This window comes from Zingiber officinale, chromosome 1A (genome assembly GCF_018446385.1).
Source record: "Zingiber officinale cultivar Zhangliang chromosome 1A, Zo_v1.1, whole genome shotgun sequence".
In the NCBI taxonomy this organism is placed as follows: domain Eukaryota; kingdom Viridiplantae; phylum Streptophyta; class Magnoliopsida; order Zingiberales; family Zingiberaceae; genus Zingiber; species Zingiber officinale.
Genome location: NC_055987.1, coordinates 14,084,640 through 14,156,728, shown reverse-complemented (window position 1 = coordinate 14,156,728; position 72,089 = coordinate 14,084,640). Strand labels below are relative to the sequence as shown.

Sequence of the window (72,089 nt, the reverse complement as noted above, 5' to 3'; positions counted from 1 at the left end):
CGTATTATGAATTACAACACATATTGTCCAATCAAATTGGGTCTTTGGGCCATGACTATCACAAAATTAATATATAATTCAAAATTATATATTTCTGTAATTTTTCTGTAATTCTTCATAATTTTACAGATTTTATGAGTAAATTTTTCCCAGCGGTCCCGATTAGCGATTTCGGGCGCAATCGCGGAGCAAATCCCCTTGCGGGGTTAGGGGCAGTACCCCTACCTGCGATCTAACCATCGCGAGTTGCTCCTAAGCGATCCAAGAGCACCTTATCCCGCTGTCCCAAAAAGATTTGGGTCGAAACGATGCCGTTTCGGAAAAAACTTCTCGGTAGTCGAAGCCTACAAGTGTATAAACACTTGTGCTTCGCTTCTACGAGAAATATTACTCTTAAAACTATAAAAACCATAAATTTACAGAAATGTACAGAAGCTTTAATTTTTCATAAAAATCAAATTAAACTCGTAAAAGCTTCGCACGTGGCTCTGATACCACTATTGGGTTTTTCGGGCCGCGAAAACCGCTTTTTCGCGTCGCGGAAACCCCGAATCACCCTAGCCAACGGATCTCGTGCGAAGAAAAATTCGAAGACATACGAGTATGAGTTACAAAACTTCTAGATCTACATGATGAAGATCTTTACCTTCGATGCGTGCCCTTTTCGTATCCCGCTCGTCCAAGATTCGTCGGATCTCGAAAGTATCAAGGATAGATACTTCTCTATATGTATCCACACGAACACACTAGGTGGAGATGACCAAAACAAGGTGTGCTAGCACCTTTGGATGGTTCGGCCAAGAGAGGAGAGGGAGAGCAAAATTGGAGCAAGGAAGAAGATGAAGGAATGAATGAGATTAATTCCAAAATGAAACTTATCTCACCCATTCATGTGGCTGGCCACATTAAGAGCATGAGTAACTCCCATGGAATGCCAAGAGTCACAACTCTTGGTAACTCCCATGAGGTGGCATTCCACATAAGCAACCATGATGATGTGGAGCATTATAATTGGTCCACATCTTGCCCACTCACCAATGAGGTGGCATAAAGTCAAGTCAAACTTGACTCTTTATCTTCCTCTCAAGTCAAGTCAAACTTGACTTAATCTCTCTCATAGTTGATCTAATCCAACCATTTAATTCAAGCCAATTTAATATAATGAATCTAATTCATTTAATTAAATTGATTTAATGAGTCATAATCAAAATTAGACTCATTAAACACATGAATCAACTTGAGTCTAACTCAATTAGACCAATTAGGATTACTCTTAATCCAATTTGATTCATCAAATGAATCTAATCCTCTTGGTTCATCATATAAACCTAATCTCCATCTAAATGTCCTTAGTGTGTGACCCTATAGGTTCTTGTAACGTTGGCAATGCCCCTAAACCCATTTAGAGGCATAAGTAATGAGCAGTATCTAGCAACACATCATTACTACCCAATGTTACAAGAATATTGAGATCCAACATCACCTTGTGACTACTAATTGTGACTCCTCACAATATGTGACATTGTCCTTCTATCCTATACACCTAGATTGATCAATGTGAGGCATAGACCGTGTCATCCTCTAATCAATCTAAATCTTGAACTCCAAGTAGATTCACTCGATCAAATGAGCTCAACATCTCATGTTGACTCATTTGGGCATGGCCATGCACTTCGTGGTCTAACTCTATCAAGAATACCGATGTCGCTCCCGTCATATGGGAGGGATAGATCCCATCTACATCACTCACATCCCTCTGCATAATTCGTTATATACCCAGTAATCGCCTTTATAGTCCACCCAGTTACGGGTGACGTTTGACGAAACCAAAGTACATAACTCCTTATGTAGGGAACCATGGTGACTTCAGGTCTAAGGACCAATAGTCATACTAATAGTCACATGAGAAAGTATATGACACTCATATAACGATATATGATACTTTCTCATGGCGGGTCATTCAGTATACATTCTCTAATGTATACCCATGTGTCAACTTGATATCTCTATATCCATGACTTGTGAGATCAAGTCATCGAGTTGACCTACATGCTAGTCTTATTGCATTAACATTGTCCCTGAATGTTAATACTCGACTAGGAATGATTAAGAGTAGTGTTCCCTATATCATCTCACTATTGGTTCAACTAACCGATTGATATAGGTGAGAACCATCTACTCAAGGACATTATTATACTTAGTTTATTTGGCACCAATACAAGTAAGTATAATAACCAAAATCCGAATGCCTTTATTTATATAGAATATGATACAATAAGTCCAAAAATACAATTATCAAATGATTGGCTCTAGGGCTCTAGCTAACAGAACTAGCCTTAAGTAGGTTGTTGAGGGTGTCTCCAGTAGCCATAGGAGGCGTCTTCAACCCACCGAATCCGCATAGTCGATAAGCTCCTGCGTCTTCATTGCTTATCCGCCCCAAGGTGCCTCCAAGCTTTATGGAGGCCGCCCTCCATCCAGCATTTGAGGCGTCTCCCATCTCCTTGGAAAGCGCATTCGCTCCTTGCTGTGAGGCTTTTATCCAAGGCACCCGAGGCGCCTCCAAGTTCCATGGAGGGCGCCTCGGGTATTATTCATCCGAGACTTCCCTTGGTCAACTTTATTCCTGCAAGACATATTAGTCCACAAACAATGTATACCCTACAAAACTAAGTTAGCACAATAAAATACAAATAATATAAGTATTTGACAGTTATCGGACTGTCCGGTTCTGACTTCAAATTTTCTCCAGAACCCCTAGGTCGAACCTACGTCTACTGTTCCCTCGCCGGGGAACACATCCTCACCTACTCCTCTGAGGAGAGTTTACCTGTTGTCAGACCGATCCTCCAGACCGACTGGACTTTTGCTTAGTGTCCAAAGCTTTTGATCTTCATGCTGGATGTCCGCTCCATAACCCGTCCAGTCTTCCACCCGGTTCACGACATCAGGATTTCAACCTAGAGTCCCCGACTCTATGATTTTTGCCCGAAGCCTTCAACTCACCAAGACTTTCCGCCTAGGGTTACCACCGTTAGGACCTAGGGTTACCACCCCCAAGGGTTTTCCACCTGCCTATCCGCAGCTAGGGCTTTTGCCAAAGAACCCTTAGGACTTTTCTGCAATCTCATTCAAAATCGTTAAACCACGAATAACCTTAACTTTGAACCCTTTGTCATTATCAAAACTCAGGTTCGATCATCGGATGCTTCCTGCACTAACAATTTTCTATGTGATTTACAAATCAATTTTTAAGAACAAATCGACTTAAGGAATTATTTTTAAGAGTATTTTTGAAATAAGATTTTTTTTTAAAAAAAATCTACAGAAACTACTTTAAGTTTGAAACAACTTTTCAACAAAAATTTTCTAAGTAAGAATTTCAAAGTTATATCAGAAAACTTTACTAAGGGAAATTATAAGGATTTTTAGGAAAGTACTTGCAAAGTAATCTTGTTTAAAAATATTAAATGAAGTTTTTCAAAGATGTTAAAAGTAATGACTATTTTAAAGCTATTTTCTAAGATATTTGCAATGAAACTTCCAAATAGGTTTTAAGTAATTTCAAAATTTCAGAGTAAAAAAAATGTCTAAGGGATAAAAATATTTGCAAAGTTATAAATATATTTCTAAAATTAATTTTAAGGTACTTTTCTAAGAAACTTCTTAAATTATTTTAAAGACAAAGCATTTTAAGATTAGTTTTTAAAGTATTAAAAGAAACAAAGAAAGATTTTCATAGTAAAAAAAGGGAAATCATTTTTAAATTGTTTAGACAAATCCTCCCCCTTAATCTGATATCGTAAATAAACATTTGATTACCAATATCATTAGTGCATGTCTAACTGTTAGTTATTAACTATCTACCGAAAGATAGTAGTGTTCACTTGATTAGTCAAGTTAAGCAAGATTTGATCCAACTTATTGTTTATTAAGGAGGATTACTTAACTTGATCACTATATTATGGTATTTTTCGCTTAGACTTATGCTAATGCACTGATATAAGCATCTGAAGCCTAGGTAAAATGTCTAGGCATCTCACACCAATCTATGTTTATAAATACACAATCAAGGTAAACCTAGTGTATTTATGAGATGCTCAATTTCTAGATCTATAGGATCATGCTTTCTATTGGTTTAATCTAGGATAAGGCCAAAACAAATTTTGGAACACTAATAAAATAGGAAACTTTTAGAAAACAAAAGTAAAAAACTTTTCTAGGATTTTAAAATTCTCCAAATAAATATCTTCTACCTTAATCTAATATTTTTCAAGCACAAGCAATATCTTAATGATTGTTTGTCAATTTTTAAGGAATTAATTATTTAATTTTAGATTAATTATTTAGATTTAATTTAATTTATCCTTATTCATCTCACCACTCTTAATTTTTCAGACAGAGAGATCCTATGATTTTGTGAGATGAGTTTAAATTTAATTTTAGGGTTTGGTTTAAACTCATGTTAGATTCAAGTTTAGTTTTTGGTTCAACAAATAGACATTCTCTAGATAAACTTCTAAGCTGTGGTGAGTCACTTGGACATCATTAGAGTAACCACGCCTTCAAGATTTTCCAAATAGTCCTATTTGTTGGACCCCGTGGTTGTTTTGATGTGAGCAACCAAGTTAGGTTAGGTCCTGTTTGATTTTTAATCCATGTATCTTAGTGTGCAGGAACTTAGGAGTGCAGAAAGTCGAGTGGAAGACGCAACTAGTGAGAAGGACGACACAGGAGGGGAGTCAACTGGCTCGGTGCGTCCGAGGGATGAAAGAGTTGCGGAAGAGTACACCGGTAGACGAGAAGAACGTACACGACGTTCAAGGGATGAGAAGTCAGAGCAGAAGCTTGCTCGAGGAGAAGGCAAAAAATTAGGTTCGGGTGAGCCCTATTTCAGTTGGCCGAAATCACCTAAGCGATCGGAGCTTTGGAAGAAGAAAAAGAGTCAAAAGGAGCTTGAAAATCAAGCTGAAGGCACCCGCAATGCAGTGTTGAAGGCACCTCCACCTCTTCAGGTGGGAGGGCGCCCTCCATGCCTTGAGGGTGCCCTCCATAGCATCCACCATTAAGGGCGCCCTCAAACCAGTCAACATGATCGTTTCTCATTTGGATAAAAATTTATCCAAATGCTTTGGTGGAGGCACCCTCCACCCCTTGGGAGGCGCCCTCAATGTCGTAGATAGAGTTTCCAAGAGCTATAAAAGGCCCCTGGAGTTAGGAAATATAATAACAACTCTTGTACTAATTTCCTAGCAACTCTTAGAGCTTTCATTATGTAAAAGGCTTCTCCGCCTTCAAAGAAGGAGATTCTTAGCGAGTTGTTCAACCACCTTAGATTAACAACCACCCAGGTTGTAACCAACTCAAATCCATGAGTCTTCTTTAGTTCTACTTATTATTTTATTATTGTTGCACTTAAAGAGTTGGAAGGTCGAGGAGGGTATCATTATCTTTTTTAGGCAATTCACCCCTCCCCTCTTGCCGACCCGCTGCGCCAACAAGTGGTATCAGAACCCAATAGATTTAGAAGAACTAACCGCCGTCTGAAGCAGCAAAGATCAAGACGATGGCCAGTGCAAGAATTCACCCCGAAATTCAATGGAGACTTCGCTACATGGAAACGTCGAATGGAGGTATTTTTTAAAAATAAATTTCAATATTTTATTAATAATGAAATACAGTTTTATAGTACCTATGTAACGCCCAGAAATTTCATATGAATCTCTTTTAAGAATAAGAGAAAATGGAACTAAAAAGAAAAGAAAAAAAAAGAGTGGTCAAGGCTTGAACCTTGAGCCTCTTAACAAATGGCAAGTTTCAAATAGTATGGGATAACCATTAGCTCAAGAGGAAGTATTGGTAGGAAGGAAAGGGAAATTGTAGTTAAGGGTAGGGATGGTGAAGGGACACTTTTCTCCCTCCACTTAGAAGAAAAGTTTATCTTTCCTTTCTCCCCTTCACTTAGCATGAAGAGTTCATTTTCCCTTCTCCCTTCATTTAGAATAAATGAAGGGAAGAATGAAAAGGTGTTTTCCCTTCTCCCTTTCATTTGGAATAAATAGAAGTAAGGGAAAGAAAAGCTATTCTTTTCCTTCTTCCTCCTTCTTCTTCCTTCACCGAAACTCCAAGCTTCCCCTCTCCCATTTTTGAATTCAAGCTAAAGGTTTTCATCCTAGGAAAAGTTCACAAAGGGAAGTTCTTAAAACCTACTTTCCCTTACAAGCAAGATAAGCAAAAAGGGAGTTCTAGAAGGAAAAACTTTCTTCTTCTTCTTCACCTAGGGTATTTTCTTAGTAAACCAAGCAAGAGGATGTAAGTATCTCTCTCACCTGCAGTACAAGTAGTTTTCGAGTGTTTTTCCATATTTTTATGATGCTTAAAACCTAGGATTAGGTATTGTAAGTTCGGCCAAGACATGAAACAAGGGTGGAGGAGAGTTAAAAATGTTAACCATGCTTGCTTATGTTTCCTCATGATGTGTAAGCTATTATGTGATAGAGCTTCATGCTTAAATATTGTTAAATGAAACTTAGAACTGTGCTTTAGAAATTTCGGCCAAGGCTTGAAGTTAGGGTTAGAAACTCATCTATGCTTGCTAGAAGTCTTATTTGCTATGCCATGTATTCTATGATATTAGCTTAGAGCTTCATGCTTAAATATTGTTAAATGAAACCTAGAACCATGCTTTAGAGTTTCGGCCAAGGCTTGAAGTTAGGGTTAGAAACTCATCTATGCTTGCTAGAAGACTTATTTGCTATGCCATGTATTCTATGATATTAGCTTAGAGCTTCATGCTTAAAGATTGTTGAATGAAACCTAGAACCATGCTTTAGAAGTTTTGTACAAGGCTTGAAGTTAGGGTTAGAAACTCATCTATGCTTGCTAGAAGTCTTATTTGCTATGCCATGTATTCTATGATATTAGCTTAGAGCTTCATGCTTAAAGATTGTTAAATGAAACCTAGAACCATGCTTTAGAAGTTTTGTACAAGGCTTGAAGTTAGGGTTAGAAACTCATCTATGCTTGCTAGAAGTCTTATTTGCTATGCCATGTATTCTATGATATTAGCTTAGAGCTTCATGCTTAAAGATTGTTAAATGAAACCTAGAACCATGCTTTAGAAGTTTCGGCCAAGGCTTGAAGTTAGGGTTAGAAACTCATCTATGCTTGTTAGAAGTCTTATTTGCTATGCCATGGATTCTATGATATTAGCTTAGAGCTTCATGCTTAAATATTGTTAAATGAAACCTAGAACCATACTTTAGAGGTTCGGCCAAGATATGAAGTTAGGGTTAGAAACTCATCTATGCTTGCTAGAAGTCTTATTTGCTATGCCATGCATTCTATGATATTAGTTTAGAGCTTCATGCTTAAATATTGTTAAATGAAACCTAGAACCATGCTTTAGAGGTTCGGCCTAGATATGAAGTTAGGGTTAGAAACTCATCTATGCTTGCTAAAAGTCTTATTTGCTATGCCATGTATTGTATGATATTAGTTTAGAGTTTCATGCTTAAAGTTGTTTAAGTGAAACCTAGAATAATGCTTTATATGTTCGGCCAAGATTAGAAATTTGGGTTAGAAACTCACCTATGTTGCAAAAAGTCTCACATGTTATGTTATGTATTGTGTGATATTGGTTTAAAGTTTCCATGCTTGGTGTTGCTTAAAACCTAGGACTATACCTTTTGTAAGTTTCGGCCAAGAAGGAATTAGAATAGATTAGGAAAGTTTAACTCCAACTAGAATTGTTTATGTTTTCTCCCATGATATACTATGTATTATGTGATGCTAGTAGGATGCTTTCCTTGGTTAAAGTTGCTTAAGATTTAAGATCATGTTTCATGCAAATTTCGGCCAAGATATGAGTTAGGGTTGGTAGAAAGATGAAAACCCCAACTATGCATGATAATGACTCTTCATGATATGCTATTTGATATGTGAACTTTATGTCACCATGTTATGCTTATGAAAGGCTTACGTATGATGAAATGCCTAAGAGATGTGTTGGTGCGGGAAGCATCCGACGATCGAACTCGTGTTTTGATAATGACAAAGAATTCAAAGTTAAGATGTTTTGCAGTCTAACAAGTCTATTTGAGAATTTCAGGAAAGTCCTAGCTGCGGTTAGGCAAAAGGTAAAACCCTAGGGAGTGGTAACCCTAGGTCATAGGGGGTGGTAACCCTATGCGGAAAGTCTTGGTAGGTCGATGTCTTCAGGCAAAAGTCCTAGGGGGCGGTAACCATAGGTGGAAAGTCCTGGTGTCGCGAACCAGGTGAAAGATTGGACTAGCCGGGGAAGCGGATGTCCAGCAGAAAGTCCGGAAGCATCGGGTGCTGAGCAAAAGTCCAGTCGATCTGGAGGATCGACTGACAATAGGTAAATCTCCTGAGTGGAGTAGGTGAGGACGCGTTCCCCGTAGAGGGAACAGTAGGCGTCGGGTCGACCTAGGGTTTCCGGTCGGAAACCCGAAGTCAGACTCGGACAGTCCGGAGACTGTCTATACTTCATTTATCATGTTTATTATGCTAACTTTGTGTTGCAGGATATTGTTTAGGACTAACGTATCTTGCAGGTGCAAAGGAGCAACCTAAAGCCTCGGATGAACAGTGTCCGAGGCGCCTCCATGGAGCTTGGAGGCGCCTCGGGTGCAAAAGCTGAGCTGGCTGTGAAAGTTCATCGAAGGCGCATTGGAGGGAGTATAAGGCGCCTTGAGTAGGGTATAAGGCGCCTCCAAGGAATGAAGTTCGACCAGTTCAGATCTGATCCACGCGGAAGGCTAGGCAGCATGGAGGCGCCTTGAATAGCCTTCAAGGTGCCTTGAACACCCTTTATAAGGGTGTTTCGACCAGCATCTCAATTAATCAAGTTCTGAGCTTTCCTTCTTCAACGTGCTGCTAACAAAGTCATTCCGAAGTGCTGTTGCAACATTCCGACGACCCGGAGCTTCGTTTTTCTCTTCTTTAAGTTGTCGGTACAAAGTTATTCTAATTGCTTTTACATTTTGTAATCTGTAATTCTTATCGAGCTTATAGTTGTTGCCCACCGGAAGAGATCAAGGATCGCGGGCCTTCGAGTAGGAGTCGCCTTAGGCTCCGAACGAAGTAAATCCCTTTGTGTCTTTGTGTTTATTTTATTCCGCTGCATTTTAATTACTCCGATAGTTTTCCGATAATCGAACAAATAGCCACGAGCGCTATTCACCCCCCCCCCCTCTAGTGCGTCTCGATCCAACAATTGGTATCAGAGCGGGGTTGTTTTGAATTGGTGCAACCACCATTCAAAACAGTGTTTTTTTTCGTGGTTTTGTTCTGAGTCAATTAGAATTTAGCCACATGGCTATATTCTAATTCTTTTTCAAATCGGAGTTGCTCAAAGTTGGTCAATACCACTTGGGCTCATTTTTTTTCCCTACCCGCACTACTAATCCAAGACTCAGTCTTGGAATAGATCTTGTTGTTTCTGTTTCTGTAGATCTAAATGGCCCAACAGGAAGGATATAGCACCGTTCGTCCCCCACTATTTTCCGGAGAAGACTTCGGATATTGGAAGGGGCGAATGGAGATATATCTAAAGATCCAGTTCGACACCTGGATGATCGTCAAAACAGGACTGCAACTACCAACTGATATAGACGGTAAGCCTACATCCTGTGAGAACTGGGAGCCAGCATTTATCAAAAAGGTGGAAGCAGACGCCAAAGCCACCTGCACCATTCAGTGCGGTCTTACCAAAGAAGAGCTCAACAGAGTCGGTCCATTCTCCTCCGCAAAAGAGCTATGGGAGAAACTGATCGAACTTCACGAAGGCACCTCGGAAACCAAGGTAAGTAAGCGTGATTTGTTACTAAATAAACTATATAATTTGAAAATGCAGGAAAGCGAGACGGCAAGCTCTTTACACGCCCGAATTTAAGATATCCTGAATTCTCTACATGGAATTGGGCAGAAGGTAGAAAACAGAGATATAATAAGGTATGCCCTTAACTCATTCCCTAGGAGTACATTATGGGCATCAATGGTAGATGCCTACAAAGTCTCTAAGGATTTGTCCTCCTTAAAATTAGACGAATTATTTAGTGAATTTGAACTCCATGAACAAACTAATGCACAGCCATTCGAGAAAGGGATTGCTTTGGTTGCAGGAACGAGTCGAACACGGGAATCAAGAGGACGGCGAAAAGTTGAATCGGAATCAGAAGATGAACCCGATTTAGAAGATTCAGAAGATGAACTGGCCAGCGAATTTGTGAATCTTGTAAAGAAACTCTACAAGAAGAAGAAGGGCTTCAACAAGAAAGATCTGAAGAAGGCAGTTAAATCTAAGGAGGCCCAATCAAAGGTAAAATTCGAAGTCACATGTTTCGGGTGCAACCAGAAGGGTCATATCAAGGCAAACTGCCCCAACCAAAAGGAAGCTAAGAAGCAAAGAAGAAAGAAAGTCCTAAAGGCAACCTGGGACGAATCTTCTTCGGAGGACGAAGACGACAAACTCGACCAAACGAGTTTACTCGCATTGATGGCCCGAGACCAGATCAGCGAATCCGAGAGCGAGTCAGAAGCCGACAACGAGCAAAGCCACGGATCCGCATCCGTTTCTGAAGGGCCAGACTCCGCTGTAAGTATTCCTAGGCTTAATAATTTAGTCAATTATTTACTTCGCAAATTAGCCAAGTCAAATTTGAAAATTAAGTCACTTTTAAAAGAAGTAACCATTCTTAAAGGAGTAACTAACTCAAAATCTTCACCTGATCAAGTTCAAACTGAAGATTCAACTCAAGTACAACAACTTGAGAAAGAAAATTCAAATATGAAAAATCAGTTAAAAGATTTAAAAATTACTTTAGAAAAGTTCTCTCTGGGATCCAAGAATTTGGATCTAATTCTTGGGACACAAAGAGCCGTCTACAACAAAACTGGACTGGGATATAAAAGTAAAAAGAAATATAGATCTTATTTATCATTAATAAAACAAAATAGTAAATCAGTCCAAGCATGGGTCCCCAAGTCCAAATTGATCAATCAAATTGGACTTGGCCAATACTGGGTTTCGAAGGATCAAATACACTACCTCGACAGACCATATCGAGGCTGTAATCCAGGGAAAGCTAAAATGAAAAGATCTTAAATTTCTAAATTCAAAATTAAATTACAAATTCAAAATTCAAAATTCGAACTCAAATTAAAATTAAATTACAAATCCAAAATTCGAAATTAAATTAAAAATTAAAAATTAAATTACAAATCCAAAATTCGAAATTAAATTAAAAATTCAAAATTAAATTACAAATTCAAAATTCAACAAGTCGAAATTATAAAATTGAAAAATAGATGGAGGATCCAAACTAGCTGGCACCTCCAACTAAACTACCCGACAGGGTAACTGAACCTAATTTACCTGGAATGGGTAAAACAAGAATAGATTACCCGGCAGGGTAATTAAGGTTAGATTAAAACAGGATAAATTTAACTTGAACCACAGTACTGGTGAAGTTTTTGGATGATAGTATGTTAGGGAAGCTTGGGCATCGCATGTCTAGGAAGATATGGCTTCGACCTAGTGCATTTGGCCAAGTGGAACTGACCGAAGCTACCCTTAAATGGATCCTAACTAGTTAGACCAAGTCTTAGTATTAAGTTCAATGGGTAGGACTATTTGGAAAACCTCGAAGGCTTGGTTACTTTAATGAGCTCCTTGTGACTCACCATAGCCCAGAAGTTTATCCAAAGAATGCTTACTTGTTGAACCCAAAGCTAAACCTGAATCTAACACAAGACTAAACCAAACCCTTAAATTGAACCTCAATTCATCTCACAAAAATTATAGGATTCCCTGATTGAGAATTTAGATCGGGTGAGATGACTAAGTAATTAAAATCAAACTGATAATTAATTCAAATTGAAATTAATGTCAAAGTTATTTTAAAAACTTAAATTTCAAAGTTATTTTAAAAACTAAATTTCAAAATTATGTTAAAAACTTAAATTTCAAAATTATTTTAAAAACTTAAATTTCAAAGTTATTTTAAAAAACTTAAATTTCAAAGTTATTTTAAAAAAAAAAAACTTAAATTTCAAAATTATTTTCACAAACTTAAATTTCAAAATTATTTTAAAAACTCGAATTTCAAAACTATTTTAAAAACTTAAATTTCAAAATTATGTTAAAAACTTAAATTTCAAAATTATTTTAAAAAAATTAAATTTCAAAGTTATTTTAAAAACTTAAATTTCAAAATTATGTTAAAAACTTAAATTTCAAAATTATTTTCAAAAACTTAAATTTCAAAGTTATTTTAAAAACTTAAATTTCAAAATTATGTTAAAAACTTAAATTTCAAAATTATGTTAAAAACTTAAATTTCAAAATTATTTTCAAAAACTTAAATTTCAAAGTTATTTTAAAAACTTAAATTTCAAAATTATGTTAAAAACTTAAATTTCAAAATTATTTTAAAAACTTAAATTTTAAAATTATTTTAAAAACTTATATTTCAAAATTATTTTAAAAACTTAAATTTCAAAATTATTTTAAAAACTTAAATTTCAAAATTATTTTAAAAACTCGAATTTCAAAATTATTTTAAAAACTTAAATTTCAAAATTTAAATTTCAAAATTATTTAAAAAAAAAACTCAAATTTCAAAATTATTTTAAAAATTTTATCCTAATCAAAATTATATCATAGGCTTAAATACTTGCTGAATTACCTAGAAAATCTTAGGAGTCTACTTCAATTAAGCTATCTTTTCCATAAAGAACCAATTCAAACTACTTCATGTGTAGGAATTGGAACAATGGATGTTGGATAGTGGATGCTCTAGACATATGACTGGAGATAGATTGAAGTTTACTAAACTCAAGTACAAGAAGTTAGGATCAGTTGCATTCGGCAACGACGGTAAACTTAAAGTAATCGGAAAAGGTAATATTGAACTTAGTTCCGATTTCATTATTCGAAATGTCTTATTGGTTGAAAATTTTAATTTTAATTTACTAAGTATAAGTCAATTATGTGACAGCGGATATCTAGTCAATTTTGACAAATCTGGATGTCTAGTTAAAAACATTGAAAACCCTGAAATTAGGCTTAAGGGACTTAGGAAGAATAACATCTACACAATTAACTTATCATTATCCTCAATAAAGTGTCTATTGACACAACAAGAGGAAACTCAACTGTGGCACAGAAGGCTGGGTCACACTCACACCAGACTCATTTCAAAAATGAGTCACAATGGTCTAGTTAGAGGTTTGCCCAAATTGAAATTCATTGAAAACTCAATATGTGATGCATGTCAAAAAGGAAAACAAACCAAGTCAATCCACAAATCAACCAATCTAGAAAGAACCAACACCATACTAGAGCTCCTTCATATTGACCTATTTGACTCACATGGAGCCAAATCACTAAGCAAGAATCAATACTGCTTAGTAATAATTGATGACTACTCTAGGTACACATGGGTAAAATTCCTAAAAACAAAAGATGAAACCTATGAAATATTTAGTAACTTTTGCAAATTAACTAAAAATGAAAAAGATACTAAAATTAAAAGAATAAGGAGTGATCACGGGGGAGAATTTGAAAATCATAGGTTCATGCAATTTTGTAAAATAAATGGATACCAACATGAATTTTCATGTTCTAGAACACCCCAACAAAATGGACTAGTAGAACGTAAAAATAGAACACTACAAGAATCCGCTAGGACAATGTTAAACGAATATAAGTTAAGTCATCAATTTTGGGCTGAAGCAATAAATACGGTAAATTATATTCAAAACAGAATTTTAATAAACAAATCTCACAATAAAACACCGTATGAACTCTACTATCATAAAATTCCCAACCTAAACTATTTAAAAGTATTTGGTTGTAAAGTTCACATTTTAAATACTAAAGATTACTTAGGAAAATTTACACCCAAGTCTAACCAAGGAATATTTTTAGGATACTCCTCAACCAGTAGAGCCTTTAGAGTTTATAATCAACACACCTTGAAAGTTGAAGAAACAACTAATGTAATATTTGATGAAGAAAACAATTTACCTAATATAATTGACAATGTTGACATTAATCCTAGAGCTATAGAAGATGATGAAATCCAACCTAATCTTAATGAGGTAGAAGAACCAGTACCTGAACCACAACCAAGACCAACTAGAGTAAGTACTTCTCACCCACCTGACCAAATTCTGGGTGACCCAAACCTAGGAGTCAGAACTAGATCATCCCATAGAAACCTTAGTCAGATTGCCCTTATTTCCAAAATTGAACCTAAAACTATAGATGAAGCTCTTCCTGACCTAGACTGGACCATTGCAATGCAAGAAGAATTAGCACAATTTGAGAGAAACCAAGTCTGGGATCTTGTAACTAAACCCATAGATAAATCAGTAATAGACACCAAATGGGTTTTTAGGAACAAGTTGGATGATCATGGTGAAATAATAAGAAACAAAGCTAGGCTGGTAGCCAAAGGGTTTAGTCAAGTCGAAGGCTTAGACTATGATGAAACCTATGCTCCGGTTGCTAGACTCGAGTCCATTAGGATGTTATTAGCCTATGCAGCAAATAAAGGGTTCAAATTGTATCAAATGGATGTTAAGTCAGCCTTTTTAAATGGTTTTATCAAGGAAGAGGTCTACGTAAGCCAACCTCCAGGGTTTGAAGACATAGACTATCCTAACCATGTATTTAAATTAAAAAAGGCATTATATGGACTAAAACAAGCCCCTAGAGCATGGTATGAAAGATTATCTAATTACTTAATTTCCAAAGACTTTAACCAAGGACAAATCGATCCGACCTTGTTCGTAAAAACTATAGAAAAAGACATCTTTATCGCCCAAATCTATGTTGACGACATAATCTTTGGTTCAACTAATTCAAAATTTTTGAAAGAATTTGTTAAATTAATGGAAAGTGAATTTGAAATGAGCATGGTCGGAGAACTCAACTTTTTCTTAGGCTTACAAATAAAACAAACCAAAGATGGAATCTACATTTATCAAACTAAATATGCTAAGGAGTTAATAAAAAAATTTAGCATGGAAAATTCAAAAAGTATAAATACTCCAATGGCAACCAACATAAACATTGACTCTGACCCTGAAGGAAAACCTTTAGACCTAAAATACTATAGAAGTGTCATAGGTAGTTTACTTTATCTAACTGCAAGTCGACCTGACATACTGTTTGTAGTAGGTATGTGTGCAAGATACCAATCATGTGCAAAAGAGTCACACCTAACATATGTTAAAAGAATACTTAGGTATATTAAAGGAACTCTAAATGTAGGACTTTGGTATCCAAGAACTTGCACCTTTGACCTTTATGGATATTCTGATTCAGACTATGCTGGGTGCAAGTTAGATAGGAAAAGTACAAGTGGTAGTTGCCAAATTCTAGGTCAGTGCCTAGTAAGTTGGTCAAGCAGAAAGCAACATTGTGTTGCTTTATCCACTACAGAAGCTGAATATATAGCTCTTGGAGAATGTGCATCTCAATTGTTATGGATGATGCATACACTAAAAGACTATCAACTAGACTATAAAAATACTAAAATCTTTATTGATAATATCAGCTCGATTAATCTGACCAAAAATCCTATTCACCATTCTAGGACCAAACATATAGAGGTAAACACCACTTTGTAAGGGATCATGTAGCTAAAGGTGAAATTGCACTCAACCATGTTGAGTCCAAATCAAACCTAGCTGACATCTTTACAAAACCCTTACCTGAACTTGAGTTCAGTGAACTTAGAAGGCAAATAGGAATGTGTTGGGTAGAGTAGATATCTTACCATTATTTCTATTATTGTTTTTCAAATTCTAGGAAAAACAGTTTTCAAAACTCCAATTTTTCCTAGATTTTAAAATTCTGGAATTAACCAAGGATTTCCCCCTAGATATCATGTTCCCCTAGAATTAAGCCAGAGCATCTCACAAGAACCTAGGTTTACCTTGATTGTGATTGACAAACATAGAACGGCGTGAGATGCATAGGGTATAGCCTGGACTCAAGAATGCTTATATCTGTGCATCAATATGAGTTTGGGCGTTAAATATGCAATAAACATTAATCAAGTTAAATTCTCCAGCTCTAGTCAAGTCTATCTAGACCAAAATAATTTAACTTGACTAACCTAGTGAAAGCTACTGTCCTGCAGACAATCAGCAAGTAACTAAAGGTTAGACAGTTGGTAAAGAATACTCATTTTTTTTGTTTTTGTTAAGCATGTTTTGTTCTTTATGGCTCTGATACCTAGTAAATCAATCTAGTGAACATGAGTTATGCTTGGACCTAAGGACCAACTAAACTTAAATAAATAAATAACCTTGTCCTAAAACTTAAACTAAGTTCCAATTGACCTTAACTTTCAAACCCTATTGAACATAGCTAACCTGTTGACCTTAATAGTGTACAACTCAATCAAATATCTATAATTGCCCATTTTTGAGTTATGGCAAAGGGGGAGAGTAGCAAAAGTAAAAATGTGAACATAAAATTCAAGTTAAAATTAAAAAATTAGGGAGGCAAAAGATAAGGGGGAGCATATAGGGCAAACTTGCTTTAGTTACCTTGTTCATCTATACTTAGCAGATTTGCCTGTGCTAAAAATGTCTATCTATTCGTTCATTTACTTAACTTTGAATTTGAGTTGCCATAATCAAAAAGGGGGAGATTGTTGGTGCGAGAAGCATCCGACGATCGAACTCGTGTTTTGATAATGGCAAAGAATTCAAAGTTAAGATGTTTTGTAGTCTAACAAGTCTATTTGAGAATTTCAGGAAAGTCCTAGCTGCGGTTAGGCAAAAGGTAAAACCCTAGGGAGTGGTAACCCTAGGTCATAGGGGGTGGTAACCCTATGCGGAAAGTCTTGGTAGGTCGATGTCTTCAGGCAAAAGTCCTAGGGGGCGGTAACCCTAGGTGGAAAGTCCTGGTGTCGCGAACCAGGTGAAAGACTGGACTAGCCGGGGAAGCGGATGTCCAGCAGAAAGTCCGGAAGCATCGAGTGCTGAGCAAAAGGCCAGTCGATCTGGAGGATCGACTGGCAACAGGTAAATCTCCTGAGTAGAGTAGGTGAGGACGCGTTCCCCGTAGAGGGAACAGTAGGCGTCGGGTCGACCTAGGGTTTCGAAGTCAGACTCGGACAGTCCGGAGACTGTCTATACTTCATTTATCATGTTTATTATGCTAACTTTGTGTTGCAGGATATTGTTTAGGACTAACGTATCTTGCAGGTGCAAAGGAGCAACCTAAAGCCTCGGATGAACAGTGTCCGAGGCGCCTCCATGGAGCTTGGAGGCGCCTCGGGTGCAAAAGCTGAGCTGGCTGCGAAAGTTCATCGAAGGCGCCTTGGAGGGAGTATAAGGCGCCTTGGAAGGCGCCTTGAGCAGGGTATAAGGCGCCTCCAAGGGATGAAGTTCGACCAGTTCAGATCTGATCCACGCGGAAGACTAGGCAGCATGGAGGCGCCTTGAACAGCCTTCAAGGCGCCTTGAACACCCTTTATAAGGGGGTTTCGACCAGCATCTCAATTAATCAAGTTCTGAGCTTTCCTTCTTCAACGTGCTGCTAACAAAGTCATTCCGAAGTGCTGTTGCAACATTCCGACGACCCGGAGCTTCGTTTTTCTCTTCTTTAAGTTGTCGGTACAAAGTTATTCTAATTGCTGTTACATTTTGTAATCTGTAATTCTTATCGAGCTTATAGTTGTTGCCCACCGGAAGCGATCAAGGATCGCGGGCCTTCGAGTAGGAGTCGCCTTAGGCTCCGAATGAAGTAAATTCCTTTGTGTCTTTGTGTTTATTTTATTCCGCTGCATTTTAATTACTCCGATAGTTTTCCGATAATCGAACAAATAGCCACGAGCGCTATTCACCCCCCCCCTCTAGCGCGTCTCGATCCAACAAGATGCTTCCATATAAGTTGGGATTAAGAGCACTCTTCATGATATGACAAGAAACATGATATGCTATTTTACTTTTGTATGGCTTGTACCAGACCCTAAGAATGGTCCATGGGATGGGCTCCTAAGTTGCCTCTAGGTCGAAGCACGGGCCTAGTTCTCTAGTAGGTTCGGGATTAGCTATCTCAGATTTATTTTGGGATGCGCGCAATTCATGTATGTGGTACAATGTCGGGCCCTCATGTTGAGATTTATGTTTAATGACCTATATGATATATGTTTTCAAATGAACATCTTGCATATACTTATTTCATGATATATGATCATTATGCTTTAGGAGGATTCTCTCTTGAGATATGTCTATGATACCTAGATGAACATGCTACTACTTTATGTTTATGCTCTCATATGTTATGTTCATGATTTTCCTAAATGAGATTGATACTACTTAATGCTAGCATGAAATGTTAAATCTAGATGTTGGTTAAATGAATATATCACTACTCCATGTTTAATTCATGATTTATGTTTTTCTTTTTGAGTAGGAAAGGATCTTACTAAGCCTATGTGCTTATAGTTTTAAATTTCCTTGTACTGCAGAAAAGGGTAAAGAATGGCTAAACCAAAGGGAGCAGCAGGAAGGGCAAAGATGTGTATGGCAGTGGCATGGTAGAAGAGATATGTGTTTGTGCTTCAAGACTTATATATGTTTTAAGCTTTTGCATGTGAACTATTTCTTTTCTTGCTACTTTTGATGATATTAACTTGAGCTTGTTTGGATGGTTTATACTTAAGGTGAACTTATACTTGCTCTTGTTTCCATGAAACCTTGAAATGTTAAGTACTTGTTTAATTAGAGAATTGTTAGTTATCATGAACTTTAGAGAACAATATACATGTTTAGTTTTCTTCTTATTTAGTACGCTTTATGCTCTAGGTAAACAAGCATGTTTCGCGTTTCAAGTAATAGATAGTAAATAAATTTTATATGACTGAATGCTAGCATGTTCACATGGTTTGTTGTATGATTAAGTTTTAAAATTTTTCTTCTTCCGCTGCAATGATTGCATATGCATGTATGTATGTTCACGTAGAGCCGCCCTTGCTATCAGTAGGGGAGGGGCGAGCGTTACAGTTTAGTATCAGAGCAGGTCTACCTTTCCACTACACACACACATCAAGCCTCCATCCTGCCACTCCAAGTAAGAACTTCTATGCCTACTTTATTTCTTTTATGTATGATAAGGAATTCTTTTAGTCTAAGTATGCATGAATGTAAGTAGGAATGATAATAATCTTATGCTAGCCTTGTTAGGAATGATGATAACTTATGCTAGCTTTGTTGTCATATATGAAGATAAGTATGGCTAGGAGACGCAATAACCGAGTCGATGAGATAGTACCCCCACCTGATTTGATGCATGTAGTTACTAAACTCCAGCATCAGGTTACAGAACAGCAGCAAGTGATTAATGCTCTGATGAATCAGCAAGGGAACCCTACCACCCCACCAGTGAACCAGAATCATATGCCAGTCGTACCTACAGCTGCACCAGTACCACCGATAGGCCTAGCCCCAGTAGTTCGACAAGAGGCGTATCTAATTCAGTGGCAGAGGCTGAAGCCGGAAAATTTCTCTGGCACTTGTGAACCATGGGACGCTCAAGCCTGGTTCAAGACTGTAGAAAGTATAGTAGAGCTACTGGTATGGCCTGAACATGAAAAGGTCAAGTGTGCATCATTCTGCCTTTCGGGAGATGCCAGAATGTGGTGGGACAGGGTTAAAGCAAAGAGGCAAGTGAACCAAATGAGATGGATGGACTTTGAAGCTGAATTTTTCGAAGAATTCTTCCATATGCGTGTGACAAACAAGCACTACGACGAGTTCACCGAGTTCCAGCAAGGTGACCTATCAGTTAATGAAGCTGTGAAAAGATTCAACCGACTAGCACACCTATGCCCAGAGTTGGTCAGTACAGAAAGAGAAAGAGTCAGACTCATGCTGAAGATGCTCAGACCCGAGATAGCTATGAATGTGGCCGGTGGAGTTAATAGAGCACAGACCGCCGAAGAGCTGATCAACAGTGCCCTGATCACAGAACACTATCTGAAGGCGCTGAACGAGGGCAAAGGTCAAGCCCAGTCGGGAGGACAGAAACCTCAAAGTACCAAAACCAGATGGAAAGGAAACCATAATGGTAAGAGAAAGCAATGGAACAACTCTAAGAGTGGTCCAGCGAACAAACAACCCATGTACCCCCAGTGTACCACATGTGGAAAGAAGCATCCAGGGGTATGTCGTAAGGGCACAAATATGTGCTTCAACTATGGACTGGAAGGACATCGAGCCAGGGACTGCCCTACCCAGGTTCAAACACCTCCTTAGTAGTATATTCAGAACCGGGGTGCTCCCTCACAGCTACACCAGATGCAAGCTGCGATAGAAGGTACTCTGATAAGCCAAGGGAGATTGGAAGCCCTGCCAATTACGACAAATGCCAGGATTTTCTCTCTCACCAAGGAAGACGTGGAGAATGCTTCTACGGTTGTCATAGGTCAGATATTTATTTTCAGTCAGCATGCTACTGTATTATTTGATATTGGGGCAACACACTCGTTCGTCTCCACGCCTTTCACAAAGAATATAGACGTTCCACCACAAGCTTTAGATTGCAAGTTCTCAACGACCCTACCTTTGGGAGAAGTGATGCCATCTACCCATATGCTGCGAGCTGCTCCTGTCAGAATTACAGACAGAGAACTCTATTGTAATCTGATAGTGCTCGACATGCAGGATTATGACATTATATTGGTCATGGATTTCTTGAGCAAGTACGGTACTTCGATCGAGTGCCATAAAAGAAAGGTGATCTTCCGGCCTGAAGCAGAACCGATGTTTGAATTTATTGGGAAGCAAAGGGAAATTATGGGTTACGGGGTCGAAATCATGTCCGGACAGCTCTCTACCCTAACGATAGCACTGACGCTGTTCGACGATATATTAGAAAAACAAGCACGTGACCCAAGCATCCAGAGGATGAAGCAAGATGCCCTAGAAGGAAAGAATGATGGATTCCGTATTGCGGATAGTGGAATACTATACATCAGGGATCACTTATGTATTCCTGACGATCCAGAGTTACGAAAGAAGATATTGGAGGAGGCTCACAGAACACCATATGCGATGCATCCTGGATCCACCAAGATGTACCAAGACCTGAAAGGGAAGTTCTGGTGGTTCGGTTTGAAAAGAGATGTGGCTCGATATGTCAGTACCTGCTTGATCTGCCAGAGGGTTAAAGTAGAACACCAGAGACCTGGAGGAGTACTGCAGCCAATTCAAATTCCAGAATGGAAATGGGAAGATATTTCTATGGATTTCATCTCAGGACTACCCAAAACGACGAGCGGATATGATGCTATATGGGTAATCGTGGACAGATTAACAAAGTCTTCCCACTTCATAGTAATCAAGATGACTTACTCGATTGAGCAACTGGCTCAATTGTATGCTAAGGAAATCATCAAATTACATGGAATTCCTAAGACCATCATTTCTGATAGAGATGGTCGATTTATTTAACATTTTTGGGAATGTGTTCAGAAGGCCCATGGCACGAAGCTATTATTCAGTACTGCTTTCCATCCTCAGACCGACGGGCAAACAGAAAGGGTGAACCAAGTGCTGGAAGATATGTTATGAGCTTGCGCCTTTGTAAAGCCCAAAAAATTCCCAAATTTATTTTAGAATTATTCTATGATTTTTCTGGAATTATTAGATATTTTTCCGGAATTTTCCGAGTAGCGGGAGTAGCAAAAACAAATAGGTCGCAAAATAGCTTAGGCGGGAATCGAACCCGAGACCTATGGTGTAAGGGATAATGTTAGTAACCAGTTGAACCCAGCAGGGCCGTGCTGAAAGGAAGGAGAACCAAATATATTTATATTAGAGTTGGGTTCATTAAACCACTTAATATAAATAATAAACTTAAGTGGGGTTTGGTTTATTTTGGTTCGGCACCTCTTCACCTCACGACACTTTCTCTTCCAAAACCTCACCGCCGCCTCTCCCTTCTTCTCCTCTTCCTCACGCACGGCACACCAAGGCAAGGGTCCATAGGATCATCTTCCGGCGACGACTCCAACACGAAAGGGGTTCTTCTCCGCGAGAGGAACGCGAAGACGTAAGCGGTTCGTCGAGCGGACGTTTTCGGAAACACCTAGCGAATAGAATCGTAAGAAAACCTTACGATTGAGGTAAGAAACCCCTCACCTGCAGTATAATTGCTCTCGCTTGTTAGTTTTGGCGTTAGTTCAGTAATTTTATAGTTTTCAGTTTTAGGGCATGCTTTTAGTGCACGCCAAGCATTCGATAGAATGCCCAGTTCGAAGGATGTACCAATAGGCGTCCTAACAGCATATAAAATGTAATAGAAACATTTTATTCAGTTTATTATTAGTTATTACAGCTATATGGATCAGATATCCATTGGGTGGGCTCCCACAGTAGCCTCTAGGTTCAGATAACCTAGCTCTAGGTTCAGATAACCTAGAACAGCAAAGTAAAACAGTATTCAGGATTTTACTTTTATTCAGTTGGCATCGTGCTTGGATCAGATATCCATGGTGGACTCCCGATCGTCCCTAGGTTCGAGATAACCTAGTAACCTGCTTTGGATTGAACTTGCAATCCGGGTCTCGTAGGGATGCTTGCGATAACACAATTGCGGGGCCCAGACATGTTTAGTATTTTCATCTATTATATGTATAGTTTTCAAATTTGAAACCATGATGAAAACACTAATTTAGCTTTCGATTCAGTTCAGGTTCAATTTACATGATTTGAGTTCATGTACTGATTTGACATATGCATGACTAGTTCGGTTTCATGCTCGGTTTATATGTTATGCCATGTTTCATTCAGTTTATGCTTTGTTTGATATGCCATGCCATGCTTGCATGTTCAGTATGTGGTTTTCAAACAACATGATTTAAAATCATAATTGCATCGTATGCATGATTTAGTGAGGTATATGGTTTCTTACTAAGCTTTAAGCTTACAGGTACTACTTTTCTTATACTGCAGATCTGGTAAAAGAAAAGTGGACTAGCGGAGGTGGAGGGCGATGCTACAATGATGTGTGTGTGCAAGGGGTCTGGAATAAAGATCCTTGGGATCTACACGCTTTTAATTCAGTTTTAGTACTTAACACGTCTGGTTTTATGAATTAGTCTTGTTACAGTTTAGTGAACTATATCTTGTTTAGTCATCATGTTTAGAATATGAGTATTCACATTCTTGAGTGTTTTCATGTATCCGAATGGTCTCTGTGAGTTGTGCACGTTCGATCTTGGGAAGTTCTGAAATCGAAACTCGATTTCATATCGAGTTGGATCGATCCGCCGACCGATCCGCGATAGAAGATCTGGATCGGTCGGCCGATCGATCCAGGCAAATGTTCTTGTATGCTATCGATCGATCGTCCGATCGATCCGACCGAACGAGAGAGTTCGGGCGAAATCTGCGACCGATCGTGGATCCGATCTGTAACGGATCGGTCGGCAGACCGATCCGGCAGCGAAACATAAGAGCGCCGATCGGTCTACCGACCGATCGGTGTGCTCCTGGATCGGTCGATAGACCCAGAAGAGGGCAGAAGCACGGAGGCTCACCGATCGGTCTCCCGACCGATCCAGGAGTGCATCTGATCAGTTGGAACGATCTGTGAATCGTTCCGAAGGCTCAATCGACTTACGGATCGGTTGAAATGTCTGACTGCAGCTAGCAGGACATCCAAGAGGCATAGATTGTCTCTCCTAGCATGTGTACAACACTCAGGTACTCCTAGAATGTCAGGTTAAGACTTTACAGTAATTAGTTTAGCAAATTTCAAATTTGCTCAGTTTTCCGCACAGTATTTTCAGTAGTTAATGTAGCGATCCGGCTCACAGCCTGGTACCCAGGAGTTGGGTTGTTACAGCCTTAGATTTCAAGGGGAGTTGGTGTTGATATCTATACTTAGCGGAATTCGCCTACAATAATAGCTACCAAGCTACTATTGGAATGGCGCCATACGAGGCTCTGTATGGGAGGAAATGTGGGTCTCCTATATGTTGATACGAAGGTGGGGAAAAGAAGGAGATGGGACTCCAAACAGATTTCATTAACGACACCACCCGAGCTATACAGAAAATCCGCCAAAGAATAGAAACTGCTCAGAGCCGGTAAAAGAACTATGCGGATATGCGGTGTAGGGCGTTGGAATTCAGCGTCAGGGATTCAGTATTTCTCAAAGTAGCTCCTATGAAAGGAGTGATGAGATTCGGAAAGAAGGGTAAGCTAAGTCCACGCTATGTAGGATCGTATCAGATCCTGAAAAGAGTCGGCAAGGTAGCTTACGAACTAGAGCTGTCGCATGAGATGTCGACTATCCACAACGTGCTCCATGTTTCAATGCTCAAGAAATGTATTCCTAGTACAGACCAAGTGATCGAGCAACAGACAATGCAAGTTCAAGAGGACCTGAGTTATGAAAGTCGACCTATTCCGATACTGGATCGAGAGGTCAAAAGACTAAGGAACAAAGAGGTACCCTTAGTAAAGGTCCTGTGGCAAAGTTAACGGTTCGAAGAATCCACCTGGGAACGTGAGGACGATATGAAACGAAAATACCCAGAGCTATTCTAAGTTTGAGGATGAACTTTTTAGAATGTATGGGGATTATAACGCCCAGCAATTTCATATGAATCTCTTTTAAGAATAAGAGAAAATGGAACCAAAAAGAAAAAAAAAAGAGTGGTCAAGGCTTGAAACTTGAACCTCTTAACAAATGGCAAGTTTCAAGTAGTATGGGATAACCATTAGCTCCAGAGGAAGTATTGGTAGGAATGAAAGGGAAATTGTAGTTAAGGGTAGGGATGGTGAAGGGACACCTTTCTCCCTTCACTTAGAAGAAAAGTTTATCTTTCCTTTCTCCCCTTCACTTAGCATGAAGAGTTCATTTTCCCTTCTCCCTTCATTTAGAATAAATGAAGGGAAGAATGAAAAGGTGTTTTCCCTTCTCCCTTTCATTTGGAATAAATAGAAGTAAGGAAAGAAAAGCTATTCTTTTCCTTCTTCCTCCTTCTTCTTCCTTCACCGAAACTCTAAGCTTCCCCTCTCCCATTTTTGAATTCAAGCTAAAGGTTTTCATCCTAGGAAAACTTCACAAAGGGAAGTTATTAAAACCTACTTCCCCTTACAAGCAAGATAAGCAAAAAGGGAGTTCTAGAAGCAAAAGCTTTCTTCTTCTTCTTCTTCACCTAGGGTATTTTCTTAGTAAACCAAGCAAGAGGATGTAAGTATCTCCCTCACCTGCAGTACAAGTAGTTTTTGAGTGTTTTTCCATGTTTTTATGATGCTTAAAACCTAGGATTAGGTTTTGTAAGTTTGGCCAAGACATGAAACAAGGGTGGAGGAGAGTTAAAAATGTTAACCATGCTTGCTTATGTTTCCTCATGATATGTAAGCTATTATGTGATAGAGTTTCATGCTTAAATATTGTTAAATGAAACCTAGAACCATGCTTTAGAAGTTTCGGCCATGGCTTGAAGTTAGGGTTAGAAACTCATTTATGCTTGCTAGAAGTCTTATTTGCTATGCCATGTATTCTATGATATTAGCTTAGAGCTTCATGCTTAAATATTGTTAAATGAAACCTAGAACCATGCTTTAGAGTTTCGGCCAAGGCTTGAAGTTAGGGTTAGAAACTCATCTATGCTTGCTGTTGGATCGAGACACGCTAGAGGGGGGGGGCTGAATAGCGCTCGTGGCTATTTTGTACGTATCGGAATCGAAACAGCGTTAGAGTAATTAAAGCAGCGGAATTAAAAACAAACAAACACAGAGAGAGAGACACGAGAGATTTTACTTCGTTCGGAGCCTAAGGCGACTCCTACTCGAAGGCCCGCGATCCTTGATCGCTTTCCGTGGGCAACAACTATAAGCTCGTTAAAAGATTACACTTATGAGTACAAAAAGCTATAAGTATAATACCGACAACAAGAGATGCTAAATTTGAAGCTTCGGGTCGTCGGGCACTTGTAGCAGCACTTCGGAACGTCTTTTAGAGCAGCACGTTGATGAGAGATCACTTGGTATTCGTTGTTCTGAAGTGCTGGTCGAAACCCCCTTATAAAGGGTGTTCAAGGCGCCTTGAAGGTTGTTCAAGGCGCCTCCATGCCGCCTGGTCTTCTGCGTGGATCAAACCTGACCTGGTCGAATTTCACCTCACTCAAGGCGCCTTAAACCTCACTCAAGGCGCCTTCCAAGGCACCTTCTGCCTTCTTCAAGGTGCCTCCAATGGTGCTTCGCAGCCAGCTCATCCTTTACACCCGAGGCGCCTCCAAGCTCCATGGAGGCACCTCGGACACTATTCATCCGAGGGAAAACTATCTTATTTTGTACCTGCAAGACTTGTTAGTCCCAAACAATATCCTGCAACACAAAATTAGCACAAAATAACAGTATGAATAATAAAAGAATGTTTATGACAGTCTCCGGACTGTCCGGGTCTGACTTCGGATTTCCAACCGGAAAACCTAGGTCGACCCGACGCCTACTGTTCCCTCTACGGGGAACGCGTCCTCACCTACTCCACTCAGGAGATTTACCTGTTGCCAGTCAGGTCCTCCAGACCGACTGGACTTTTCGCCTAGGGTTACCACCCCCTAGGACCTAGGGTTACCACCCCCTAGGACCTAGGGTTACCACCCCCTAGGACCTAAGGTTGCCGCCCCTTAGGGTTTTCCTCTACCTAGGGTTACCGCCCCCTAGGACCTAAGGTTGCCGCCCCTTAGGCTTTTCCTCCACCTAGGGTTACCGCCCCCTAGGACCTAAGGTTGCCGCCCCTTAGGGTTTTCCTCCACCTAGGGTTATCGCCCCCTAGGACCTAAGGTTGTCGCCCCTTAGGGTTTTCCTCCACCTAGGGTTACCGCCCCCTAGGACCTAAGGTTACCCCCGCTTAGGATTTTCCTTTACCTAGGGTTACCACCCCCTAGGACCTAAGGTTACCCCCCCTTAGGATTTTCCCCTGCCTAACCGCAGTTAGGACTTTCCTGAAACACTCATTCAACATGTTAGATAACAGAGAATCTTAACTTTGAATCCCTTTGCCATTATCAAAACTTAGGTTCGATCGTCGGATGCTTCCTGCACCAACACTTGCTAGAAGTCTTATTTGCTATGTCATGTATTCTATGATATTAGCTTAGAGATTCATGCTTAAATATTGTTAAATGAAACCTAGAACCATGCTTTAGAAGTTTCAGCCAAGGCTTGAAGTTAGGGTTAGAAACTCATCTATGCTTGCTAGAAGTCTTATTTGTTATGCCATGTATTCTATGATATTAGCTTAGAGCTTCAAGCTTAAAGATTGTTAAATGAAACCTAGAACCATGCTTTAGAAGTTTCGGCCAAGGCTTGAAGTTAGGGTTAGAAACTCATCTATTCTTGCTAGAAGTCTTATTTGCTATGCCATGTATTCTATGATATTAGCTTAGAGCTTCATGCTTAAATATTGTTAAATGAAACCTAGAACCATACTTTAGAGGTTCGGCGAAGATATGAAGTTAGGGTTAGAAACTCATCTATGCTTGCTAGAAGTCTTATTTGCTATGCCATGCATTCTATGATATTAGTTTAGAGCTTCATGCTTAAATATTGTTAAATGAAACCTAGAACCATGCTTTAGAGGTTCGGCCAAGATATGAAGTTAGGGTTAGAAACTCATCTATACTTGCTAAAAGTCTTATTTGCTATGCCATGTATTGTATGATATTAGTTTAGAGTTTCATGCATAAAGTTGTTTAAGTGAAACCTAGGATCATGCTTTATATGTTCAGCCAAGACTAGAAATTTGGGTTAGAAACTCACCTATGTTGCAAAAAGTCTCACATGTTATGCTATGTATTGTGTGATATTGGTTTAAAGTTTCCATGCTTGGTGTTGCTTAAAACCTAGGACTATACCTTCTGTAAGTTTCGGCCAAGAAGGAATTGGAATGGATTAGGAAAGTTTAACTCCAACTAGAATTGTTTATGTTTTCTCCCATAATATACTATGTATTATGTGATGCTAATAGGATGCTTTCCTTGGTTAAAGTTGCTTAAGATTTAAGATCATGTTTCATGCAAATTTCAGCCAAGATATGAGTTAAGGTTGGTAGAAAGATCAAAACCCCAACTATGCATGATAATGACTCTTCATGATATGCTATGTGATATGTGAACTTTATGTCACCATGTTATGCTTATGAAAGGCTTATGTATGATGAAATGCCTAAGAGATGCTTCCCTATAAGTTGGGATTAAGAGAACTCTTCATGATATGACAAGAAACATGATATGCTATTTTACTTTTGTATGGCTTGTACCGAACCCTAAGAATGGTCCATGGGATGGGCTCCTAAGTTGCCCTTAGGTCGAAGCACGGGATTAGCTACCTCGGATTTATTTAGGGATGCGCGTAATTCATGTATGTGGTACAATGCCGGGCTCTCATGTTGAGATTTATGTTTAAGTACCTATATGATATACGTTTTCAAAAGAACATCTTGCATACACTTATTTCATGCTATATGATTTTGATACATGTTTTCAAAAGAACATCTTGCATATACTTATTTCATGCTATATGATCATTATGGATAGGGTTACATCAAGGATCAGCCCTAAGTCCCTATCTTTTTACACTAATTATGGATGAACTCACTGCGCATATTCAAGACACAGTACCGTGGTGCATGTTGTTTGTAGATGATATTATTTTGATAGATGAGACACGTGAAGGAGTAAATGCTAAGCTAGAATCTTGGAGGGAAACACTAGAAGGGAAAGGTTTTAAGCTTAGTAGATTAAAGACAGAATATATGGAATTTAAATTTAGCAATATTAGAAGTAATGAAACAATTATTAAGATAGGAGAGGACGAGTTGCCCGGAACCGAGAAATTTAAATATTTAGAATCATTTTTACAAAATGATGGAGGGATTGAGAGAGACGTCTTACATAGAATACAAGCAGGATGGGTGAAATGGAGGGGAGCGTCGGGTGTTTTATGTGACCGTAAAGTACCTCTTAAACTTATAGGTAAGTTCTATAAAACCGCTGTTAGACCTGCTATGTTATATGGAGTTGAATGTTGGGCTATGACTCGAGCACATGAGCATAAGATGAGAGTTGCAGAGATGAGGATGGTAAGGTGGATGTGTGGACATACGAAGATGGACAAAATAAGGAATGAGAGCATTAGAGAGAAAGTCGGAGTTGCATCTATTGAGGATAAACTCCGAGAGACACGTTTAAGATGGTATGAACATGTACTTAGACGACCAATAAATGCTCCAGTTAGGCGATGTGAAACTATGATAAACATGCATATCAAACGAGGAAGAGGAAGACCAAAAAAGACTTGGTTAGCAACAATAAAACAAGATAAAATTTATTTAAATATAGATGATGATGATATAATAGGAGATAGAGCTCAATGGCGTAAAAGGATTCATACAGCCGACCCCACCTAGTGGGAAAAGGCTTGGTTGTTATTGTTGTTGTTGTTGTATGATCATTATGCTTTAGGAGGATGCTCTCTTGAGATATGTCTATGATACCTAGATGAACATGCTACTACTTTATGTTTATGCTCTCATATGCTATGTTCATGATTTGCCCAAATGAGTATGACACTACTTAATGCTAGCATGAAATGTTAAATCTAGATGTTGGTTAAATGAATATATCACTACTCCATGTTTAATTCATGATTTATGTTGTTTTGTTTAGTAGGAAAGGATCTTCTTACTAAGCCTATGTGCTTATAGTTTTAAATTTCCTTGTACTGCAAAAAAGGGTAAAGAATGGCTAAACTAAAGGGAGCAGCAGGGAGGGCAAAGATGTGTGTGGTAGTGGCATGGCAGAAGAGATCTGTGTTTTGTGCTTCAAGACTTATATATGTTTTAAGCTTTTGCATGTGAACTATTTCTTTTCTTGCTACTTTTGATGATATTAACTTGAGCTTGTTTGGATGGTTTATACTTAAGGTGAACTTATACTTGCTCTTGTTTCCATGAAACCTTGAAATGTTAAGTACTTGTTTAATTAGAGAATTGTTAGTTATCATGAACTCTAGAGAACAATATACATGTTTAGTTTCCTTCTTATTTAGTACGCTTTATGCTCTAGGTAAACAAGCATGTATCATGTTTCAAGTAATAGATAGTAAATAAATTTTATATACATGAATGCTGGCATGTTCACATGGTTTGTTGTATGATTAAGTTTTAAAATTTTTCTTCTTCCGCTGCAATGATTGCACATGCATGTATGTATGTTCGCGTAGCGCCGCCCTTGCTATCAGTAGGGGAGGGGCAGGCGTTACAACCTACGGATCAACAAGGAGCCAAGAAAGAAGAATATCAGTAGATGAAGAAAGAGCAAGCCAATTTCATGGAAAACGGGAAAGCAGAGTTCCATCTGCTCAGCGTCCTTTCACCCCAGGAGGTCAACCGAATCGGCAGCTATGTCTCTGCCAAAGATCTCTGGGAGAAGTTTCTGGAGCTCCATGAAGGTACTTCAGAAGTGAAGTTAGCAAGGCGGGGCATCCTCCGAACTCAGCAAACAAATCTCCGGATGAACAATGGAGAAAAGGTAGCGCAACTCCAAGCACGAATCAAGGAGCTGATAACTCAGTAAAACAATCTCAGAGAATCGGTAACAAACTGAGATTCGATCTAGTATGCGCTCAACGCCTTCCCAAGAACTTCAGAATAGGCGTCCTTAGTAGATGAATACTACATCTCTAAGGACTTTGAGGTAAGTACGCTTGAAAATCTATTTTCTACCTTCAAACTTCACGAATCTCGAATTACAAATTCAAAAGACATAGAAAAGACAAACCTCAATGTTGCCCTAAAGTCAAGGATGGAAGATCAAGAGTCCAAGACATCCATTGATGAAGATGAAACAACTCTACTGGTAAAAGGGTTCAATAAATTTCTTAAGTCTAATAAGTTTAAATCACAGTCAAGAAGGCATCATTGAAATAAAAGAACTGTCTAATGCTACAACTGCAACAAAGAAGGGCACAACAAGGATGACTGTCCAAAATTAAAGGAAAAGGACAAGAACAAAAATCTAACTTCCTCCAAATACAAGACCATGAAGGCCACATGAGATGATTCTTCATCCTCGGATTTCGAGGTAGCAGCCTTCTCTGGATTAGTGCTAATGGATAACCATCAAGAAAAAGATGAGACTAGCTCAGAGATGAGCATAGATGAAGGGGGAGGATCAGAAAAAGAAAGCTGCGATGAAGGGGGAGCATCATAAATTGAGGTAAGTGAGGTACGTGCTCTAACTCCCAAACAGTCCTTTAAATTTATTAAAAGTCTTACTAAAGATCTAGTTAAACTAGAGAAGGAAAATTCTGAATTAAAATTGAATTTAGCAAAATTATGTCCTCTACAATTGTATGATAATCTAAAATTAGAAAATGAAAGATTAAAGATAGAAATCAAAAAATTGAAAAATGTTAATGCATGCTTGAATAAATTTCAAAAATCAAAACTTAGAATTTATGAAAAATTAAACCAGTACATTAAAAAACATTAACGACAACTTAGAGAATACCTAAAGGATATGTACCCCCTAGATATCTAACTAACCCAGTAGGAAAGTGTTAGAGAGTATATTAAAAGCCTAGCTTTTTGTAAATATTTATTTTGAAATAAAGAATCACATTAGTCAAATGTCTACATTTATGCTAAGTGTAGTTGTTAAATTAATTTATATTGTAGATAACATGGTGTGTGGTGTCACACACAGAAGATAATGTTATCAATTCCTTATAAATTATAAATAATAGCTCACGACTGAGATGGAAAGGAATGAACCATTGGAATAGTCGTAGTGTAATTAGGTATTAGTTTATCTTGACTGATAAATTACAATAGTACACTCTGAGTGTATTGAGTAGGACCATTTAAGGTAAGTTCTTTTTATACTGACTTAATAAAAGAACAAGACCTTTGTTATTATGGAATTGTGTACTCTTAATCCCGATATAATTACAAGCACGTGTACTTAGTATTTATTTCTTTGACTTATCAAAGGGTGAGATTTAGCTCAATAAATCAAGAGGCTCGATAAGTTGGGAAATGATATTATTTATAGTGTGCGTTGTTGATTATAGAAGGAAACTGTGCCCTAGTAATCTAGGTTGATAATGTCCCCAAGGGGAGCTCATAAGGATTGTCATGTAAACCCTGCAGGTGGACTTAGTCTGTCTTGACGATAAGGTTGAGTGGTACTACTCTTGGACTAAGATATTAATTAAAGAGAGTTGTCAGCAACTCATTTAATTAGTGGATATTCTATATCTTAAACACAGGAAGACTAACACACTCATAATAAGAAGGAGCCCAAAATGTAATTTGGGATTGGTGTGGTAGTTCTATAATAATTCTTTAGTGGTATGAATTATTATTGATGAAATTAAGTTGAGTGTTCGGGGCAAACACAGGAAGCTTAATTTCATCGGGAGACCAAAACCAATTCCTCCTCTCGGTCCCTATCGTAGCCTCTTATTTATAAAGTGTTATACCCACCTATACCCACCTTCCTACCCAACCTTAGGTGGCCGGCCAAGCAAGCTTGGAGTCCAAGCTTGGGCCGGCCAAGCCAAAGGTTGTGCCTGTTGATACAGTCTGACCTGGCTGTTGTTTTGATGTTGACACTAATTTAAGTTTGTATCAGATATTAATTAAACTCAGACTGATTAATGATCAAGGTTGATCATGAGGAGAGGAAAAGTCCAAGTACGGATACTTGGCACGCGAAGTCGGAGAGGCCTCGGTAGCTCATTCTCCGGACTAGGTCAGAGAGGGCTCGGTAGCTCGTTCTCTGGACCAGATGAAGTCGGAGAGGGCTCGGCAGCTCGTTCTCCGGACTAGGTCAGAGAGGGCTCGGTAGCTCGTTCTCTAGACTAGACAAAGTCGGAGAGGGCTCGGCAGCTCGTTCTCCGGACTAGGTCAGAGAGGGCTCGGTAGCTCGTTCTCTGGACCAGACGAAGTCGGAGAGGGCTCGGCAGCTCGTTCTCCGGACTAGGTCAGAGAGGGCTCGGTAGCTCGTTCTCTGGACCAGACGAAGTCGGAGAGGGCTCGGCAGCTCGTTCTCCGGACTAGGTCGGAGAGGGCTCGGTAGCTCGTTCTCTGGACCAGACGAAGTCGGAGAGGGCTCGGCAGCTCGTTCTCCGGACTAGGTCAGAGAGGGCTCGGTAGCTCGTTCTCTGGACCGGACGAAGTCGGAGAGGCTGAAGGCTGGATTAGGATGCCAACCTAAGGAGTCTAGTTTCATTTCCTTAGTGTCTAGAACCCAATTTCATAGATCACATGCTTATAGGGTTTATGAGACTAGGAAGGGTGTGACCAAGGCATGGGTTCCTAGGTCTTTCATTGTAGATGCATTAGGTCCCAAGATTTGGGTACCTAAAACATCTATCTTTCGTGTCTTGTAGGTATTTGTCAAGGGGGAGTATCTATCAACTTGGTTTGTTGATAGTGGATGCTCCAAGCACATGACCGGGGACAAGTCACTCTTTACTACCCTTCAAAACAAAAATAGAGGTAATGTGTCCTTTGGTAATAATGGTAGCCTTAAGGTTATAGGAGTTGGAGATATTCAAATATCCGAATGTCTCCAAATCAAAAATGTCCTTCTAGTCAAGGGGATGACTTTTAATCTCCTAAGTGTCAGCCAATTGTGTGATACGGGTTACACAATTGAGTTTCATTCAAGTCAATGTCTAGTCAAACACATTGACACACTTGACACGGTACTAGTAGGCACAAGGGTAGATAACATTTACCAAGTATCCTTTAAAAGTGCTACTGATACCTCTGCTAAGTGTTTCATGTCAAAAGAAGAAGAATCATGGTTGTGGCATAGAAGATTGGCCCAAGTAAACATGAAGAATATTCGAAAGCTGGTCAACAAAGGATTAGTGCGAGACTTACCAAGCATCAAGTATCAAAAGACAAAACTATGTGATGCATGTCAAAAGGGTAAGCAAACAAAAGCGGCTCATAAAGGTAAAAGCACTATAAGTACATCTACTGCTTTAGATTTATTGCATATGGATTTGTTTGATTGCAGCAATGTTGTTTCATTGAATGGGAGTAGATACTGTTTAGTGATCATTGATGATTTTACTAGATATACATGGACCTTCTTTTTGAAAAATAAGGATCAAACCATAGATATTTTTGTTTCTTTTTGTAGAAGAACTAAAAATGAAAAATCGACAACAATTAAAACAATTAGAAGTGATCATGGTGGAGAATTTCAAAACCATAGATTTTTAGAGTTTTGCCAAGAAAAAGGATATAGGCATGAGTTCTCTACTCCAAGGACCCCACAACAAAATGGGGTTGTGGAGAGAAAGAATCGAGTTTTGCAAGAGGCTGCACGAAGCATGCTCAATGAGTACTCATTACTGAGCTACTAATGGGCTGAAGCGATAAATACTGCTTGCTATGTGCAAAACCGAGTCTTGATACATAGGTTTTTAGGAAAGACTCCCCATGAACTTTGGTTTGGGAAACCCCCTACAATTAAACATCTTAGGGTGTTGTAAGGTGTTTATCTTGAACACCAAGGATCATCTTGGAAAGTTCACGGCTAAGGCTGACGAAGGGATACTAGTCGGGTACTCTCTCACCAGCAAAGCCTATCGAGTCTACAACAGTAGGACTAAGTTGATTGAAGAGTCCTCGGATGTAGCATTTGAAGAAATCCCTAAATCGAATAATCAATCAAAGGATGTAGGAGAAATTCAATTTGAACTTAGAAATCTAAGTTTAAATGATCAAAACATAGAAAGAGTCGAAGTTGACTCCGATGACGATGAGCAAAGGCAAGAGAGGACTCAGTCTGATCCTTTACCTGATACTGAGCCCTTGCCTGTGTCTAGTGAGACCATTCATGAGGCACCGCCAACACGAAGGCAATCTAGGATAGTCTCTAGTCATCCCCAAGACCAGATTGTGGGAGACATTCAACAAGGGGTTAGACTAGGTCATTCTTTAGAAATGAGTCTAATGAGGTCGCTTTGATCTCAGAAATTGAACCAAAATTAGTTGATGAGGCATTGCACGATCCTGATTGGATCATAGCTATGCAAGAAGAGTTAGGTCAATTTGAAAGGAGCCAAGTGTGGGACTTAGTTCCTAGACCTAAGAAAACCACCATTATTGGAACCAAATGGGTCTTCAAAAATAAGTTAAACCAAAAGGGAGAAGTAGTAAGAAACAAGGCAAGACTTGTAGCCAAGCGCTATAGTCAAGTCGAAGGTCTCGATTATGATGAGACTTATGCTCCCGTGGCTCGATTAGAATCCATTCGCTTAATGCTAGCTTTTGCTGCACATAGAGGCTTCAAGCTCTATCAAATGGATGCCAAATCAGCCTTCTTAAATGGTTTCATTAAAGAAGAGGTCTATGTTGAACAACCACCGGGGTTTGTGAATACCGAAGCTCCAAACCACGTGTACAAGCTCAAGAAAGCTCTTTATGGGCTTAAACAAGCACCTCGAGCTTGGTACGAAAGGTTGTCAACTTACCTATTAGAAAAGGGTTTTGTGAGAGGTCAAATAGACCCAACACTATTTCTGCGTAGAGATGGTGAAAACATATTTGTAGCCCAGGTGTATGTCGATGACATAATTTGTGGCTCAAATAACAAGGGTTATTTGAATGAATTTATCACTCACATGGAAAGTGAGTTTGAAATGAGTCTGGTGGGAGAATTGACATTCTTCCTTGGACTTGAAATCAAACAAACTCTAGATGACATTTATGTCCATCAAACAAAATATACTCAAGAGATGCTCAAGAAATTTAAAATGAGTGACTCTAAGGAAGTATCCACTCCAATGGTGACAAACACTCGCCTTGACAATGATGAGAGTGGAAAACCAATTGATCTAACGCAATATAGAAGCATGATTGGTAGTCTTCTATATCTCACAGCTAGTAGGCCGGACATACTTTTTGCTGTGGGCATGTGCGCTAGATATCAAGTTTGTGCCAAGGAATCTCATTTAATGGCAGTTAAGAGAATTCTGAGATACCTTAAGGGCACAATTAGAGTAGGTCTATGGTACCCTCGCACAGAGTCTTTTGACTTGATAGGTTATACCGACTCCAATTATGCTGGGTGCAAATTGGATCGGAATAGCACCAGTGGGGGTTGCCAATTTTTAGGTTCATCATTAGTTAGTTGGTCAAGTCGGAAGCAACATTGTGTTGCTCTCTCCACGACCGAGGCTGAATACATTGCCATGGGAGAGAGTGTATCACAATTGTTGTGGATGATCCACACTCTAGAAGATTATGGGCTTTCGTATAAGGGAGTGCAAGTGTTGTGTGACAACATCAGCACAATAAACCTAACAAAAAACCCAGTCCATCATTCAAGGACCAAACATTTTGAAGTGCATCACCACTTCATTAGAGATCACATAGCTAGGGGAGACATTGCACTCACCTATGTTGAGTCAAAGTCAAACCTAGCCGATATTTTCACCAAACCTCTTCCGGAAAATGAATTTAGTCATTTGAGGAGAGAATTGGGAATGTGTTTGGCTCAATAGGCCATTAGGACCCTATCATGATCAATAAGGACAATTAAAACAACAAGAGAAATAGGGAAATTAATTTGGGCAACTTGGGAACATCTCACACAAACTATAAGGTTTAATCAATGATTTTTGTTTGCTAGAAATGGGGTGAGATGCTAGGATCAGCCGAATTATTCAAAATGTATCATACATCCCTTGAATAATTAGGTTGAAGAGACATAAATTGAGTATGGGGAAGACCATTACATAATTCATGTGTTTTTGGTTCCTAGATCTTACTCATATATTCCAACCAAGGAAACTTGGTTGGACCTTTATCTAGAAATTATGTAACTGTGATTGATGGACTGTTTGATACACTTGAATGATGCCTTTCATGATTTTGATTGAAACTAGGACAAGTCCTTGAAAGAATGATAGCAAGGTGGTTATATTTTGACAAACTTGAAACTGAACATAACAAAGGTCAAAATTTTCAGTTTTCAGACCTCAAGTTGTTTGTTTTCTAAATGTCTGCAACTTTAGGGCTATAAACAAGTTCAGACCATAATTTTTAGGTATTCGTTATACTTGTAGATCCTCCAGGTTCTAGGTTCTGAACATGGAAGTTTTTCTAGAGAAACTTCCACGAACTATCGAACATCTCTATGAATTTCAGTTACTGAAATTGCAAATTCCAGTTACTGAAATTACTGGAGAACTAAGTATCAGACACTGATCAGTCTACGGACCGATCAGGTCAGCCTGGCATGCTACTGATCACTTTCTGATCGGTCTACAGATCGATCAGGGAGTTCTCTGATCGGTCCGGAGACCGATCAGATCAATCCGGTACGTGGCCACTGATCATTCTCTGATCGATCTACCGACCGATCAGGAAGTTCCCTGATCGGTCCAGGGACCGATCAGTGACTACTGATCGTCTCCTGATCGGTCTACGGACCGATCAGGATGTTCCCGGATCGGTCCAGGGACCGATCGATCATTTCATCAACTGTACACCCATCAATAAGCCCTTAAATCTTCCCGATCCCTTCTTTTCTTCTTTCACGCTGAACCCTAGCCGACTCTTCCCTACACCTTCTCTTCCCTTCTCTTCTCTTTGCACGCCGGAACCCTAGCCGAAGCTCTAGCCAACAGCTCAATGGCACCAAGGTAACTCCTTATTTCTCTAGAACTTGGCATTTCGATTTCATTTCTCACCATAACTGTGGTTTTTGTTTCGGGTGGCTCCTGTGCTCATTTACTTCCCATTGTATCCCATTGTTAACTCTTAGAAAGAAACCAGTGGGTGAGGGGACCTCTAAGTCACCTGAGAAGTCGAAGTCTAAGGCTCCTTCCCGACCTCAACCATCTATTTCCGGGAGATTCCCGAACCACAATTTTGAGGAAGCCTTTAGACAAAGAACCTTTAAATTACTCCCTTGTAGGTCTGTAGATCGTAAATTCATGGACGAATTTTGTCCAACTGTGTCTGAAATCATTGCCTACTACAGACTTGACTCACTTGTCTACTTAGAACGGGATATCAACTATGACTTGGTCTCTGAGTTTTATAACATCCTTCATCAGACCACTGATGTAGGTTATAAAACAAGAGTTGCTAAGCGGACTCTTGATTTTAGTTTCTCATCCTTCTTTAACTATCTCGATTGTCGGAGGTGTTCCGGTAATGTCTTTTCGATATTTCCTGATTTACCAGATCCTTTACCCCCACCTTTTGATATCTCATCTGACGATATTTATGAGTACTTCTTCATACATCCTAGATCGGGTGGTCTTGATGAGCTAGATGTTGACTTTCCTACCTTTGCAGCCTTGAGATTATCTCCTCAAGACTACATTCTTTTCAAAATTGTCACAAACTGCCTTCTGCCTATCACATCTAAACCACTGTCTGAGATCCGACCCTATCATTGCCTGATGCTTTATGGATTGCGTCGGCGTCTCGACTTTGACATCGTATCTAGCATCTACTCTTCGATCATATCCTATAGTGAGCCGAGCGGCTACACTGTTTATATGCCTTATGGGCATATAATTACAGATTGGCTTGAGACCCTTCAGATTGATGTCTCTAAGGGTAGAATAGTCAAGATGGTCAGACAGGATTGCAAACTTGGGAAGCGGGCATTTTCCAAGTCTGGAATCATAGGAAAAAATGGGGATGTTTGGTGGAAGGATGGGAGAGCTCTGGGTGAGTTACCATGGGGACCCCCACGACAGGTTGCAGCTGCTCCTGTTGCTGCTCCTCCTGCTGCTGACGATGGAGAGGCCAATCCTGATCTGCGCTGGCAGATCGCCGAGCTGGAGAGTCGCTTTGATCGACACGATGAGCTGCTGGTTGCTGAGCTTCACGGGCTGCGCGTCCGGATTGACCAGCGCTACAATGATTTACGCAGTCAGTAGCTGGCGACACATCAGGTGATTATGGATTGGATGGCCAGATACCCACCTCCGCAGGATTTCCCGGGCTATCCATCCTCGAGCAGCGGCATGCCACCTCAGGGACCCATTCCTCCCGTTGATGATGCTGATGTTCCTCATGATGCGGAGGCTGAGTGATATACATTGTTCTATGATGTCATTTTGACTGTCTATGTTTTTGGATGTTGCTTGTTGGATATTTTATGTCTGACCTGGATGCTTGTTCATTTCATCTATGTATGTTGTTTATTTTCTTTCTTTATGTTTCGCTCCTTATTGGTTTTTAATATGCTACTCATATGCCTTGTCTTGTATGTCTCTTATTCATTTATCACTGTCTTATAATACACTTAGAGGGTGTTCTATGTGAATTAAGAAAAAGACAGTATGAGTTAAGGGGGAGTCTTTTAAAGTTTTATTACCAAATTCGCACCTTTTCGGAGTTTGACAAAGGGGGAGAGAATAACTAAGTTTAGAGATAAATGAAAGTTTGGCTTTAGGGGGAGGACCTTGATTCCCCTATCCTTACATGGTGTTATATCTGTCTTAGGGGGAGGATCTTGATTCCCCTAAAATTTGGGGAATGTGGAAATATGAACATTTCTTATCTAAACTTAAATCGTGTTGTCAAACAACAAAAAGGGGGAGATTGTTGATACAGTCTGACCTGGCTGTTGTTTTGATGTTGACACTGATTTAAGTTTGTATCAGATATTAATTAAACTCAGACTGATTAATGATCAAGGTTGATCATGAGGAGAGGAAAAGTCCAAGTACGGATACTTGGCACGCGAAGTCGGAGAGGCCTCGGTAGCTCGTTCTCCGGACTAGGTCAGAGAGGGCTCGGTAGCTCGTTCTCTGGACCAGACGAAGTCGGAGAGGGCTCGGCAGCTCGTTCTCCGGACTAGGTCAGAGAGGGCTCGGTAGCTCGTTCTCCGGACTAGGTCAGAGAGGGCTCGGTAGCTCGTTCTCTGGACAAGATGAAGTCGGAGAGGGCTCGGCAGCTCGTTCTCCGGACTAGGTCAGAGAGGGCTCGGTAGCTCGTTCTCTGGACAAGACGAAGTCGGAGAGGGCTCGGCAGCTCGTTCTCCGGACTAGGTCGGAGAGGGCTCGATAGCTCGTTCTCTGGACCAGACGAAGTCGGCAGCTCGTTCTCCGGACTAGGTCAGAGAGGGCTCGGTAGCTCGTTCTCTGGACCGGACGAAGTCGGAGAGGGCTCGGCAGCTCGTTCTCCGGACTAGGTCAGAGAGGGCTTGGTAGCTCGTTCTATGGACCAGGAAGATGGTAGGTTTTAGGGCTGGGAGGCTCTAAAACTAACTCAGGGACTTTGGATCGGTCTGTTGACCGATCCAGTGATACCTTAGGTATCTGATCGGTCTGTGGACCGATCAGAAACCTCACAGAAGCTTTCTGTGGGTTATCTGATCGGTCTGTGGACCGATCAGTTAACACACAAAGTATTTCTGTGGGCTATCTGATCGGTCCGGTGACCGATCAGAGATAAGCAACGAAGCCACAGAACCGTTGGGGGATCGGTCTGTGGACCGATCCACGCACAGGCTGATCGGTCCACAGACCTATCAGACACTTCCCGGACCGATCGGGATGAGTGACTGATCCACAACATGTCGTTTGTTTCTGCTGCTTCTCTGATATTTCTGATTCACTTCTGATTCACCTGATCATATCATCTGCTGTGAGATTTTTAAGTTACAGGTTGCAGGTATCGTGCCATTGGTTAATTTCAAATGAAGCTTCGTCAGAAGAATAAGAACAAGTGCCCTTTATGCTGTATTTCACTGCAAGTGATGCAATTCGAGCTTCAACGTTCACTGGTCGCGATCAGTTGGACTCTTGCTCATTGGTTCGAGCTCAGAGACACCAGTGAAGACCATGGATCGTATTGGTGTGAGTTCAGAGAACCAGATGAGAAGGAAGAGTGATTGGCGACGCCTGAGTTGGTTGCAGTGATTTGACACAGGTGACAGTGATTTCGGGACAGTGAGAAAGCAGAATAAGAAGAAGGAAGAAGAGAGGTTCAAGCTCTGGAAAATCGATCAAGAGGCTGTGTGTGCTGTTGAGCTCTTGGCTGATTCCTTCTGTCTTTGCATTTGTGCTTCGTGGCTGTAAGTTCATATGTTCAATCCTTAGCCACTGAACTCTGTAAGTAATTGTGCTTCACTTTCAAATCTATTTTGTGATCTTTGTGGAGAGGTTACTCCACCGAGAATGAGAAACATTTAGCCGGAATTTGTCCGGGGTGTGATCTACCGAACGATCAAGGGATCGTCCACCTTACGGACACGCCGAGGAGTAGGGGCAAGTTATCCCCGAACCTCGTACATACTTGTGTAAGCTGTGGGTTGTGCTTCTTTCCTTGCATCAGTTTTATTTTTGTTATTTTCGCTGTGCTAACAAGCTTTTGTGAGGAATTGATTGAGTTTTTAGTGGAGGCTATTCACACCCCCCCTCTCTAGCCATCCCAAGATCCTAACAGTGCCAAGTAAAGGTGGTCGACCCTAGCTTGGAGCCCAAGCTTGGTGTGGCCGGCCATGTAAAAAAATAAAAGGGATTTTATTTAAAATCTTTCCATATGTGGAAGCCATGGTTTTAAAAGAGAGTTTAAAATTTAAATCTTTCGTTTTATAGCTTTCTACAAAAGATTAAGTGAAAGGTTTGATATCTTTCCTTATTTGTAGTTAAAAAGAAGATTTTAATTTTTGATAAAACTTTCCTTTTTTGTAACCATCTTAATGATTTAAAAGAGAGTTTTAAAATTAAATCTTTCCTATTATAGTTTCTACAAAAGATTAAGAAAAGATTTGATATCTTTCCTTATTTGTAGATTGAGAGAAAGATTTTAATTTTAAAGAAAACTTTCCTTTTTGGAAATCATCCACATGTTTTAATAGAGAGATTTTAATTTATAAAAATTCCTTTTATAACCAACCATGAAGGGAAAATTAAAATAAAAATTTTTATTTTAAAAATTTTCGGAAACAAATAAGGAAGTTTTAATTTTGTGTTTAAAACTTACCTTATTTGGAGCAATTGAAGGGACATGCCATTAGAGGTTTAATAAGGAGATTTTAATTAAATTTTCCTTATTAACCAATGGAAAGGAGAATAAGGGAATTTTAATTATAATTAAATTTCCTTATATGCCAAGACTAAGGAATATAAAAGAGGGGGTAGAGGTGCCTCACCTTACAACATATCGCCTATTATTCCTCTCTCTTTTCTTCCTTGGTGTGGCCGACCCTAATCATCCTCTCCTCTCTTCTTCTTGTGGCCGAACCACATCATCTCTAGGAGTTCTTGTGGTGGCCGTATTTTTCTTGGAGAAGGAGAGAAAGGAGGCTTTGCTCTTGCATCCCTTGGAGCTTGAAGGTTGGTGGCCGAAATTTGCAAGAAGGAAGTTGTCTTGGTGGTTCTCATCTCGGTAGATCGTTGCCCACACAACGTCCGAGATAAGAAGAGGAATACGATAGAAGATCAAGAGGTTGTTGCTTACAAAGAAATGTATAACTAGTAATTCTATTCCGCATCATACTAGTTTTCTTTGTATAGTTTTTGAAATACTAAACATAAGAGGCTAGTGATTCTAGGTTTCAGATTTATTTCAAATTTGTGTTTCTTTGTTTTTCAATCTTTTAATTCAATTGTTCTTTTTGGTTAAACCTAGGGTTACTATAAGGAAATTAAATCTTGAATTTCGTTAAGAGATTTTGTCGAGGCAATGGTGGATGTTCCCATACCCAAGAAGGCCAAGTGCCTCACCATGTTTGACCTGGGAACCGATTTCTGAAATAAATATTTAATTGAATTTGTAACACGTGTGGATTTGGATCTATAATGTTAAGTATCGTTTGGGATCCAAGTCTAAATCTCTAAGAACAGATAAGTTAAATTTGGAATCAATAATGTTAAGTTCTGTTTGCGATTCCTAATTTAATTTCTAAAGAACACAATAGGTTGTTAGGAATGGTTTAGGACTTGTATAAAATTTTTGTACAGGGGAACCAGTACGATATTCCCAGTATAAACCAACAATTGGCATCAGAGATAGGGTTTGTCTCTGTGTGTTGGGTTTTCAGTTTAATTATGTACATGTCATACATAATTTAGGCAGGATAATAATAGGATATGCTAACTTTGTGGTTGCAGACTCCAACTATTATGGCTTATGGTTATTGTGTGTGATTGGACCCTTGGACATGTCAAGGGCATTTTATTGTGTCTGCATGATTGTATTAAACTAATACAGCAGGAGCTGTATTAGCCCTAGGATTTTACATTTATGTTCGATCTAGACTTGATGTACATTCCCTTGTGGAATAAAGGATCGATGTATGTAAAATTTTATTGTTTCTGTCGCGGATCGTATCCTTGCGAGGCGTGGTGCTATTGGAGGACCAGAGACGCAGCGGAAAAGGAAGCTCGATGGACTCGACGGCATGAACCCTAGGGTTGGCAGCACGTGAAGGGCAGTGATGGAAAAGGCCATAATAGTTGGAAAATTAATTTCCATATTTATTGCTTTTATTTACTGTGATGTATGTGATGTGTGCTTGCTAGGTTAAAATTCCTCACCTTAAATAACTAAGTGGGAGAGGGATTAGTAGATAAATTCTACGGTCTCCATTACTAGTTTGTAAGTGATGCGGCAAACTTGCGTGTTGGCTCTGCGTGCCTCCCTCCCCATCGGATGAGTTTGTTTGCAGATCACTAGATCAAACTTCCTTTATGGATGGTTATAGGAAATTAATTAGGAGCGTGTGATCTTCCCCATCAGAAGGGGCACAATCTTATTTAATGTACTAAGTATCAAGTAATGGTATACACTTAGGCACATTTAATAGTATCCTCCCCATCGGAGTCACTGCTATTATTTGTGTGACCAAAGGAAAACCAACTATTAATTTGTCATAAAGATAGGTTGACAAGATAATAAAATTAAAACCCCCTCTTACAAATGTGTGTTTTTGTATACGTCCAAACTATCGTGGCATACAAAATTCACGGTGTATGAGGTAATTTTATTTGTCGGGTTGACAAGAAAATAAAACTAATGAGAAAAACCCCTCTTACAAATGTTTGGATTTGTATACGTCCACACTATCATGGCATACAAAATTCACGGTGTTTGAGGTAATTTTATTTGTCATAAAGAGAGGTTGACAAGATAATTAATGGGTAAAACCCTCCTCTTACAAATGTTTGAATTTGTATACGTCCACACTATCGTGACATACAATATTCATGGTGTTTGAGGTGTTGGTGAATTTAAATAATATTATTTGAGGAATCAATATTATTTTAAATTCAAAGTTTTGACCAAATATTTGATTAAAGACAGACCAACTATTAATCTTATTTGTCATAAAGATAGGTTGACAAGATAAAATTAATGGATAAAATCTCCTCTTAAAGTTTGAATTTGTATACGTCCACACTAATGTTGCATACAAAATTCATGGGGATTTTGAGGTGTTAGTCTTGACCAAATATTGTTCTGATTCTTAGAATTTCAAATGTTTGTCAATCCCCTAGCTGTTATACTATAGAATAAACTTAGTATTCCCAATTATAATGATTGGAAATAAGACTTGGACATTAAGGTGGATTGTCCTCTCAGAATTGAGAACAATAGAGGTGTATTTTATTCATTAGTTGATACATGTTTAGTGGTGTTATCTACCGGTACCTGGTGTGTAGATACGGAAACCACTGATCATGTTTGCAAGTCATTGCAGGGGTTTTAGGAAACCCGACAACTATATGAAGGGGAAATCACCATCTACATGGGCATTGCTGTAAAAGTAGCAGCTGTTGCAATGGGAGATGGTTATCCTCGGATAGGAATAAAACATGGAATTGTCTTTACGTATCAAGTTTAAAAAGAACTAGATTCTAGTTTTTAAACTATTCAAGGAACTTGATATTCTCTTTTGATTACAAAGTTGTTATCAAGGAAAAGAGGGAAGTTATCTGTTCTTGTATGTTGGTTGACAATTTATAAATTCCATGATGCAACAAATGGAAATTAATAATACATCTTCTAACTCTAATAAGAGAAAGCAACCTTCATAAATGAATCAATCATATCTTTGGCATCTAAGGATAGGTCATATTAACTTGAGTAGGATTCAAAAGATAATAGCCGATGAACTTTTGGGTTCATTGGTGGTGGAAAACTTTCCAACCTACGAGTCTTACTTGGAAGGAAAAATGGCCAAAAGGCTTTTTAAGTCTAAGGGGTGTAGAGCCAAAGATGTGTTGGAATTGGTTCATTCTGATTTGTGTAGACCTATGACTATCTAGGCAAGAGGTGGTTACGAATATTTCGTCTCTTTTATAGATGACTATTCGAGATACGGGAACATTTACTTGATGCGCCGCAAGTCTAAGTGCTTTAATAAGTTCAAAGAGTACAAGGCTGATGTGGAGAAACGTCAAGGTAAATGTATCAAGACACTACAGTGAGATGGTAGTGGCGAGTACCTGTTAGGAGAGTTTAGGAGTCACTTATCAGAAGTCGGTATTCAATCCTAACTGACTGCACCTGGTACACCCCAACAGACTGGTGTAGTAGAACGAATGAATAGGACTCTTATGGAAATAGTTAGATCAATGATGAGTTATTCAGAATTACCAAATTCATTTTGGGGATATACTTTGGAAAACGGAAGTGAACATAGTACCTTCTAAATTAGAACCCTCTACTCCCATAGAATTGTACAATGAGCGTAAGCTTAGTCTAAAGCATATTCAGATTTAGGGTAGTCCAACACGTGTGTTAAAGGGAGACACTGATAAGTTCACTTGTTTGTGGGTTATCCTAGAGAAAAGAAAGGAGGTTTATAGTCCTAAAAATCAGAAGGTCATTGTTAGCACCAATGTCCGATTTTAGAAGAGGACTATGAACCACAAGCCCATGAGTAAAATTATTCTTAAGGAAATTAGAGAAGACACGTTTAAACTAGTACCAACTGTACAAGATGTGATACCACAAGAAACTGCAACACGTGTCACAAATGATGCACAATTACAGACAGTGCCTCATCGTAGTGGGAGGGTTGTTAGGCAACCTAAAAGATTCATGTTTTGGGAGAGTCTTTGGACTTAATCCCTGGTAAACATGAACCTGATCCCCCGACATATGATGAAGCACGCCAAGATAAAGATGTAGTATCTTGGCAAAGAGCGATAAACTCAAAAATAGAATCTATGTAAGTCTGGGAGCTTGTAAAACCACCAAATGGTGTAAAAGCGATTGGGAGTAAATAGGCCTACAATAGAAAAAGAGGGACAGACGGGAAGGTGGAAACTTTCAAAGCAAAGCTTGTTGAAAAAGGGTATCCATTATGAGGAAACTTTTTCACTGGTAGCCATGCTCAAGTCTATCCAAATTTTTTTATCTATTGATGCTCATATAGATTATGAGACGTAACAACCCAAATTTCCTCATTCTGAGTCCTAATAGTGCTTAAAAATATTTAGAAATGCTTTAGAAATATTCTAGAGATTTTTAGGAATTTTTAGAGTATTTTTATGCAATTTTTGGAGTTCGTTTGGTATTTTTACCAAAAGAAAGAAGTTTCAAAAAATAAAGAGGTTGACTCGAGGTTCGAACCGGAGACCTCCGGTTAAGCAAAGCCTTAAGTTGTCTTGGATGACTAGGAACCCAGCAGGGCCGTGCTGATTAAATATATAGTGAAATAAACTTAAGCAGTAATAGAAAATAGAAAATATTAAGTATAAAAGAGTTTCGGCCGAGATTCGAACCCGCGACCTCCGACCCGGTCCAAGACTTAAGTGAAACGTGATGACCAAGAACCCAGCAGGGCCATGCTGATCAAATAAAAGGCAGAATTATATTTAAGTAGTAGTTGATAACAGAAATTTTTAGGTATTAAGAGAGGAGTTGGAATTAGTTTTTCCCGAAACCTAATCTCTTCTCCTCTTCTGCGTGCGACGACGACCTGTTTGGGGCGGAACCAAAGAGGGAGTTAGGGCATCATCTCCGGCGACCGGCCAAGGATTAATCCGAGGGTTTCTCTACACCATCGTGATCCTCTCGTCGAGGAGAACTTGTTGGCACAAAGAAGGGGCCGAGATTTCAAGCTTCTCCGAAACCCTAGAAGCTCCTCCTCTCGGTTATAAGTCCAAGAAGAAAGTAAGTGCTTCCTCACCTGCAGTAGAGTAGTTTCGGATTCATGTTAGCTTCTTCTTCTTGATTTTCGTAGCATGTTTGTAAGGAGGATTGTTTTGTGCTTGCTGCCGTGAACCCTAAAGAAAGAAAGAAAATAAAATTAATAGCTTAGAACAAATGAAACAACTTTACATAGGGTATGTGAATTCCGGCAAGTTTAATTTTATTTTGGAGCTTGCTGTACGGTTTAGTTGCCTTGTAGATTTCAAATTCTGTTACTAGGCAATGAACATAAAATGGTTCGGATTAATTTTGAGCATGTAGTTTGGTTTATTCCTTACTGTTTGATTGGAGCTGCTGTGAAGTTCGGTTATTTTGAGCATGCAGTTTAGTTTCTTCCTTACTAGTAAATTTAGAGCTGCTGTGTAGGTTGTTTGTGTTGTGCAATGGGCGTGAACAGCCTTAGTTCTAGGAGTTTTAGTCGGATCCTTAGTAGTTAATCCATGCACGAAGTTTTGATTTCTTGTGGAACTCTTTAGTAGGAACAATTAGTGTGTTTACCATGCTGTTAGACCAGTTTGTCATAGATTTGTTTAGCATCACAGTTTTAGATATGTTTAGCATTGTAGTTTTAGATATATTTAGTATTGCAGTTTTAGATTTGTTTGGCATTGCAGTTTTTGATTTGTTTAGCATTGCAGTATTTCAATTGTTTAGCATTGCAGTTTTTTTTCAATTGTTTAGCATTGTAGTTTTTCAATTGTTTAGCATTGCAGTTTTTCAATTGTTTAGTAGTGCAGTTTTTATTATGCATCTCAGTGCAGTTTTTATTAAGCATCTCAGTGCAGTTTTGTTAAGCATCTCAGTGCAGTTTTATTAAGCATTTCCGTGCAATTTTGTTAAGCACTTTAGTGCAGTTTTATTGAGCATTTTAGTGCAGTGTTAATAGGCATTTCAGTGCAGATTTGTATAAGGCAATATTTTATTATAAGTATTAACAAGTAACAAGTATTTTACTTGAGAAGGATAGTACTCGACTTCCGAGGTTGTCGTTAAACAAATCCAGGTGACCGTTTTCGAGGTCTCGACCCTAGTAAGATCAAGGTCTTTACCCTCGTAGGACTGGTGGCTCGCTACCTCAATTTCTATTAGGGAGCGCATATTTGGTATTAAGCCTGGGCCCAAGAAAGAAAAGATTATTATTTTGAAGTATAAAAGTATAAGATTTTAAACAAGTGAAATAAGCTTCACGTGAGTTTAAAGTTCAGCAAGTTTAGTTTCTGATATGCTAGCATGTTGTTTAGATTTTCATACTGTTGTTAGATGAGCATGAGAAACTTTACATGTTTAGCATTTTAGTATGTTTGATTCCTCTATTATCAGATGAGCATGTGTAGTATTTCCTTTAAAGCATTCAGTTTTAGATTTATTCTTATTCACTTGCATATTCGACTTTTGTGAGTTAGATAGCGCTTACTAAGCAATTTTGCTTATAGTTGCATTTCCTCTTACTGCAGATAAAGGAAAGGAAAAGCTATAGCGAAGGAAGGCGATAAGGAGGTGCAGATGGATGTGTGATGTTTGGACTATAGAAGCCTTGGGACTTAGTTTAGAAATTTATTAAGATTTTATATTCAGAATGTTAGAATTATTTTTCCTTTGATGTTAGATTTGCTTATGGAATAATTATGTTTTAGAATTCTTTTGTGGTGCACATTAGTTCTATTTATTTGAGTTGTAGTATTATTGCATGCATGTTCAGATTAATAGATATGTGTTTAGCATGTTCAGATTGATACGTAGTGTTAGTTGTGAACATATGCTTGTGAATATGTTAAGATGAGTTGTTTAAGTTTTCTTCTGTCACTAATTGCATGTTTAGAGAGTTTTATGTATTGATATTTACATGTGAACAACTCTAATTATGTTGAGTTAGTAGTCCAGTAGTGCTTCGCCCTCTCAGACTAGTAGGGAGGAGGGTGGGGTGTTACATTTGGCAAGTGGATGTCAAGATAACTTTCCTTAATGGAAGTCTTGAAAAAAGTATCCATATGAAGCAACTAGAGGGGTTCATTGCAAAGGGAAAGAGCATCTAGTATATAAGCTCAATCGGTCTATTTACGGATTGAAGCAAAGCTTCAAGGTCTTGGAACATCTGGTTTAATGAAGTAATCCAGACCTTTGGATTTATTCAGTGTTCGGATGAGTCTTGTGTATACAAGAAGGGTGATAGAAACATGGTGGTATTTCTTGTACCATACGTAGATGACATTTTTGATAGTTGGAAACAATATCAAAGTGTTGTCAGAAGTAAGGGTATGGTTGTTTAAGCAATTTGATATGAAGGACTTGGGAGAATATGCACATATTCTCGGGATCAAAGGGATCACAAGAAAAGAATGTTGTGCTTATCCCAAGCATCATATAATGATACAATCCTAGCTCGTTTTAGCATGCAAGACTCCAAGAAAGGTTTTCTACTTTTTAGACATGGAGTAGCTTTATCTAAAGAGATGTCTCCGAAGACATCAAAGGAGATAGAAGAAATGAAGGTAGTTTCTTATGCTGTAGGAAGCCTAATGTATGCTATGCACGAGACCTGATATCTGTTTTGCCAAGGGCATGGTTAGCAGATATCAAAGTAACCCTGGACCAGGACACTAGACTGCTGTAAAGCATATATTAAAATACCTGAAAGGGACTAGAAATTATATGCTATCTTACAATGCAGATGATTTGCTCCCTGTGAGTTACACCGATTTAGACTTCCAATCAGATAGGGATAATAATAAGTCAACCTCGGGGTTTGTGTTTACTTTAGGAGGTGAAGCCATAACTATGGAGGAGTGTTAAGCATAGATGCTTTTTCAGACTCCACCATGGAAGTTGAGTATGTGGCAGCCTCAGAGGCAGCCATAGAAGCTGAATGGCTCAGTAACCTCATGATGGACTTAGATGTGATTCCTGGTTTGTCCAAAATAATTTGGTGCAGTAGCAAACTCGAAGGAACCACAAGCCCATAAGGCAAGTAAACACATAGAGCGCAAGTACCACCCAATATGAGACATCGTATAACGAGGAGAAGTTGTTGTCACCTAGATTGCATTGGATGATAACTTGAAAAGATCCTTTCACCAAGGCCCTTCTGGCGAAAGCTTTCGATCGGCATGTTGAGGGGTTGAGAATCAGATGTATGGCAGGGTATATGACAACATAGTCTTTTAGTATAAGTGGGAGATTGTTAGAGTGTATACTAAAAGCCTAGCTTTTGTAAACATTTATTTTAAATAAAGAATCACATTGGTCAAATGTCTACATTTATGCTAAGTGTAGTTGTTCAATTAATTTATATTGTAGATAACATGGTGTGTGGTGTCACACATAGAAGATAATGTTATCAATTCCTTATAAGTTATAAATAGTAGCTCACGACTGAGATGGAAAGAAACAAACCATTGAAATAGTCGTAGGGTAATTAGGTATTAGTTTATCTTGATTGATAAATTACACAGTACACTCTGAGTGTATTAAGCAGAATCATTTAAGGTAAGTTCTTTTTATACTGACTTAATAAAAGAACAAGACCTTTGTTATTATGGAAGTGTGTACTCTTAATCCCGATATAATAACAAGCATGTGTACTTAGTATTTATTTCTTTGACTTATCAAAGGGTGAGATTTGTTGGTGCAGGAAGCATCCGACGATCGAACCGATGTTTTGATTATGTCAAAGGGTTCAAGTTAAGTTGTTTTGTTATCTAATGAGCTTAAACAAGTGTGCAGGAAAGTCCTAACTGCGGTTAGGCAGAAGGAAAATCCTAAGGGGTGGTAACCTTAGGTGCTAGGGGGTGGTAACCCTAGGTGGAGGAAAACCCTAAGAGGCGGTAACCTTAGGTCCTAGGGGGTGGTAACCCTAGGTGGAGGAAAACCCTAAGGGGCGGTAACCTTAGGTCCTAGGGGGTGGTAACCCTAGGTGGAGAAAAACCCTAGGGGGCGGTAACCCTAGGTCCTAGGGGGTGGTAACCCTAAGCGGAAAGTCCAGTCGGTCTGGAGGACCGGACTGGCATCAGGTAAATCTCCTGAGTGGAGTAAGTGAGGACGCGTTCCCCGTAGAGGGAACAGTAGGCGTCGGGTCGACCTAGGGTTTCCTGTTGGAAGCCCGAAGTCAGACTCGGTCAGTTCAATGACTGACAATTTTATTTATCGTATTATATTTTTGTGTTCTAACTCTGTTTTGCAGGTAACTAACAGTTTTATGCAGGGTTAGAACTGACCAGGATCGGTCGACCGAACCTTGGGATCGATCGACCGAACCTCCAAGCTACCAGATCAGATCTCCAGAAGTTGGACCGGGCTCGACCAAGGATCGGTCGACCGAACCTTGGGATCGGTCGACCGAACCTGGGATAGGTATCGACTGGATCAAGCCGAGGTGTGCGGGTCAGAGGAGACTGATCGGTCGACCGAACCTTGGGATTGGTCGACCGAACCCAGGGATAAAGTTTGACCAGATCGAAGCAGAGCGACGGATGGACGGATCAGATGCGGTGGAGATCATCTGATCGGTCGACCAAACATGAGGATCGGTCGACCGATCCGCTTCGGGTCAAATCTGATCCCGAGACTTGGGGATCTGGATCAGACCTTGCAGAGCTATAAAAAGGGGCCTCGAGGTGAAGCTCAGATCATCGAATTCGAACAAGAAAACTGAGCTCTTCCGTGTACTGCTGCTAACGCCTCAACAACGCTCTGCTACTCCAACGAATCAACTCCAAAGTTCATTATTCTTCTTGTTCGTTGGTATAGTTTCTTTATTGCACTAATTGTACTCTAGATTGTAATAATTCCAATATTTTAGTTGTTGCCCACCGAAAGCGGTCAAGGACCACGGGCCTTCGAGTAGGAGTCGCTATAAGCTCCGAACGAAGTAAAACATCTGCTTCTCTGTGTGTTTGATTTTACTTTCCGCTGCATTTCAACTCTGTGTTTTAAATCGATAAAATAGCCACGAGCGCTATTCACCCCCCCTCTAGCGGTTTCGATCCATCAATTGGTATCAGAGCGGGGTCATTTTGAATCGGTGCAACCACCATTCAAAATAATTTGTCGTGGTATTTTCAGTTTTTTTTTCGGAGTCAATTAGAATTTGGCTTTATAGCCATATTCTAATTCTTTTTCTCGAATCGGTTTTTTGCTCGAGGTTGGTGCAACACCACCCGAGTTCGTGATTTTTTTTTTCCGCATTACTAATCTAGGACCAAGTCCTGGGATTTTCTTGTAGTTTATTTGTTTTATATAGTTGATCTAAATGGCCCTTCAAGAAGGTTACAGTACAACCCGTCCCCCGCTATTCACCGGAGACGACTTCGGGTACTGGAAGGGTCGGATGGAGGCATATCTCCTGACTCATTTTGAAGTCTGGATGATTGTCAAAACCAGACTCCAACTACCAACTGATAGCGCCGGCAAACCACTACCATACAAGGACTGGGACGCATCTCTGATTAAGAAGGTGGAAGACAATGCCAAGGCGACTTGCACCCTCCAGTGTGGTCTGTCAAAATAAGAACTCAACCGCATCGGCCCTTTCAACAGTGCAAAGGAGCTGTGGGATAAGCTCATTGAACTTCACGAAGGGACGTCCGATACCAAAGTAAGTAAAAGAGACTTAATTTTCAATAAATTGTTTAATATCAAACTGCAGGAAGGTGAAACAGCTACCCAACTCCATGCCCGGATTCAAGATCTGCTCAATGGTCTTCATGCAATTGGACAGAAGGTAGATAACCGGGACATAATAAGGTATTCTCTAAACGCCTTTCCGAGGAACACCTTGTGGGCATCCATGGTAGATGCCTACAAGGTTTCTAAGGACTTTTCTACTATTAAGTTAGATGAACTCTTTGCAGAATTCGAACTTCATGAACAGACTAACGCACGCCCGACCGAGAAAGGGTTGGCTTTGGTTGCAGGAACAGGAAGAGTACGCGAATCAAAGATAAAGCGCAGAACCGAACCTGAGTCAGAAGAAGAAGAACCAGATTCGGAAGACGATGATGAGCTTACAACCGAAATAGTCAACCTGGTAAAGAAACTCTACAAAAAGAAGGGCTTCAACAAAAAGGATGTGAGAAAGGCCATCCAGTCCAAAGAAACCCAATCAAGCTCGAAGGCCAAATTCGAAGTGACCTGCTGTAACGACCACCCTTCTTACTACTACTCTCTAAGGGCGACCGTTACCTAACTACTACTCTACTTATTAGTGTCACTGACGCTATTATTAGAATCAGTTAGATTTATCACGGTTCAGAGGAATTCCTACCGAAAAATTTCGGTAGAGTCTCCCCTGTACCGGTGACCAAATCCATGATACATAAGATATATACGCAGCCACAGGCGGCTGGATCATATTTTTCACAACCACGCAGTTATAAAATAACAGTGAAAAGAAAGAACTACTCTAGCATAAATAACCAACTACGGTACTCCACAAATAACACAAGTAAACCAATTACAAGTGTAGAATAAACTCAAATACAGTCTCAACTCATAATAGCACTTAAGGGAAACTAAAGAATTAAACAGAAGGTTTTTGACAATATTGTCAATTAACTCTGGATCTCTCCACAGTCCAGTCACCACACACCTTCATCATCACCACCACCCTGTCGCCTCCCTTTTATATTTTAGCTTTTCCTTTATCTGCAGTAGGAGGAAAGAAAACCAAACTATAAGCGAAAACGCTTAGTAAGTACTAATCTATCTCACAAAACTCGAAGTGCATAAAAAGTAATGCAATAATACTGAAACTGAAATGCTAAAGAAAATCTTCATGTGCTCATGGTATACAGAAAATGAAACTGGATACTAAACATGCTCACTATCTAACAGGATAATAAGAAATTAACACTGTAAGCTTAGAATTAAAGAAACTAACTTTTTATTTATTCTAAGCATAAAACTTGTTTCAATTTCCTATATCCTTGTAATAGAAATTAATCTTTTAATTTCTATCTTTTACTTTCTTCTTCTTTTTTTTTCTTAACTTTTCTTTTCTTTTCTTTGGGCTCAGGCTTAGTACCATCTTTATTTTGCACGCTCTCTAATAGTGACTAAGGTAGCGAGCCTCTAGTCCTATGAGATAAAGACCTTAGTCTTACCAGGGCCAAGACCTTGGAATTGGTCACTTGGATTTGTTTAACGACAACCTTAGAAGTCGGGTACTAGCCTCTTACTTTAGTTTACTTGTTATCTCTTTTTAACTAGACTTTAGTCTTTTTCTTTACTCATGCTTCTTATAATCCTTTATTGGGGCCTACTAGAATCCTATAGATGTATCTAACAAGTATAGCATTACAACTAACCAAGCATGCTATATAAAAATAACACAAAGGAAAGCAAACCTAAACTCTCTAAGCATGATATAAAATAAAGCAAAGGAAAGCAAATATGAACTTACTAATCATGCTATAAAATAGAGCAAAGGAAAACTAATTCAAACTTGCTAATCATGCTATAAAATAGAGCAAAAGAGAGCTAATTTGGACTTCCTAAACATGCTATAAAATAGAGCAAAAGATGGCTAACTTGGACTTTCTAAACATGCTGTAAAATAGGGCAAAAGATAGCTAACTTGGACTTTCTAAACATGCTATAAAATAGAGAGCTTATTTAGATTTCTTAAACATGCTGTGATAAAAGCAAAAGAAAGCTAATCTAACCTTACTAATCATGCTATGAAATAGAGCAAAAAGAAACTAATTTGATCTTGCCTTGATGCATACCAGAAGCAATAAGATGAATCATGTTTAGGAATATGATGGACTTAAAGTCATGCATACCAGAAGCAATACTTGAAGCAATTACCAGAAGGAATAGATTCCTATTAAAATAAAACATATGTCATGCTTAAAGAATTATGCACTTAATGAACAGCAAACAACAGTGCTAAATGTATTGTTCCCTTCTAACTATTTACTGCAATTACCAAAAACAGACCCAATCCGTAAGCTCCAGATGGCTCGGTTCATGCCCGCAGAAATGCAAAAGGCATGGGGCAGTTCTAAGCTCCAAATGAAGCTGTTCGTATCCCCATTTTTGTAAAATTTCAAGTTGAACTTACTGCCCATTTGAGGTACACGGTAGCTACATCAAACCAACTTAAAACTAATCAGGTGCATGGCATTAGCAAGGAAAACTAAGCTACTATGTAAAAAGGATGGATCTGCCTCTACTTAAGGGAACTAAGCTGGAGTTACTCGTGCTCAAACTAATGGCAGAGTGAGAACAACTAACGGCAAAGGAACAAGAAAATTGTTCATGCTTGTAACCGGTAAAGGAAAGAAACAAGAATCAATAGTAAATGGAAACTAAATGATCAGCCCATGTATATCCATGTAAACTAAGCTTGCTATGTTATTAAACAGGAAGAAAACTGACACTATGTACCTAAATTGAGGGTTGTTCGTGCCCAACTTAGAACTAGTGAAATTTAGGAAACTTGCATGCATATCTAATAGCAAATGGTAGCTACTGGTGTTCAATTAACAGAAACCGAAGATGGCATCTCAACAAAGCAAGGAGGAAACCCTAGCACTTCAAAAATTGGCACAACAAAGTCCGGAAGCAAGGAGATAAAAACCCTAAATTCGGAGCAACTCCTACCACAGGTGAGTAGTACTTACCCCTTGTTCTTGCACTTACAACCGAGAAGAAGGAAGGGAAAGGCCTTAGGGTTTTCGGAGGGCTCGGGTCTTGCAAAATCTTCGGCTTCCTCTTGTGCCCGCAAGTTCTTCTCCGTCGGGATGACCACCCACGGTGAAGGATGGCTGGAATAAGGCTTCGCCGGCGCCGGAGACCCAAAACCTAGCTTCCTCTTGGTTTCCACCGAGAGAGAAGGCGTCGTTGGGAGGGAGAAGGAGAAGAAAAATTTCGGGAGAAAATGTTTTGGTTTTTGGAAAATCAAAACCTAATTCCCTTTCTTATACTCGGGTTATAATTATAACCATGCTTTAAATCTAATTCTCTCCATATTGGATTAACAAAACCGTGTAGCTCAGCTGGTTGGGCCGGTTTTGCTTGGGTCAGTCCGACCCGAGGTCGTGGGTTCGAATCTCACCTTCAACGATTTTTTTGTCAAAACTTCTTTTTTTTGTAAACATACTAAACGACCTCCAAAAATTACTTAAAAATACTCTAAAAATTTCTAAAAATCTCTAGAATATTTTAAAAGTATTTCCAAATATTTTTATGGACATTTGGAACTCGAAATAGGGAAAATTGGGTCGTTACACCTACTACGGGTGCAATCAGAAGGGGCACATCAAGGCAAACTGCCCGAACCAAAAAGATCCAAAGAAACCAAGGAGAAAGAAGGCCTTGAAAGCAACGTGGGACGAGTCTTCCTCCGAGGAATCCGACGACGAAGAACTCGAGCAGACGAATTTTCTCGCGCTGACAACCCGGGACTACACCAACGAATCCGGAAGCAAGGACAAATCGGAAGCCGAGTCCGAAAGAAGCCACGGATCCGCATCCGTTTTCGAAGGGCCAAACCCCTCTGTATGTACAACCCGTTTATATAGCTTAATTAATTATTTAATGCATAAAGTAGCTAAGTCAAAAATTTGAATCAAGTCGCTTCTAAAGGAGGTAACACTCCTTAAAGAAACGACTAATAACGAATCCTTGACTGATCCAACTCAGACTGGAACCTCAACTCAAGTTCAAAGACTTGAGGAAGAGAATTCCAACCTGAAAAATCAAGTCAAGGATTTGAAGACAACCCCTAGAACGATTTTCCCTGGGATCCAAGAACTTGACTTGATTCTTGGAACACAAAGGGCAATCTACAATAGAACTGGACTAGGATACAAATCTAAAAAGAAATATAAGTCATATTTATCTCTCATACAAAGAACAAATAGAAAAATGGTCCAAGCATGGGTTTCCAAGTCCAACCTGATCAATCAAGTTGGACTTGGACAATATTGGGTTTCCAAGGATCAAATACATTACCTCGATAGACCATATCGAGGCTATGATCCAGGGGGAGCTAAAACGATTAAACTACGAAATTAAAATTAAAAATTCAATTAAAAATTTGAAATTAAAAATAATTAAAACCGAAAAATTAAATTAATTAAAATTTAAAAAAAAATTTAAAAAAATTTTAACCAAAAATTAAATTAAAAATCAAAAATTAAATTAAAATATGAAATTAAAATTAAAAATATGATTAAAATACGAAATTAAAATTAAAAATTCGATTAAAATATGAAATTAAAATTAAAAATTCAAAATTAAAATTAAAAATTCAAAATTAAAATTAATTAAAATCGAAAAATTAAATTAATTAAAATCAAAAATTAAAATAAAAATTTAAACCAAAAATTAAATTAAAAATAAAAAATTAAATTAAAAATTCAAAATTAAAATTAAAAAAATTCAATTAAAAATTCTAAATTCAAAATTTGAAATTAAGCTAAACATTCTAAATTTAATTGAAAATAGAAGGAGGATCCAGAATAGCTGGCACCCGCATCTAAACTACCCGACTGGGTAACCAAACTTAATCTACCCGAAATGGGTAAACAAGAATAGTCTACCCGGTAGGGTAATTAAGGTTAGATAAAATGGACTAGGTTAAACTTGAGCCACGGTACTGGTGAAGTTTTTGGATGATAGTACGTTAGGGAAGCTTGGGCATCGCATGTCTAGGAAGATATGGCTTCGACCTGGTGCATTTGGCCAAGTGGAACTGACCGAAGCTACCCTTAAATGGATCCTAACTAGTTAGACCAAGGTTTAGTATTAAGTTCAATGGGTAGGACTATTTGGAAAACCTCGAAGACATGGTTACTTTAATGAGTTCCTTGTGACTCACCATAGCCCAGAAGTTTATCCAAAGAATGCTTACTTGTTGAACCCAAAGCTAAACCTGAATCTAACACAAAGTTAAACATAATTCTAAAATTGAACCTCAATTCATCTCACAAAAATTATAGGAGTCCCTGATTGAAAATTTAGATCGGGTGAGATGACTAAGGAATTCATTAATTCAAAATTAAATTCATTAATTCAAAATTAAATTCATTAATTCAAAATTAAATTCATTAATTCAAAATTAAATTCATTAATTCAAAATTAAATTCATTAAATTCAAATTAAATTCATCAAATTAAAATTAATTATTTTTCAAATTAAAATTAACTTAAATTTTTTCTAAGAACTTACTTCAATCAAACTGTCTTTTGATCCATCAACTACTTTATGTGTAGGAATTAGATCAATGGATATTGGACAGTGGATGCTCCAGACATATGACTGGAGATAGGTTGAAATTCACTAAGCTAAAACTAAAGAACCTAGGATCAGTTGTATTTGGCAACGATGGAAAACTAAAAGTAATCGGAAAAGGTAATATCGAACTTAACTCCGATTTTATTATTCAAAAAGTGTTATTAGTTGAAAATTTTAATTTTAATTTATTAAGTATAAGCCAACTATGCGATACTGGTTACTCAGTTAATTTTACCAAGTCCGAATGTATAGTCAAACATATTGATAATTCAAAAATCATACTTAAGGGCACAAGGAAAGATAATGTCTACACAATTTATCTACCAACACCCTCGATAAAGTGTTTTCTAACACAACAAGAGGAAACTGAGTTATGGCACAGGAGACTGGGTCACACTCACACAAGACTCATTTCAAAAATGAGTCAAAATGGACTAGTCAGAGGATTGCCCAAATTAAAAGTTATTGAAAATTCAATCTGTAATGCGTGTCAACAAGGAAAACAAACCAAGTCAACCCACAAGTCAACCAATCTAGGTAGAACTACTTGTTTACTTGAGCTACTTCACCTAGACCTATTCGATTCACACGGAGCCAAGTCACTAAGCAAGAACCAGTATTGCTTAGTTATAATAGATGATTTCTCCAAGTTTACCTGGGTAAAATTTCTAAAAACAAAAGATGAAACCTTTAAAATATTTAGTAATTTTTGTAAATTAACAGAAAATGAAAAAGACACTAAAATTAAAAGAATAAGAAGTGACCATGGAGGAGAATTTGAGAATCACAACTTTACTGAATTTTGTGAAATAAATGGGTACAAACATGAATACTCCTGCCCTAGGACCCCTCAACAAAATGGTTTAGTAGAATGTAAAAACAGAACCCTACAAGAAACTGCTAGAACCATGTTAAACGAATATAAACTATCTAATCAATTCTGGGTTGAAGCAGTTAGTACAGCATGTTACATTCAAAATAGGATTTTAATTAACAAAATTCAAAATAAAATACCCTATGAAATTTATTATAATAAAATTCCCAACTTAAACTATTTAAAAGTATTTGGGTGTAAAGTCTTCATTTTGAACACTAAAGACTACTTAGGGAAATTTACATCAAAAATAACCTCGGGAATAATTTTAGGATATTCAACAACTAGTAGAGCATATAGAGTGTATAACAAAAATACCCTAAAGGTAGAAGAAACAATAGATATAATATTTGATGAAGAAAATAAGTTACCCAACACAATAAATGAAACTAAAAATACAGAAAATATTAACCCAATAAGCAGAGAAGATGACGAAATTCAACCTGAACCTATTGAATCTGAAGAACAAATCACTAACTCAAATGATATGCGACCAACTAGAACAAGCACAAATCACCCATCTGACCAAATTTTGGGTGACCCAACTGTAGGAGTCAGAACTAGATCATCTTATAGAAACCAGAGCCAAATAGCCTTGATTTCAAAAATCGAACCCAAAACCATAGAAGAAGCCCTACCAGACCCAGATTGGACTCTAGCAATGTAAGAAGAATTGGCCCAATTTGAAAGAAATCAGGTCTGGGAATTAGTGCCTAAACCCGTTAACAAATCCATAATTGACACTAAATGGGTTTTTAGAAACAAATTAAACGATCAAGGTGAAATAGTTAGAAACAAAGCTAGGTTAGTAGCTAAAGGATTCAGTCAAGTAGAAGGGTTAGATTATGACGAGACCTATGCTCCAGTAGCAAGACTTGAATCCATTAGGATGTTGCTAGCCTATGCAGCACACAAAGGATTCAAGCTATTTCAAATGGACGTAAAATTCGCATTTTTAAATGGATTTATTAAAGAAGAAGTGTATGTAGGGCAACCCCCAGGATTTGAAGATTTAGAACAACCAAATTATGTCTTTAAATTAAAAAAGTCCCTATATGGACTAAAACATGCACCTAGGGCTTGGTATGAACGTCTGTCCAATTATTTAATATCAAAAGGATTTAAACAAGGACAAATAGACCCAATCCTTTTCGTAAAAACCTTAGAAAATGACATTTTTATAGCCCAAATTTATGTTGACGATATTATTTTTGGTTCCACAAACTCTAGATTTCTAAAAGAATTCACCAAACTTATGGAAAATGAATTCGAAATGAGTCTGGTAGGAGAACTTAATTTCTTCTTAGGTTTACAGATTAAGCAAACTAAAGATGGAATTTACATTTATCAAACTAAATATGCTAAGGAATTAATTAGAAAATTTGGCATGGAAACCTCAAAAATAATCAATACACCAATGGCTACAAATGCTAAAATTGACTCAGACTTAGAAGGTAAATCAGTAGACTTGAAATACTATCGAAGTGCGATAGGAAGTCTACTGTATCTAACTGCAAGTCAACCAGACATTATTTTTGCAGTAGGTATGTGTGCACGATACCAATCTTGTGCAAAAGAGTCTCACTTAACCCTTGTCAAAAGAATCCTTAGGTATGTTAAGGGAACCCTAAATGTAGGACTATGGTACCCTAGATCTGGCACCCTTGACCTAAACGGCTACTCTGACTCAGACTATGTCGGATGCAAGCTAGATAGAAAAAGCACAAGTGGTAGCTGTCAATTTCTAGGACAATGCCTAGTAAGTTGGTCAAGTAGAAAGCAACACTGTGTTGCTTTATCTACCACTGAAGCTGAATATATAGCCTTAGGTGAATGCACATCTCAGTTGCTGTGGATGATGCATACCCTTAAAGACTATCAACTGGAGTATCATAAAACTAAAATCTCAATTGATAATATAAGCTCAATAAATCTAACAAAAAACCCAATTCATCACTCATGGACTAAACATATAGAAGTGAAACACCACTTTGTAAGGGATCACGTAGCTAAGGGTGATATTGAACTCAACTATGTTAAGTCAAAATCAAACCTAGCTGATATCTTCACAAAGCCTTTACCTGAACTTGAGTTCAGCTCACTTAGAAGGCAAATAGGAATGTGCTGGGTAGAATAGATATTAATTTTTCAAAACTCACTGTCTTACTTCAAAACTCGTTCTTTTATTCTTTTCAAAATCTAGGAAAAATAATGATTTTAAAATCCCTTTTTCTTAGAATTTTCAAAAATATGACTTAGCCTAGGATCTACCCTAGAAATCTTGTTCCCCTAGATTTAAGCCAGAGCATCTCACAAACACCTAGGTATACCTTGCTTGTGTTTGTAAAACATAGAATGGTGTGAGATGCATAGGGTACAGCCTGGACTCAAGAATGCTTATTACTGTGCATCAATATGAGTCTGGGTGTTAAATACTTTATTAACAATAATTAAGTCAAGTCTTCTAGCCTTAGTCAAATCTAACTGGACTAAATGACTTTACTTGACTAACCAAGTGAAAGCTGTTGCCCTCTAGGCAATCAGCAAGTAGCTAACGGTAAGACAGTTGGTGAAGGAAATGTTAAGTTTAAGTTTGCTTACACTTTAGGGCTCTGATACCTGACCAAAACAATTTAAATAATTTAACAACTATTTAACGTGACTCATGCTTGGACTATAAGACCCTAAGAATTTATTAAGACATTAATCAAGGGGGAGTGGACTTTTCTTTTCAAGCTAGTTTTCCTTTAAAATAAAATTATCTTTGACTTGGTTTTAAAAATTATTTTTGACTTGCTATAAAAATTATGTTTGACTCAGCTTTAAAATAGAATTAACAGTATTTTTAAAGGCTTGGATTTTTAGATAATCAATTTTCAAAACTAAGCACTAAAATTATCCAAATCCTTTACTATGTTCTTTTCAAGAAACAGTTTCTCAAAGCTAAGTACTTAAGTTAAGCTTTTATGAAAATCCTTTTAAAGTTAATACTCAAGCAAAGTTTTTACCTTTAAGTGTTTGTCAAAAATTTTTCAAATAACAATTAGTTTTTGTTGAAAATGAGTTATGTATTTTCAAAACAATTTCAAATTGAGCTAAGTGTTTTTCAAAGTAATGATTTTCAAAATGCTAAATTTTGCTAAGTAGTTTCCAAGTCATTTCCTAACTTAAGTAAAATAATTCTTTTTGAAACACTAAGACATTAAATAAATGGCTACTCTTCAGGGGGAGCTTAAACTAATTATTCTTTTCTCTTCCTGATGTTCTTTTTGATTTATGTCAAAGGGGGAGAGAAAAGTCAAAGTTAAAGAATAGTTAAAGAAATTAACAATTAAGAATTTAAACATGAAATTAACAATTAAAAATTTAAAACAAGAAATTAACAATTAAGAATTTAAAACATGAAATTAACAATTAAGAATTTAAACATAAAGAGGAGCACAAGTTTTACAAATTTTTATACATTCACGTTTAAATTTGTTGATTTCATATTTTAATTTTGTCATACTTTTACTTAACTTTGAACTGTGTTGCCATAATCAAAAAGGGGGAGATTATTGGTGCAGGAAGCATCCGACGATCGAACCGATGTTTTGATTATGTCAAAGGGTTCAAGTTAAGTTGTTTTATTATCTAATGAGCTTAAACAAGTGTGTAGGAAAGTCCTAACTGCGGTTAGGCAAGAGGAAAATCCTAAGGGGTGGTAACCTTAGGTCCTAGGGGGTGGTAACCCTAGGTGGAGGAAAACCCTAAGGGGCAGTAACCTTAGGTCCTAGGGGGTGGTAACCCTAGGTGGAGGAAAACCCTAAGGGGCGGTAACCTTAGGTCCTAGGGGGTGGTAACCCTAGGTGGAGAAATCCTAGGGGGTGGTAACCCTAGGTCGAGAAAATGTAACGACCCAATTTTCCCTATTTCGAGTTCCAAATGTCCATAAAAATATTTGGAAATGCTTTTAAAATATTCTAGAGATTTTTAGAAATTTTTAGAGTATTTTTATGTAATTTTTGGAGTTCGTTTGGTATTTTTACCAAGAGGGGAAAGTTAAAAAAAAAAAAATTTGTAGAAGCTAGGTTTCAAACCCAGCTCCTCGGACCCAAGTACAACCGGCCCGACCAATCGAGCTAAGCTTGTTTTGTTAACTAAATATGGGAATAAATATATTTAAGGTATGGTAACTAATAAAAATCTTAGTTATAAGAAAGGGGTTTAAGTTTTCCCGAACCCTAAAAGTTTCTCACCGAACCTTTCCTCCTCACTCGCGACGGCGCCAACCCTTCTCGGCGAAAATCGCAGCACGGACCTAGGCGACTCCGGCGGCCGACGAGCTTCCTCCTCCGCGGATTCTTCACAAGTCCGAGCTTCTCTCGGCAAGGAGAGCGGGTGGGTACAAGAAGAGGCCGAGAGTTGCAAGTTTCCAAACCCTAGAACCTTCTTCCTCCTTCGGTTAGGGGCTCATCCGAACCCTAGGTCTTCCTCTGGTTGTAAGTTCAAGAACAGCGAGGTGAGTTGCTACTCACCTGCAGTAGGATAGCTCCGAGATTTGTTTTCCTTGCTGCCGTGATAAAGGATTTTGGTTTTTTTATTTTGCCGTGAGATAGATTTCTGAAGCATGTGGTAGGAGGGGATTTCGGACTTGTTCTTTTTGATTTTGAATCATGCTGTAAAGATTATGCTTGTGTCTTTTGATTTTTGTAGCATGCTATGAAATCACTTGTGTGTTTGCTGCTGTGTGCTTCAAAGAAGGAAATAATTGTATGAACTAGGCATTTTTGTTCCTTTAGATATAGGGCAGTTAACATTGAACAGGGGAAGAGTTGTAGTTTCGGGTTGCTTGTGTTGGTTGCTGCCATGATCATTAATTCCGAACCTGCTAGGTTGAATATGAGATCACCGGATTTGCTGTGGCACTGATCATCTTTGAGTTGCCTGCATTGTGCATGATAGATAGAGTTTCTAGTTTTCCTTTGCTATTTGAACTTATCTTAGCTGAGTATGTTTTGTTTTCATTTACCCTTAGCTGATCATGTGCAGTTTTTTTTATTTACCATTAGCTGAACGTATGTAGTGTTTCATTTGCTACTAGTTGGGTATGAGCAGTTCTTTTTGTTTTGCTATTAGACTTTATGCATGCACTGAAGTTGTAGAATTGTTTAAGCATATTATTGAGCATGTGCAGTTGTTAATTGCTATGAGTTGAGCATGATCAGTTTTCTTTATTACTAGATACACATGAGCAGTTTCTTTAGTTTTTATTTGTTATTTTAATAAGCATGAACAACCATGTATTCTAGTGGGAAAATAAGAGTTCTATCAAATTCTTTTAGAAGCATTAACAAGTAAAAAAAGAAAGAAAAAGAAAAGAAAGAAAAGGCCAAGGCCTTAAGTAAATCCTAAGGTCAAGACTTTAGGGATTTTAGCACACAAGGTGCTTATTAATATGCCAAGGCATTTAAAGAAGTAATTAAGATAATAAGTATTTTACTTTTAAGAAGAGGCTAGTATCCGACTTCCAAGGTTGTCGTTAAACAAATTCAGGTGTCCAATTCCAAGGTCTTGGCCATGGTAGACCAAGGTCTGCTCTTGTAGGATTGGCGGCTCGCTACCCCAACCTATTAGGGAACGCGCATAAAATGGTACTAAGCCTGACCCAAGAGAAGTTGATTATTATTTTCAAGTATTAAAGTATAAATTTTAAACAAGTGAAATAAAAGAATAAGATTAGAGTAAATGAAGTAAGTTTCACTTTGTTTTAAAGATAAGCAAGTTTAGCTTTCTTTTATGCTAGCAACTTTTACATGTTTTGTTTCTTACATGTTATTTATTTGCTAGTTGATGAGCATGTTTTTCTTTATATTTTAGTATTCCAGTTAGTTTGCTTTCTTTATTAGTTGATGAGCATGTTTTTCTTTATATTTTAGTATTCCAGTTAGTTTGATGAGCATGAGTAGTTATACATGTTATCTTTTCTGTTAGTTGATTTGTTTGCTATTTATGAGCATGAGTAGCTTTACATATTAGCATTCAGTTTTAGCATGTTTTTATTAGTATACATGCATATCATGTTTTTGTGAGTTAGATAGCGCTCACTAAGCTTTATGCTTATAGACTGCACTTTCTCCTACTGCAGATAAAGAAAAAGGAAAGTTAATATGAAAGAAGGCGACAAGGAGATGCAAGAGGGGTGTGTGATGTCTGCACTATGGAAGTCTTAGGGATCCTTGCGAATAAAATAAATTATGATTTGTTCTTTGAGTTAATTAAGTCTTTACGTGTTGAGAAAAATTTGATAACTGTTTATAAGGACACTTGATACTGTGTTTGCTATTCAGTTGTGGTTGTGGATTAGTTTTTCTTTATAGTTGCCGAGTTAGATTTATTATACTGTGTGGTTGATTGTTATGTGTTCCAGCCGCTTGTGGCTGAGTATATATACTGCATGTATTGTTGAATATGGTCACCGGTACAGGGGATACTCTGCCGAAATTTTTCGGTAGGGTTTTCATGTGGTTTTTAATCACACCGGTTAAGTAGAGTTAGTAGTTAAGTAACGGTCATCCTTAGAGAATAGTAGTAGTAAGAAGGGTGGTCGTTACAGTTGGTATCAGAGCAGTGTTCCATTGTCCGACATCACACACATTCATCACACATCCTTCTTGTCGAAAGTAAGAAAGTATTTAAATCATTTCTTTATTCTGTTTTCCTTATTATTAACTGCAGTATAGAGTATTTGTTTTTGAATGCTTAAGTAAGATAGAAGTTTTGTTTCTCTTTTATTCATATACATATGTATGTTTAGAAAGGATAGAGAAATATTTAGAAGTACCTACTCATAGGTGTTGAAAGTCAAGTATCATGTATAAGTAAGATATATCTAGAAAGTATAGTGATAATTTTAAGTTTTCTTTTCCTCTGCCTGACATGATGTCAAGAAGAGGACGTCCTCGTACTGCTGGTACTGAGGACCGAGCTCAGGAAAACGAAGAGCCCAGAACAACTGAGCCTAATCTCTCTGAAGTTGCTCAACTTCAGAGACAAGTAGCAAAGCAGCAACAAGTGATTGCCAATCTGATGGTAAATCAGCAACCAGTTCCTCCCACGCCTCCAACAGTAACTGTGGAGACTCCAGGGGTAACCGAGGTTCCACCAGCTGCCCTGGGAGTCATCACAGCACCTCAGAGACAAGAAGCCTACTTGATACAGTGGCTGGAACTGAAACCAGAGAGCTTCTCAGGCACGACTGAGCCCTGAGATACGTAGGTTTGGTTCAAGACACTTGAGAGCACAATGGAGCTTCTTGACTGACCAGAAGTTGAGAAGGTTAAGTGTGCCTCTTTCTGCCTATCTGGAGATGCTCGTATGTGGTGGGAGCGAGTTAAGAGTAAGAGAGCAGTCAATCAGATGAGCTGGGTTGACTTTGAGACAGAGTTTTACGAAGAAGTCTTCCGTCAACGGATCACCAATAAACAGTATGAGGAGCTTATAGAATTCAGACAAGATGACCTATCAGTAGAAGAAACGGTCAAAGGATTCAACTGGCTAGCTTGTCTTTCCTAGAGTTAGTAAGTACAGAGAAAGAACGAGTCAGACAGATGCTCCGAAGGCTGAGACCAGAAATAGCACCTAATGTGAGTAGTGAAACTCACCGACCATAGATTGGTGAAGAGCTGGTCAGCATGGCATTAGTGAGTACTATCTGAACAGCAACAAGGCACAACAAACGCAACACAAGTCAGTCAAGATCGAAGACAAGACAGTGGGGAAACAGAGACCCTGATCAAGTGATCAGAACTGGAGTACAGAAGAACAAGAAAGACCCAATCAGGAAGATGTTCGGGTAGTCTGTGAGTATCCAGAGGTATTTCCAGAAGAGCTACCTGGACTACCTCCCAACAGAGAAATGGAGTTTGAGATTGAATTGGTTCCTAGTACTGATCCAATTTCAAAAGCTCCATACTGCATGTCTCAGCAGAGCTGAAAGGGTTACAAGAACAACTTCAGGAGCTGCTTGACAAAGACTTCATTCGCCCTAGTCATTCACCATGGGGAGCTCCTGTGTTGTTCGTCAAGAAGAAAGACGGATCTATACGGATGTGCATAGATTATAGAGCTCTGAATCAAGTGACAATCAAGAACAAGTACCCCCTCCCCAGGATCGATGACCTATTTGATCAGTTGAGAGGGGCGACAGTATTCTCAAAGATAGACCTGCACTCTGGATACCATCAGCTAAAAGTAAGGAAAGAGACATACCCAGAACGACTTTCAGGACCAGATACGGACACTACGAGTTCGTAGTCATGCCTTTTGGTGTGACTAATGCACCTGCAGTTTTCATGGACCTGATGAACAGAGTGTTCAGATAATACCTTGACAAATTTGTCATTGTGTTCATCGACGACATTCTAATCTATTCCAGAACCCCAGAGGAGCATGACACGCATTCGAGGATAGTACTGCAGACCCTTCAGCAAAAGCAGCTTTACGCTAAGTTCTCAAAGTGCGAGTTCTGGTTAGATCAAGTGGCATTTCTAGGTCACATAATTTCTAGAGAAGGCATCCAAGTGGATCCAGCCAAAATAAAAGCAGTCAATAACTGGAGCAGACCCAAGAATGCCAGGGAGATCAGAAGCTTCCTTGGTTTAGCTGGGTATTACAGGAAATTCGTGGAAGACTTTTCCAAAATAGCCTCTCCACTAACAGCCCTCACCAGAAAGAACAAGAAGTTTGAATGGTCAGATAAATGTGAGCAGAGTTTCCAAGAGCTCAAGAAGAGACTGACCAGTGCTCCTATTCTGACTATTCCAGAAAGTGACAGGAGTTTTGACATCTACAGTGATGCTTCCAAGATGGGCTTAGGAGCTGTACTCATGCAGGAAGGAAAAGTGATAGCTTATGCTTCGAGACAACTCAAAGATTATGAAAAGAACTATCCCACTCATGATCTTGAGCTGGCAGCTGTGGTCTTTGCACTAAAACTCTGGCGACATTATTTGTTTGGCGTTCAGTGCAGAATTTTCACAGACCATCAGAGTCTTAAGTACTTCTTCACTCAGAAGGACTTAAACATGAGACAACGTAGGTGGCTAGACTTGGTCAAAGATTATGACTGTGAAATTCTCTACCATCCAGGCAAAGCTAATAAAGTGGCAGATGCACTAAGCAGAAAATCCAGTGCATCCCTGATGTCTTTGTCATCATTACCTCTACCACTGCAGAAGGAGTTGTCAGATTTTGGAATGGAAATTATTTATGGGCAACTCTCTACATTGACCTTAGAGTCTACCTTGCTTGAGGATATACAGAGAAAGCAAAGTGAAGATCAAGCAAGGGATACAGAAAGAAGAAAAGTCAGAGTTTCGAGTATCAGACAGTGGAATTCTTTATCAGAGGAGCCGCCTGTGTGTCCCCAATGATGAAGAGCTGAGAAAGAAAATTTTAGAAGAAGCTCATAGTACACCTTATTCCATGCATCCTGGTTCTACCAAGATGTATCAAGACGTGAAACAGAGATTCTGGTGGTCTGGACTCAAAAGGGATGTAGCTAAATATGTTAGTACCTGCCTGACATGTCAGAGGGTCAAGGCAGAACACCAGAGACCAGGAGGAGTTCTACAACCTCTTCCTATACCAGAGTGGAAGTGGGAAGACATATCCATGGACTTCATAACAGGTCTCCCAAGAACCACAAATGGATATGATGCGATATGGGTGATAGTGGACAGATTGACCAAGTCTGCTCATTTTCTAGCCATCAGGGTGTCTCACTCTATAGAGCAGTTGGCACAGCTGTATGTTAAAGAGGTGATCAGACTTCACGGAGTTCCTAAATGTATTGTTTCTGATAGAGATGGGCGCTTCACCTCTCACTTTTGGGAGTGTGTTCAGAATGCACTAGGCACCAAACTCAAGTTCAGCACAGCTTTCCATCCACAGACTGATGGACAGACAGAGCGAGTAAATCATATTCTAAAAGATATGCTCAGAGCTTGTGCACTAGATTTCAAGGGAAGTTGGTGCAAGTATCTGTGCTTAGCTGAGTTTGCCTACAACAATAGCTATCAGGCCACCATCAAAATAGCACCATATGAAGCGTTGTATGGCAGGAAGTGCAGATCACCCATTTGCTGGCAAGAAGCAGGTGAAAGAAGAGAGATGGAAGTGGAACTGGGCATACAGACAGAGCTGATAGATGAGACTACTCAGGCTATTCAGAAGATCAGACAGAGAATTGAGACTACCCAGAGTAGACAGAAGAATTATGCTGACACACGCCGTAGACCATTGGAATTTCAAGTAGGAGATTCAGTCTTCCTCAAGGTCGCTCCTATGAAGGGAGTGATGAGATTTGGCAAGAAGGGCAAATTAAGTCCTCGTTATGTAGGACCTTACCTGATCACAGAAAGAATTGGGAAAGTAGCTTACAAGCTGGATTTACCACAGGACATGTCAGCAATACATAATGTATTCCATGTCTCTCTGCTAAAGAAGTGTCTCCACGACCCTAGCCAAGTGATTCAGCCTCAGTCAGTGCAGATCCAAGAGGATCTTAGTTTTGAGAGCAGACCTACACACATAGTGGACAGAGCAGTCAAGAGACTAAGAAATAAAGAAGTGCCACTAGTGAAGGTTATCTGGCAGAACCAGAAGCATGAGGAAGTCACTTGGGAGCGGGAGGACAGTATGAGACAGAAGTATCCAGAGCTATTCTAAGTTCGAGAACGAACTTTTTATAAAGTATGGGGAGTTGTAATGACCCAATTTTCCCTATTTTGAATTCCAAATGTCCATAAAAATATTTGGAAATGCATTTAAAATATTCTAGAGATATTTAGAAATTTTTAGAGTATTTTTATGCAATTTTTGGAGTTCATTTGGTATTTTTACCGAGAGGGGAAAGTTAAAAAAAAAAAAGTTATAAAAGCTAGGTTTCGAACCCAGCTCCTCGGACCCAAGCACAATTGGCCCGACCAATCGAGCTAAGCTTGTTTTGTTAACTAAATATGGGAATAAATATATTTAAGGTATGGTAACTAATAAAAATCTTAGTTATAAGAAAGGGGTTTAAGTTTTCCCGAACCCTAAAAGTTTCTCACCGAACCTTTCCTCCTCACTCGCGACGGCGCCAACCCTTCTCGGCGAAAATCGCAGCACGCACCTAGGCGACTCCGGCGGCCGACGAGCTTCCTCCTCCGCGGATTCTTCACAAGTCCGAGCTTCTCTCGGCAAGGAGAGCGCGCGGGCACAAGAAGAGGCCTAGAATTGCAAGTTTCCAAACCCTAGAACCTTCTTCCTCCTTCGGTTAGGGGCTCATCCGAACCCTAGGTCTTCCTCCGGTTGTAAGTTCAAGAACAGCGAGGTGAGTTGCTACTCACCTGCAGTAGGATAGCTCCGAGATTTGTTTTCCTTGCTGCCGTGATAAAGGATTTTGGTTTTATGATTTTGCCGTGAGATAGATTTCTGAAGCATGTGGTAGGAGGGGATTTCGGACTTGTTCTTCTTGATTTTGAATCATGCTGTAAAGATTATGCTTGTGTCTTTTGATTTTTGAAGCATGCTGTGAAATCACTTGTGTGTTTGCTGCTGTGTACTTCAAAGAAGGAAATAATTGTATGAACTAGGCATTTTTGTTCCTTTAGATATAGGGCAGTTGACATTGAACAGGGGAAGAGTTGTAGTTTCGGGTTGCTTGTGTTGGTTGCTGCCATGACCATTAATTCCGAACCTGCTAGGTTGAATATGAGATCACCGGATTTGCTGTGGCACTGATCATCTTTGAGTTGCCTGCATTGTGCATGATAGATAGAGTTTCTAGTTTTCCTTTGCTGTTTGAACTTACCTTAGCTGAGTATGTTTTGTTTTCATTTACCCTTAGCTGATCATGTGCAGTTTTTTTTATTTACCATTAGCTGAACGTATGCAGTGTTTCATTTGCTACTAGTTGGGTATGAGCTGTTCTTTTTGTTTTGCTATTAGACTTTATGCATGCACTGAAGTTGTAGAATAGTTTAAGCATATTATTGAGCATGTGCAGTTGTTAATTGCTATGAGTTGAGCATGATCTGTTTTCTTTATTACTAGATACACATGAGCAGTTTCTTTAGTTTTTATTTGCTATTTTAATAAGCATGAACAACCATGTATTCTAGTGGGAAAATAAGAGTTCTATCAAATTCTTTAGAAGCATTAACAAGTAAAAAAAGAAAGAAAAAGAAAAGAAAGAAAAGGCTAAGGCCTTAAGTATATCCCAAGGTCAAGACTTTAGGGATTTTAGCACACAAGGTGCTTATTAATATGCCAAGACATTTAAAGAAGTAATTAAGATAATAAGTATTTTACTTTTAAGAAGAGGCTAGTACCCGACTTCCAAGGTTGTCGTTAAACAAATCCAGGTGTCCAATTCCAAGGTCTTGGCCCTGGTAGACCAAGGTCTGCTCTTGTAGGATTGGCGGCTCGCTACCCCAACCTATTAGGGAACGCGCATAAAATGGTACTAAGCCTGGGCCCAAGAGAAGTTGATTATTATTTTCAAGTATTAAAGTATAAATTTTAAACAAGTGAAATAAAAGAATAAGATTAGAGTAAATGAAGTAAGTTTCACTTTGTTTTAAAGATCAGCAAGTTTAGCTTTCTTTTATGCTAGCAACTTTTACATGTTTAGTTTCTTACATGTTATTTATTTGCTAGTTGATGAGCATGTTTTGCTTTATATGTTAGCATTCCAGTTAGTTTGCTTTCTTT

The 72,089-nt window shown here is 38.7% G+C and overlaps 1 long non-coding RNA gene across 1 annotated transcript; it reads left to right on the top strand.

Annotated features, from left to right (window-relative positions):
- Positions 1 to 30,956: 30,956 nt before the first annotated feature.
- On the top strand, positions 30,957 to 48,883 carry LOC122000249. The gene is made up of 3 exons (XR_006117046.1): positions 30,957 to 30,967; positions 37,015 to 37,018; positions 48,694 to 48,883. It is a non-coding gene; the product is annotated as an uncharacterized LOC122000249 (long non-coding RNA).
- The last annotated feature ends 23,206 nt before the right edge of the window (positions 48,884 to 72,089 follow it).